Source organism: Pyrus communis, chromosome 6, assembly GCF_963583255.1.
Source record: "Pyrus communis chromosome 6, drPyrComm1.1, whole genome shotgun sequence".
Lineage (NCBI taxonomy): Eukaryota > Viridiplantae > Streptophyta > Magnoliopsida > Rosales > Rosaceae > Pyrus > Pyrus communis.
The window spans coordinates 2070671-2142759 of NC_084808.1; the positions used below are offsets into that span (position 1 = coordinate 2070671).

The window sequence follows — 72089 nt, forward strand, 5'->3', positions numbered from 1 at the left end:
CGTCAACATTCTCCTTAACGTTTTTTGTCCTTTTCCAATCCAATCCTTCTCTTAGAATCCTTTCTCTTAGTTTGGCAAAAGATGTGACTGAATTTTTGTGAGGTGGGTTTTTTAATTTAGCTTTTGTGCGTGTTAAATTTGCCCTTTTAGGCTTGTGTCTTTTGCTCATGTCTCATGGTGGTGTTGATGTAGTTAATCATGATGCAATTGGTAGCTTCGTTGGCGGTTTTTTGCGCAGCGACCCTATCGTAGCGGCCATTATTTGTTTCTTCTGCAATTCCTCTTTAGAGATGGCGCTGCTTGTATGCAGAGTGTTCCCATGTTGTTTTTGCTGGCGATTTTATGCGCAAAGTCTCTTACGTGACGGATTATAAAATGATTGAATTTCTAGTGAGGATTAAAGTTCTTTTGACTTTGAAGTGCTACTTATGTTCTTGTACTTTTCACACTAAAAGATCCGCATATATAGCGGGTATTAGATTGGCAATGCTGGCCTTGTTTTTATTTTAGGGTTATTTTTGTTTGAGGATCCTTCGGATTTAATCCAAGATGGGCTGTTTGAAGATTGTACATTTTCTTGAGTTGCTAATAAAACCACTATCGTTTCGTCTAAAAAAGATAAATAGTTGAAAGCCTTGCTCATTCATTGAAGAAAACGAAAAGTTATCAACTCTTTCACACTATCATTCAAGTAATTCTTCTTTATTTGTAAGTGAGATGTCTTGTATTCGATTCTCACCAAAGGTGGATTTGAACCACATTATTGCTAGCCCATTGTGAGGCTAAGCCCCTTAGTATAATATCGTTTGTCATATATATATAAATAAAAAATAAAAAAGAAATTATTCTGATGACCTGGAGTAAGCTGGATCTGTTTATGGCATCATACTTGCACCATCTTATTGAGATTCACACCTTCCTGTGAATTCTTCTCAGCCAATGTTTCGGCATGGTGCTCCAAATATTCTTTGCTATTCATCTCTGTTAATCTGCACTCCGCAGTGGTTTCACAGTCAATACTAGCAAAGTTGCAATATTTTGATCAAAAAAGCAAAAGTTGTAATATAGCGAGATCCAGAACAACCAGATTGACAACTTCATACAACCAAAACTACGTCATGTCAAAATAGACTTATTCTTCAAGTTTTTTTCCATTCCCTTCCCAATTCAATCCCAGAAACCTTAAGTCACTTATTTTCAGTTACACTTATTTCGTTTTAGGGGTTGTAAATGGTGAAAGTAGGACAAGATTCTAAATGAGATATTCTGGTTCCAGTTGTAAAAGGTTGGGATAAGACAATGCATGCCTAAAAGAGGTGAAGGAGAACAAGACCTTTTGATGACCCAAATTTTCTAAACATAATGCACGCCACATTTTCTTTCCCGCCCTTAAATCCAAATCAACAGAATTGATTTGATACTAACCTCGGGAATTTCATCCAATCAAAGCGTGCATATTTTCAAGAAAATTGGAAAAGTTGTCATGTAGTACTAGAAAGGACGCACCAATGAGCAATAATAGACAAATGAGACAGGTACAAAGATAGAATCCAAGTTCCAAAGTCATTGCTATTATCGATTCTGCAGAGGAACATACCTACTAATGGTGCGGTCTTTGGCAAAACCCAATTCATTATCCACGCACAGCCCTGCAACATCATTTTTCCTTGACCTTGAAGAGGTTCTAGGTGCAATTTGTTGGGCATCAGCGATTGTCACTATCTTTTCAAAGAGTTCAAAGGGAGTTCCCTCAGCTGTACACAAAAGCCTGGCCTTGTTCTCGTACATCACCTGTGGCCACATTAGTGAATAGCATAATTTAATATAGCTTATCTATTTCGAATGCTACAAATCATGATGGGGGAGAAAGGAATGGTGATTAAGCTATAACCCAAATGAAGTTACAGCAGTATCCTATGGAGGACAACCAAAGATATGAACAAATCTTATTCCCTAATATTTCAGAAAAGCGGAATGTTGATGTGTTTGGGAATTAGCAGGAAAAAGAGGAGGAGGTATTGAAAAAGATTTTACAGAGGAGATGTGTTCCCTTCCGTGTCAATTTGGAGCATGAACTGACCGAATTCCAAAAGTTGTAACTAAAATGGCCAACCTATTTATGAAGAAACAGAGAACATACATCAACTAGAGTGACAAACCGGTATGCAGCTGCCCTATTGTGGAGTCCGAAAACTGGGACGCCCTCCAATGCCAAGGTATGGTAGTTCTCTGTAAAAGGAAAATGCAAAACCTTTAAGAGAACTTATTCTTGATTCTTGAAATACGAAATTTGCATAATAGGGTGTTTGGCAGCTCCTACTACTAAAGAAGAGCCAATAGTTCTAAGGAAATACGATTTCAATCTTTGTGCATCCAAGTAAAAATAAAATCTATAAGGGTTGACAAAGATCGATATCTATCATTCATTTGTCACATATAGGAATAGGCGGATAAAAGACACATGAATTTTGAAACTGCGCAAGTAGTAGTCAAGAATAAGATGAGAAGAGGGTTTAATTAAAAAAAGAATACAGGGAAGTATGATCCAATGTTCGACATCCAGTTTTATGTTTTGCAGCTCCTATTCTTAGTGTAGGACCGCAACAGTACTAAATATTAATTTGAATCCATTCCCAAGACTCAACACAACGATGTCATATATCGCTATCTGAAATTAAATTTAATATCCTAATATGCATGAAATGATCGAATCTGCTAGGCTTTACTTACTGCACAATCCCAAATAATCTGCAGCTCCCAATGGTCTGTCACAGAGTTCCTCAAAAGGAAAATACGCACATCCGTTAGCACCTAGTGGAACCTTATAGGAATTAAAAAAACATATAGTCAGATCCAAAAATCAACATGACTACATAATATTTCTCAGCACATGCCTCAAAGGCAACCAAGAAAGTACCTTTAATGTCCTTCCCATTACTACTTCTGCTTCTTGTGGAACAGCTTCGTGTTCCCCAATCAATTCTTGAAATTTTTGCTCAAGAAATCCCGACAAATCTTTGCCAACAAAGTAGAAACCCTGCTCCGCCTGTAGTTAAGGTGCAATCATGAGATTCAATATTTATAAACATTAGGTAATATCACCTGAACATGTGGAATAATCTTAATGGACTTGATATCTCACCGAAGTCAGTTTCCGGTAGTCTACTGCAGAACCAATTTCATGAACTACACATCTTTCCTACAGCCAAAATATCCCGTTGTTATGAAGTGCAAACTAAATAACAGATAAGGAAAGCATGATAAAAAGTTATGCACACGATGTGTACACAAACAAATTTTCTAGCACCAAACAAAACCCAGTTAAAGATTTGGTCACTCCACAAGTGGTTTGGCTACATTTTAACTTGTTTTGTGCCAAGCGCATTTTAAAATCACTGGTTTGAACCAATCTAATAACGAGCAGATGAGATCACATCCAGATACATACCTTCAAGGTCGCAATGAACGGCAGAAAAAGATCCCTCTGCAGTCCACCTTCATACAGCTTATCTGGAGCACGATTGGAGGTGGAAACAAGGATCTAAACTTGCCTCGCACAAAAAGTTAAAAATCAAAATCAAAACAAAAAAAATTGTATGAATTTCATTGGAAACTGCATAGATTCAGTGTATAAAAGGCCATGAGCACAAGAGAGTAAATAAAAGTAAACTACTTACAATACCGTTATCGAAGAGATGTCTAAACAGACGATTTAATATTAATGCATCAGCAACATCAGTCACCTACAAAAGACCACAGGATAATCAGTACAACAAAAGAACAAGTAGTACGATATGATTTCCAATCATATTTTCACATACTAGTATTCTACCATGAATTCATCCAGACACAACAAGACTGCCTCGTCCGATATCTCTCCTGCAACAACTTCAAGCGGATCTTCTACACCCTGGTGCTTCTGAGAAAATATACAACATCCACACTAACCTTAATGGGTAGTTTTATAAGAACCAGTACCAAAGCAACAAATGTCCAGAATGAAATGAACAGTTAGTTCGAATGTGCAGATGAAAATTAACTGACTGAAAAAAATGTGTTCCTAATCCGGAAGTATGAAAACCAGTTGTACTGTAAATGCACAGCTCTTATTTTGAAATAAAATCTCTCTTTTCAAAAGTACTGTAAGACAACCTGTTCAGATATCTACTGCACTACATGATACATTTCTCACAATGGGAGTTAAACAATGTAACCCTAAAACTTTACCAAACACAGCCTACGTTCGCATAAGAAGATATTTCTCACATATGACAAATGAAGTTTTTTTTATCAAGAATTGCATCTTACTCGCAATGTTTTATGTACATTCAGCATAAAGTCATGAAAATGAATCCTCTTTTTCCTCCAACTGCATTGTCTGAGAAATGAAAATCAAAGTATTAGGAGATAAATATGGCAATATGTGATGGAGGAAAAGTTGGAAAAGTTGACATTCAAGAACAGAAATAAATAAATTTTGATAACCACCAAGATCCATTGTATTTACAAGGACTGTTCCTCAACGATTATGAACAACAGAGTGACAATATCTAGAAAATTAAACAATAATATAATAAAAAGAACATTCATTTAAACTTACAGCTGATAAAAAAACAAGTCCATCAACATGGTTTTACCGGTTCCCACTCCTCCATATAGATAAAGACCTTTGACAGGTGAGGTTGAAGATTGTGGGATGAAACGAGACCACAACCACCTACTCCTGTGTACGGACAAAAGGATGAATGATTGGTAAATACTTCTAGATGGAACAAATTAGAAGTAGGAAAAGAAAAAGTTCACCACGAAGCTAATGATAGGCGTACCAGCCTACAATTTGAATTTGGATCACAAGTGGTGAAATTAAACAAGTTTCAAAGAGTACCTTCCGGATTTTGCAGAAGTTGAATATCTATCCAACCGGCAGGCATCAGCTGATTGAACAAGTTCATCATAAAGCCTTTGGAGTTCTCCTAAGGTGCCTACCTGCAAAAATTAGTCGTTTAAAAAAGAAAGAAAAATAAATAGAGAACGCATATTAATTGTCTTAAGCAATAGTACAGTTCTTTCAGCTGTTATCCAACCAGAGCACCCCACATTTAACACATGATTTACTAAATAAGACCGAAAGTTTAAATCTTCTGAACCAAATTACGGGATAATTTCCCTCTAAATAGTGTCCAGTAACAAACATTATCTGTTCAACCAAAACAAACAAACAGTATGTGAAAACATGAAGCTGACTTCCAAGGTTTGCATGCACCGTCACTGCGCCATTTAGCACTTCAAATTTTGAATGAAGGAAGATACCAAACAGTTTTCATTCTTACCATTTCCTCATTTATACATATGAAACTGATAAAGAATACACCCACTGAGTTGTTTTCCGTACCTGGTAGGCATCACCGTCAACAAGTTCCCCTGCAGCAATTCTTCGTTCATACTCAACAAGTGGCCCCGCTTTTTTTACATCTGCTATTGAACTCAAAACCATCAAAACTTAGACTCGAATGCTTCTTTACAAACTAAGACTACCCAAAATAGAAGAAGTACCTCCATTAGTAACTTGAGCTGCATCAATTGACAGAGCTCTTGAGACCATAAGCGTGGGGGGTGGAAGTATATCAAACTCGCCATTTTTAGCAAATTGATGAGCAACGCCAGCACAGGTGTTTACCAACGGCTTCTGCCTTGTCACAAAACCACTTGAGTAATGACATGCTTGATGCCGCAAAGACAATCTACATTGGTGAATAGATTGAGCAATCGCTCTCATTTTCAATCCAAGGCTCTGATAAGAATCGAATTTCCAATAAGCTTGCTTAACGTATCAGACTAACCAAACCCTGAAAACAATGGCATCTAAACAATTTACAATTCAAATATGAATTGTAAGCACGAAAATTTCTGCAACGAATAACAAAAGAACGCTTGTACAAAATGATATTTCCAAAATTTGATGCCTACAGTTTGTGCTAAGAAAAGGATACTAGTAATAATTACAAGTTCCTGCACATATTAAGTCAATAATTTTCCCTTAAAAAAAACAAAAGTCAATAATTGTTCATGGGTCGTTTTACATATGATAATTTATGTTCAAGTAAAAATGGATCAGTTAAGCCCTAATTCAAGAAAACAGCTTAATTCTATTTACCACCCAAAATTATTTATAAAGTAGAAAAATAAATCATAACATCATATTCCAGAATTGCAGTAAAAATTTAAGAACACAGAAAGAAAGTAAAACCAAAAACTCACCTGAAGAAGTGCCCGGAACTGCTTGCTGGGTTTCTACTTTGAATTTGAGATAAAATTGCAAGTTACAACAAAACCAGCAAATAATCAAAAGACAGGAACCTCGGATTCCGACTTCTTGTCAGGAGGTTGGGTTTGGTTCGGTTGGGTTGGGTTTTCCAATGCAAATTACAGCACGTTTGATTTGCTTTGGCCTCCCTCTGAGCTGCTTAAGTTTGACTATCTCATCTCATCTCATCCCAACAAAATCTTCACCACCATCATTTGAGCTTTTTTTGGTAACTATCTCCCTCTCCCTTCCTCTCTCTCTAAAACTTTTTTCTGATTTGTTTGTTTGTGTGTACCAAAAAGATGGAATATTTCTTCAGATTAAGGATGTTATCCACACACTCTATTTTACTTCTCACAAACTCTTTGATAATTTCTGTCTGTTGATCTTCTTGAATTCATCCGATCCGACGGTCAAAAATTAAAAAGGTGTGTGAGAAGTAAAATAGGATGTATAGATATCATATCCCCAGATTTATTCTAAAAAACTTAAAAGGGAAATTGGTTGGAATATCCAATTTACAAACTAATTAACCAATAACAGCCTCCGCCAACCACTTCGCCCTAATTTAGTACTGAGGTAATTCTGAAAAAAGTGGTTATTAAAAAAAGTTGGGAGCTTTTTTGTGTTTGGTAAACATTCAGCTTTAGCTTTTTTCACAGTTTTGGGTGAAAAAAGCCAAAAACACAAAACTGCAAAGTCCAGCTTTGAAAAACCAACTTTTTTCCACATTTGTTTTACATAAAAGTTTATCAAATACTATATTATTGCTTTTTTTTTTCTTTTCAAAAGCACATTTACAAAAAAAGTTTACCAAACACTCTGCTACTTTATTTCATAGCTGCTTATTCTCACAACACGACAGAATCAGTTTTTTTTTTTTTTTTTTTCAAAGCACAGTGATATCAAACCAGCCCTTAATAATATGATCTAGTATTCTTAAGTATCATTCTAGGCAAAGACAATTTAAACTAATAATAGCCCTCCTGATTAGACCATCTCCAACCCACGGGATAAAACTTAAAATATAAGCTTTAAAACCCCCCTAAACCATCTCCAACCACTAGGCTAAAATAAGTTTTGAGAAGAAAATATATCTTTAGGCTAAATTCCCCCTAAGATTTAAGTTTGACTTAAACTATTCTGGACACACCAAACTGTCATATTTAAACATCTTTTTGTCTTTTATTTATAATCTAACGGCTGTAATCAAATGAGATCAATTCTAATGGTTAAAAAAAAAAAAAAAAAAAAAAAAGGATTTGACGACTCAAAATTAAATCTAACATCTAAAATAATTTTAAAAAAAATTTAAATTATTTGAATCAAATTTCACTTAAACTTTATAAATACATAGTATTTGTATGATTTTTAATTACATATCAGAATTTAAATATTTTTAGATTAACACTATGTTTGGTTCATGAATATTAAAACATTTTTTTCCTCGAACTATATTATAGCACGCGGATTAATGACACCACATGACTGATTGAGGGTAAAATTGATACCAAGTAACAGTAGAGATTTTTGTGTTATTTGTGAGACATTCAAATGACATGGTGGGGGAATTGCATTAGTGAACTCGGAGTAAAGATAACAGAGTCATAGACCTAATTGAAAATTAACCATTAACAATATGATTGAGACTAATAAGATCAACTAAGCTAGAAAGCAAATGAAACATTCTTTCCTTATTCTACTATATAAAATGATGAGTTCAACCTTACAAGATGTCACACAAATTTGATAGATAAAATATCCTTATTCAAATGATTTCTTGCACGCAAACGCGAGACGAAACTAATTATGCAACAAACTTAAGCTCACATTTATCAGTCCCGTTATCCTAGACCTTGTGGTCAAAGAAAATTGTGGTCACCCACCATTCGATCTTAAGTCCTCCACTGTTGGATTAAGATCGAACAGTGGTTGACCATAATTTTCTTGCACCATGGTGTCTAGGAGAATGGGACTCACATTAATATTTCTAGCCTCTACCTCTTAAATTGAGATATGATTCTCCAATTTTCTTCAATTTGTTGACAACAACATCCATAAGCATTCGCTCTGACAGTGATATCGCAGAGCATGAGAGTCCAATTTGCATCATCAAAACCGAGCATTCCTCCAACCTTCTTGCATGAACTGGGATTTGATCACCATGTCCATCTTCACATTCAATCAGCAATGAAGGGTCAACTATGTCCATGGCATGGTCAGGCATCGCCATGGTTGCGAACTAGTGAATGCTTAGACCACCTTTGAACATGTCATTTGTAGGTTGTCTTCATGTGAATATTTCTAGCAACAATAGTCCAAAGCTGTAAATATCTCCAAAGATGGAAACTTGGCCTCCTATGCCATACTCTGCCATTCAATACATACATTAAGACTTAATTTGGCCTAGTGATAAGTTATTAGGAAAAGAAAACATTGGAAGTGATAGAAACTCATACCTGGAGGAATGTAGCCTTCGAACCCTTTAACCCGATTAACATGGTTTGATTTTAAGAGGGATCATCAGACTTCTCCAAGATGAACCTTGCTAAACCAAAGTCACCAACGTGAGCCACCATATCTTCGTCAAGAAGAACATTCCTTGGCTTCATATCACAATGAACAATTAAAGTTCCACAACGATGGTGGATATAATCCAATGCAGAAGCAATGTCAATTGCAATATTGAGTTTTTGGATAAGGCTTAATCCCTTGCTTCGAGATTGCTCATCATCTCTTAGATGCAACCAGGCATCTAGGCTTCCATTCACCATATACTCAAAAACTAGACTTTTGAAATCTTGGCCCTGATTGTCAATGCTTGAGCATGCAATTATGATCTTGAGAAGATTAATGTGCCTTATGCTTCTCAAAGCTTTGCATTTATCCATAAAACTCTTGGATGCTCGTTGTTGAAGAAGGTTTAATACCTTTATTGCAACTAGAGTTCCATCACTGGGGAGTACTCCTTTATAAACAGAACCAAAATTTCTTGAACCAATCAGATTTCCCTAGAGAACCCAGTTAGTTGATTCAACAAGTTTTGAGTAAGAGGCTTCTAATTTCCAATCCTTATAAAGACGTGAAGTTGTAGGTAGACCTTTTCGCTTTTTAAGCATTGAGCAGGCAACAATGAAGCCAAACATAGCAATTAAGAAGGCAAGTGCACAAGTTACAAGGATGACTACATTTCGGGCAAGTAGTCCTCAAGATGGATGAGGCTTTATGTTGGGGCATGCAGGTAAATGTAATTTTGAGTTGCCAGCACAGAGCTTAGGATTTCCAAGAATTGAGAGATCAGGTACATTTGAAAAGATTCCGGCTTCAGTTATTTTACCCTCAAAATTGTTATATGAAGGGTTAAGATGTGTAAGAAATTTAAACTTGCTTAGAAATTCAGGAATTTGCCCGGATAAGTTATTACGTGAAAGATCCATATCTTCCAGGCTTTTTAAACTTTTAAGAGATTGAGGAATTATTCTTTGAAACTCATTACTTTCCAAATTCAAGCGCACCAACATAATACAAATGCCAAGGCTTGTGGGATTTTCAGCTGATAAATTGTTTCCAGATAAATCTAGCTCTACTAGATTTACCAAAAGACCAACTTCAGACGGCAACGAACCAGTCAAATGATTGTCATACATTCTCAAATAAATTGAAAGGGATGAAAGCCCAAAGACCTCTTTAGGTATGGTGCCTGTTAGATTATTATCAGAAAGGTCAAGCTCTAGTGGATGTTGGCAGTCTCCTAGACTTGGTGGTATATTTCCCACAAATCTATTGATGATTAGATAGAGTTCTATCAATGAAGTCAAGTTACCTAGGGACGACGACATTGGCCCAGAAAGATTGTTGTCGCCCAAAGATATTTTTTCCAACTTCTGAAGCCTCCCAATTTCTTCAGGGAGACTACCACTGAAATAGTTATCCTCCATTCCAATAAGGACCAAGTTTACAAGATTTCCAATACTGTAGAATTTTTCAAGTCAACGAGCCGAGGGCCCACTCCAACAACACCGATATTGTCCCTACTTAACCACCTGCACAATCCTCAGCTGTAAGGTTTTATCACAAAAGGCCTCGGTGTTAGTTAGAGTGGGGTAATCCTATTTAAATGGCTTTTCTCCTTCCCTCCTGGTCGATGTGGGATAGATGTTTCCAACATTTCCCTGCATGTGAGACCCCATTTTATGGGTCACACATGGAGATCCAGACATCGGCAACCACGTGGAGCCATGTTGGGGCTCACCGATCGAACAGGGCCAAATGGGGACCCACCCAATCACATGGCATCTTTGGCCTACGTGGAGCCATGTCGGGACTCATCCAATCGAGCGGGGCCAATGGGGACCCACCCAATCATGTGGCAATACGGGCCTGTCCCTTGACTCTGATACCATGTAGATTTTCTAGATTTGAGATTCAATGTGTTTTATTATATTCAAATGTACAAGTGACAAGGTATATAGGAGACATGAAAGGGAGGAGATGTCTGGGTAGTTAGTTGCTGCAAGCAGCTAACTAGAAGGAAGAAAAGAAGGTTGTTTTTCACAGCCAACTAGGGCTCACCTACTTAACACAATCAGTCATCTTCCTTAGATCAAGGAAAAGCTTTATCTACTTTACACTAATCAATCACTTCTCTTAAATTAAGGAAAAGCTGATTTACAACAATATGGCCTTAAGCTTACCCCAGAGATACTACCCATGGTAGCTGACCCTATAAGCTAACCCTAAACCCATGAGACACACTTCATTCCTTCAACGTATGCCAAGCTCAATTCAGTACTAGAGAAAGCTGGATTTGTTCAAAGTAATGCTGATTCCTCACTGTTTGTAAGAATGGGTACCTACTACAAAAAAAGTAGTCATTACCAACGAAGATTTTCCGAGGGCCTAAAAAAACAGTCGTAAAAAGCACATTTTGTGACCATAAAATATGAGTCGTCGGTAACATGGCATGAAACAAATTTTTATTACCAACGCACATGATGTCCTCGGAAAAAGTCTCAAGTTTCGTTGGAATTGTACTTTTGTTTGGCGAGAAGAATTGGCGCCAGTTGTATTAACGACGAGTAAAGTTCTTATCGGAAATAGAATGGTTATTTCCGAAGGTTTACTCATGTTGACGAAATTGATTTAGTATTATCGAGGGAAAAAAAGTCCTCTCGGTAATGTTTTCATATTTTTGAGAGAAAAAAGTCCTCTCGGTATTGCTTTTATATTTTCGAGGGTGATTAGTTGTTGTCGGATGTAATCATATTTTTTCCGACAAAAATTTTTCTTTGTTAGAATAAATTTTAAGGCATATGGTTTTGTTGGAATCAATTATTTACTAAAGGTCACATGTGTCGTTTGAATATTCTTGAAATAAATTTGATGCTTAATTTAATCATATAGCTTAGAATACATATGGAGAAAATTGGACCATAAAATTAAAAATAAAACCATTGAGCAAAAAGGTGTATAACTTAATATGGTATTCTATGATAAAGAAATAATTTGCATGCCCTTGTTAAATCATAACATTTGTCATGGACATTGAACCAAGTATAACCACATCACTTCCACAACTAAATTTTCAGTCCAAAAAAAAAAAAAAAAAAACACACACACACACACACAATCACAATGAGAGCTTATCCCACAATTTCATCATCTTCATCATCATTTTGGTTGGCTTGAATACCCCCATGCGCCTCTTCTTCTTGGTATGGCTCATCATTATCATCAACATTAGGCATCTCATAAACATTTCTAGGCTTTGTTTCCACCACATAACTGCAAGCCTTATTTTTTATCTCTCTCACATAAAAAGCTTGGGTTGCTTGGTTTGCCAGCACAAATGGCCTCTTTAGTATTCAACTTGCGAGTTGTATTAATACTAATTATTCCATAACGATCTATCTTATAGCCTGTTCCTTTTCGCACAATGTCATACCACTCAAAATTGAACAATACAACTCTATTGCCTTCTATGTAACGAAGCTCAACCACGTCTTTTAATACTCCATACCAAGGCACACTATCAATCTAATTCTCCCCCTTAACCATAACTCCACAATTTTGTGTTTTTTTATTCTCACATGTTGTAATGCATGAAACCTAAACCCACTAATATAGTTACCAGGATAATATTTTACTCGCCTTTCCAGACCGAAAGCCAACGAAAGCATTTGCTTATCAACTTTGTTACCATAGTATAGTTGTTTGATCTGTATATATGGAAAGAAAAATATTGTAGAAACTATATATCTAATAATCAACAGTTTTCACATAAATATTATACATACCCTCCCATGAAACCAATTTGAAAATTGAAGTCTATGTGACTCCTTCATATTTCTAACACCAGAATGCATTCGAATATTCTTATGTTCTCTGCACATATAACAAGAAGTTAGTTAAATTAATATATTAAAATATTGTAATACTAAATATAAGTAGTAAAAGATCAAATGTTGAAAGTTCATATGGTATGAGAGATTTCTTACTGAATAAAAGGTAGACATTCATCACAATTTTGTAGGACATAAAACTTGGCAGCCTCAAGGAGTTCGATAATCATCTCTTCAAGTACATCTTTCCCAAAAGATTTACCTGGTGTTGAAAAAATAGGTAATTGAGATGTATCAGATAACGATTGACCTCCATCATCATTTCTATCCCTTTGATTAAACTTAGTTTCAACTCGATGCAAATAACGAGAAATACTACGTTCTCCAGCAGCCACACATTGAGATAAATTTCCAGAGTATCCATCTAGAACTTGTAATTCAAATAACCATTTACATAAAACTCTATTATCATCATCTGACAACGTATAGTCACCTGGGAGAAAATCAAGCTTACCATCTTCTCTTACTTTTGGATGATATATTTCCCTTATACCCATTTCGCGAAGATCAAGGCGGAGATTTAAAGAATCCTTTGTCTTACCATCAATGCTCATCATTGTGCCAATCACTCTCTCAAATACATTTTTCTCAATGTGCATAACATCTAAGTTGTGATGCACCAAAAGTATATTGTGCTCTTGATTAGATTAGGGTTGCATCCATGCCATTTTTTATATTAATGCCTCCAACCTTCAAAGGAGGCAACAAAAACTCTCCATAATCAATATTCGGAGTGACCGTGAGCATACAGGTCACCTTAAAGTCATCTTGTTTGTCTAGTTTGTCCGGTTTAGGTTTTGTGACAATGAGTTCTCCTTGTGCCAATTTTAAGTTTAGGGTTTATGTATATATTAAATTTCAATTATTCATTTTTCATGGCTACTGGGATTTTCAAACAATTAGGGTTTATGTATATATTTTGCCTTTTAGCTTTCATGGTTTCATTTTTTCATTTGTCTATATTGGCATCTAATTTTCTTGTATTTGTATGATTGATAGATATGGCAAAAAAGGGAAGAAGCCAAAAAAATTCATCAAGCACACGTCGTCTGTCATTTAGACTCTCTTTAAACCAACATGATACCACCACTGAACTACATGACAATGAAATGCAAGAGACCCAACATGCAAATATACAAGGTAATTTTATATGTGGATTTTTAATTTATATGTACAAAAAGAAAAGCTACAATGGGATTTTGTCTTTGCCTAATCAAGTCTGGGTTCCTGGCCATCGGAAATTATTTTTGATTTTGTCTGAACTACATGTCAGTTGCACTGGCATGGAAAAGAATAGTATAAGACCCATGGAATCATCCTAGAAACTTTTTTTTTTTCGGCCACAAATGTTGAGAGTAGGTTGCGGGCTACAATTTGATAGGAAAAGCTTAGACTGGCCGTCGTTTGGTGCAAATAATTAAATTGGAATGTATAGTCTAACTTCAAAGTATACTTGAATATAGAAGAGAGTGATATTTTGTTTGCTTAATTTCATGATTCAAAGGTTGTTTGGTTGTTTTATAAACTTTGTCCTATGTTAAAGGAAACTAATTCTCTCATAATTATGTCTTATTTAGCTTTGTGTTTCCTTTGTAAAATTGTAGCCACGACAACAAGAGAAATGAGTCAAAATAGAGCACTGCACACTACTACTCATTCAGCTACACCCTCTTCAGACCAACTTGGTGTTACCCAACCATCACATGGTAGCGAAATACATGAGACACAACAAACATCTATTGAGAATCAACCTTCAAGTGTCCAAGGTACCTTATTTATATCGGTTTGAAAATGTGCATTTTTGTAATTGGTTATTTATTAAACATACAAGCACATTATTATTTTTATTGATTAGGTCCTACCAAAAAGAAAGGTAGAGGGAAGGCTAAGGGTAAAAATGGGAATGGCATTCCGATTGTAATACATGATAGCAGGTAATGAGCACAAGTCATTGAAAGCATGATTGTCAAATAGTTAACTATTTAGATATGTGAGTGTTTTAATCTAATTTTAATTTCATAGGATTGTAACGACAAATGCTACGAGAACTATAAGGTGCTCTTTAATCAAGTTATTAAAGGGCATTGGATTACATTTAAAGATTATCCAAACAATTATGAAACCTTTTGTGAGTGTTAGAATATTTTTAGTGGAGAAATAAAAAATTCAACAATTTAGGACAGTGGTTTCTATGCATCCGTTAATGACTTGGATGTGGAGCAGAGCCAAGACTAGTGCAACTGTTGGAGAGTGTTGCAGGTAGTCGTTAAGCCAGAAAATGCCGGAGGAGGAACAAATTCAAAAGAGTGCAAGGTTAACAAAAAGCCAACAATCAAATCATTTTAGCTAGTAAATAATATTAATGTCATCCACAATATATCAATACAAACAAGTTACAATTGTTGTCGGTGACGTTTCATGTCATGAAACATTGCATAATAGATTCATTACCAATAAAAGCAAATACATCTTTCTCAATGTAAAGAACCATGCTACTACTCAATCATTGATCATCCATTTTGTTACTCAATGGTGTTTTCACAATCTTCATAGCAGAAAAAACTTTCTTTAGTTGCATATCAAGGACTTGAAAATAGAGGTCCACACGATAGCAATGGAAGTTTGTGACTCTTGGAGCTTTACGCTTTGATTTTCTGTGTACGAATACAAATACTCCATTTTAGGGACGATAATATTATTTTCCTCACAAAACTTTTGTACATCATGAAACAAGTCCCCAAAGTCATCATCTTTCAAGGATTGTCATCTTTGTTTGCATACTTCTACTAACGCCATCGCATTCACAATATCTTGATCTTTCTTTTGTAATGCTTGTGATAACTCATTTGTAATTTCCAAATATAAGTCTCATAAAAAGAGGTGAAACAGAGAATCAAAATTTTGTATTTATTTGAATAACCTATTTGCTTCACCTAGAATATCTTGGATACCATCACCTTTAATCCATTCAAGCACCTCCACCACGGCTTCAAACATAACAATAATACAAACTATAGTACCATGTTAGTCCTAATGTGTATCATAAGGATGAATGAGACTACTCTCTTGATTTAACCTTTTCCTGTTTCAAGATCACCAATATCAAGAGCTTTCTTAATTTGTTCTTGTTATTTCTCAATAAATGCACCACGACACTTGCATGATAATCCTATAATATTCACCAAACTACTAGTAGTTAAGAAGATAGTGGCAACATCCACAGTTCCCTTGGATACGGCTAGAAGAACTAGTTGAAGTTGGTGTGCAAAATAATGAACATAAGATGCTTTGAGATATTTGTTTTAATTCTTTGTTTTAAGACCATTTAGCTCATGTCTCTTATTATTAGCTCTGTTAGCTTTACCATAACATTGTCCACCTAACTGGGACATACTCAAATTTGTTATAGCAAACAATTTCTCAATGGCCTCTTCAAGCAGGCTAGTAGTTATAAAGGCGACGTGTTGAACATCCAAAAACCTTTTAATTACTTCTCTTTTGTTCACATAATATAATAATACCACAATTTGCTCTTTAGTTGAAACATCACGTGATCCATCAACCAAAAGAAAAAAATGGCACCTTATTGTATCTTTAGTGATTGCATCAATAGTTTCAATGACACAAGCATGGACAAGATCATTTTGAATATCGGAAGAAGTATACTTGAGATTTTTGGGAGCATTCTCAAACATAACATTCCTAACTTTCTCATTATGATTGGCAATATGCTTTCTCACTTTGTTAAAATCACATTTGAAAAGATAGCAATAACAGCAAAATGTTGGAAATGTGCCCTAAATCCAATCATATGATGATACTTTACGGACATTTCACATGTTGAACTAAACTAGTTTAATATAAGGGCAAAGATTATTATTTAAAGTCGTCTCATATAAATGTTATAGCTTAAACAATAAGTCCGAGGAATATGTAAATAGAAGAATGTGATCTAAAGATGTTAGATTCATGAGACCATTCTCTTTTATACACATATCCTAGACATTCTTGGTCATAGGATTGCCAATTGGGCATTGACAATCCGTTTTGATTAATACATGCTATATCTTCTTGCCAAGAGAGTGACTGGCCTCGAGTCATTGGTGTGATTGATACCAAGACAAGTATGTAGGTGCTCAATAAAGAATGAATCCACTGAACATGACCAACGAGGAGTTTTCATATTCATGTCACATGAGAACTCATCGTTATGATAATGCAAAGTAGTCCTTTGACCTAAGACACCATAGTTGTCTTATGGTTAGGTCCTTAATCTTTGATTATGTTAAATGCATTCCGTTGAGAGTGTCCACGACATTATTAGGGTTAAGCTACCTAATCGTAGAGGCATGTGAGTGTGCAACAAGGGTCTGTAACCTTCAAATCGTTGAAGGAGAATACTCTATGATATGATTAAGAGTCTATGGTCATAGCACATGAATACGATTTAGGAAGTATGTTCCAAATCACATCCAACTTAATCATATAACGAGAGGATCACATTGGATAGTAGACATGAATAAACTATCATCCAAACAATGTGATCAAGAGTATTGGTTTAGAGAATGACCGTATTGCATTGTAATCCCAAACTAAATAGGTTCTCCACCTCTTCTGTTTAGCTTGGGTAGCCATGACATATTGCTAGATGTCATTTAAGGTTTGTGGAAGCCTTAATATTAGCAATCACTAATCTTCGTTAAAGGGAGAATTGAAAGTAAGTTTCAATTTACAATCGATTAGTAAGAGTTCTAATCGCCCACTGCCCCACTAATTAGAACCTAGTGGATCGTACACTGTGTAAGGTAAAGATTGAAGAAACAACGGAGTTGAGTAAGGACAATTAAATAGTTTGATTGTTTATGGTTAGAATTAATTAATATGTTAATCAAACAAATAAGTTTGTTTTAGACCTCAGGTTAGTTTTGGGCCTCAAGGCTCAATGGGCTTCGAATATCAAGTCTAATAATTTAAGTTGTATGACAGCTTAAAATACAAAGGGTCCAAATGCCCAATAAAAACCCCAAGGCCGGCCATACATAGGGTTTGGTTTAATTTCAACTATGCCACTCAAATGTGAGTGGCTATAAAAGGAAATTTATAGGCCAAATTCATTTAGGGTTCTCTTTTGAGGAAATTGGAGAGAACAAAAGCTCTCTCTTCTCTAGAAGGCTGGTACTTAGGGAGGATTTCACTAGCATTAAATTATCCCCAAGTCACTCATCTCTTCCTCATTGCTTTCCTTGGTGTGGTGATGTTAGAGGTTTCCTTTCTTGGGAACTTGAAGAATCTATTCATCCATTTTTCAAGAAATCCGTGGAGCAAAGAAGTAAGGAATGAAGGCCCTCTCTCTTGGGTGATTAACCTTTGCTTATGCAAAGAGGATTCAACAAAGGTGTAAGAAATCTCAACTCTTTTCTCTTTAATTTGAGTTGAGTCTTGGTTCACAACTACTAGGCTTTGAATTTTAATGGGCAAAGTTTTGTTTTTAAGTACAAACAAGCATGATTCCGCATTTAATTGTTAATTGCATGTGTAGATGTTGCTTAAATGAACTTAGTAAAATCAAAATTTTCCTTCACAAAATGCAACATCTTTTACTATACTATACTCCAACCACTTAAAAGTATCAAACTAGCGAGTGATAAAACATCGATTGTCAACCCCCATTTATTTTCTTGGCATTTTGTGGGGTTTAGATTGACAAGGATCCTTTTGTAGATAGTGTCTTTATATTGCTTCATGATAATTAGGCTCAAAATCAATCATTTGAGGTTGGAATTTGGTACTAGGTAGAATATCCTGCAAATAAAAATTTAATTTTGCACAGTAAAGTAGTCAAATGAGCTAGCCAACTAGTTACTAGTTAGTTAGTGATATGAAGTGCAGTTGCAAGAACAGATCTTAACTAATCAATACATCCAACTAATCAGAGTCTACCCATATTGATTTCACAACAATAATTCCTAAACTTGAACACATTTACATATCAATTCATTATGGAAACAACAATGACAAATCAATTATGAATTAAAGTACGCTGGATAGACTAGTCAAACTCACTAGTCAACTAAGTACTGATTCATCAGTTAAACAACTGCAAATCTACAAATCAAACTTAGTTCACTATAAGTTATCCTAGTCAACAACAATTCAATTCATTGTTCATAATATGTAGTGTAAATTTAGTTGCTAAAAGTTATCATATAACAACTCATAGGATGCATGAAACATATGCAAGTAAATAAGATATGTTGATTAGTCAAACTCACTAGTCAACTAAGTACTGATTCGTCAGTTAAACAAAAGCAAATCTACGAATCAAACTTAGTTCACGACAAGTTATCCTAGTCAACAACAATTCAATTCGTTGTTCATAATATGCAGTGTAAACTTAGTTGCTAATACATATCATATAACAACTTATACGATGCATGAAACATATGCAAGTAAATAAGATATGTTGACAAGTTTAAGAGACAAAGAACGCAAGAAGTTTTTGGCTAGAAAAACCCACATCCAGGTTAAAAAACTGGGGACTCTTCACTGAGTCCAATCCACTAGTACAAATAAGGTTCTTACAAAGTACAATGCAAAGCTCAATTCCTAGGCATAGTCTATGGAGCAGCTTTACCTTTGTGCAACCTTACTTTGCATGAGTTGAGGATTTCTTCAGTCTTCACGAAGTGGTAGTTCCTCCTTAGCTCTTCACATTGTGGCACCGAAATGGTGTCTTCTTCAGTCTTCATAAGATGGCAGTTCCTCCTAAACTTTTCACCTTGTGGCACCGAGACCAACACACACAAATTCACATGATATGATAATGATGATAGTGTGCAATTTGGATTCAATGACTAGTTAGCTTCTTCAGTCAAACAATTAAAGGAAAAAACTGATTGTCGATGAAAATTTCAGCAGTCTATTGCTTTGATGAAAATGCACTTGCAAAACAATCAACACCTTTGATCAAAGACCTAAGCCTCACACGCCCACTAGGGTGGGGGGGTTAGGCTGATGGATCTCTGATGCCTAAGTTAGTCTCTCTGAAAAGAGTAAGTGTTTAGGGTTGTTAGGGGTAGCTAAAGCTTACCAAAATTTGGTAGAGATGGAGGTATATATTGATGAAAGGCCGGTCATGGTGTTAGGTTTTACCCTATGCATGGCGGCATCATATTGGCCAAGGTTTATGGAGAGAATATTCTTAAGATATTAAATAGGAAATAATATCTTGAGATAATGGTGTAAATATCCCTAATTGATTTAAATAGGGATTACTTACTTGAATGGAGTCAATCTTCAACTGAGAATGTATTAAAGATAGGATTTGGGTAATGAATCCTTATCTTTAATGCTTTGACATTCCTTTGCAATGGGCAGTCTTATTCAGCTGCATGAACCTTCAGGGATGCTGAGCTGCACGTGAGAGTACCTGAGGAGCCTGCCCATTTAATGCGGGCAATCTTGTCTTTCTTGAGCAAAACTCCACGTGTTGCCTCTAAAATTTTTGGGATTATTTTAGGTTCTACACTGACGTGAATCCAAAAATGGGTTCAATTTAAAGATTTGAAACTTGAGAACTTGACCACCAAATTAAAACAAAACCATGAAGACAATGCTACCCTAATATGCAATGATTGGGGGTTTAATGCATTAATACGGTTTTGTGGCCAAGGTTTCTAATGAAGAACACAAGAGGCAGCTCAAGTCTATAAACACTCTTTGAAAAATGTAAACTTCCTAGCCAAAACAAATATGCATATAAGAATATTTAAGCAAGCAATTTCAAATTAAGCAAAAGTGAAGATGAAAAACAATGACTCTCTTTAAAATTAATCTCACTCAGCCAAGTGAAAAATGAGACAAAGCTAGGGTTTTAAGTAAAATGGGAAGTTTCTTTTCAGCAACAAAGACAAGGGACACCTATCAACACAGAGGATAATATGTGTAGATCAAAGGCTGAAAAATCAACCCTGGATAAAAAGTTGTCAGTCAGCCCATGCGGGCTGTCTTAAATTGCATGCCTAGTCAATTGGACAACAGCGAGTAATTTTGACTACACAACACCACTAGACAAAAAGCAATATGAATTTACGCGTGAAATGCATATGCATGAACAAACCTTCAAAGTGATGGCCCAAACCTTTGAGTGAATATATCCAACAATAGCAGCCCTTTCTGCAGAGTATGTCCTAAAACTAATTTGAGCATGTGTGGTGCAAATTACATTATCGACAAGGAAAGCCAAATACAAAAGTCTAGACTTCACAATCTCCCTCATTGGCTTTCCTTGGCAAAATAGCCTAAACCTTGAACTAATTTCACTCACCCACACTCAAGAAAAAAGGATGAATTCTGCATAAAAGCACTCTTGACAAGAACAAGTGAAATTTATCATGGGTATAATTAGGTCTAACAATTGCAAGTTATGTAACACAAAAATTTCTCCCCCATTTTGTCACGGTAAGACAAAGTCAAGGCAGAAAATCACATGCAATGGCAACAAATAACACCATGAAATGAGCAACAAGTAAGCACATGCTTTTGTGTCCTCAAGAAAATTGGGCTTCAACAACGCATGGATCTCGAAAAACTCCCCTAAGGCTAACTTGGTAAGCTGTTCACGGCTGTTCATGTAGGCAGACGCTTACCTCTCAAATAGAAGGGCCATCCCTGGCACCGCCTTGGCAGTGGAATAACCATCCTCGCTCTTCGTCGCTACACACTCTTCCAGAATCGGATCGAACTTGGACACAGAAGGTTGTCTCGGAATAAATCTAGGCACATGGGGCACGGCAGAACTCCTATGCTGTGCAATCCTATCAGCAACTGTTTTTGCAACCCTCGGACCAGCAGGCTTCACAGGCTCAGATCCAACATCCTCTTTATTCCCCTTGGAAGAAGTTAAGTTAATCACAAGCCTCCTAAGAGTAGAAGAACCCTTGCGAGTAATAAAGGAAATCTTCGGCTTCTTCTCCAGCAACAGTTATCGAGTAGGCGATGAAGATCTCTTTCTCCTACGTCCATTAATAACAGGCTCCACGGTACCAATCGGAGGAACAAACGCCTCATCCTTGATTCTCCTGGTATCCTCCTTCAAGGCCAGCCCACCTTTTCCTGATGGAAAGGATTGAGCAACTAGTGCGACTCGCCGTATTCAACAGGGATCCCTAAAGCGATATGCACCTTCTTCATGTCTGGAGAAGTCTTGGGAGTTGAGCCAAATTCCTAATCTACATAAACAGAGGAGGATAAATCAGAATGTAGCTCAACAAAAGTATAAAGCAACGCAGAGACTAAGCGGATCACTTACCATCGATGAAAATAGTCGAAATGCAGTTGCCCAGGCGATGAGTTGGATTCCCATTTTCTGCTGACTTGTAGGGTCTCCCTGGCCCAGTCATAATCATTTTTGCTCGAACGATCGAAGACCCTATAGCAGGTCCTCAGCTGCCCAACACCATTGATGTGGCCTATGTCAAAGAAGTACCAAAACTCGTTGGCAGTTAGATCCAAGTCAAAGAACTTACTCAAGTTGTGGAACCCCACCATCACACGGACAGTGTTCGAAGCACTGAGCAAAAGCACACTTCATGGAGTAGATCACCTTCTGAAAGAATCGAGGCATAGGAAACATGTACTGCAACACAAAATAGTAAGGGTGAAACTTGATAGCTTTTCTAAACCCACACAGTTCATGACTGCTACCTTCCTTGGCCCACTTCACGTGAACCCTAGACAGAATTGTGTGCTTGAACATCTCAAGAAAGTCCTTGAGCTGCTCATCGGAACTTACCTTGACATGAGCAGCCTTGAAGTAGCATAACTTACTTGCAGATCTACCCTGGCGATATAACGGAAGAATAAATTCATCATTCTTATGGCTCAAGGAAGACATGTTGGAAAAAATCCTACAACGGTGCAAGGAAAAATTATTAGAAGGCTACTCGAAGAAGAAACAAAAACAAAAACAAAAAAAGGAGAAATTTGCATTCAGCAGCGTGCCAGGCCACAACCCAGCTAGGTACCCCGTAACCTAATCTCATGCCAGGCTCTAACCTAGTAGGCCTTCACAGCCCAATTCAAATAAAAGGGCTGGCACCCCCGCGCCTCCCTCTTTCCTTTGCTGTCTCCATCACTAGATGGGCCCAAGCTTAGCAGCCTAGGACCGGCGCCCCAACACCCAGGTTCACTCGCCCAAGTTGAGCAGCGTAAAGGCCCGAGCCCAGCAGCCGAGCCATATCACACCAAGCCCTCAGCTGCCTGTTGAGCGGATCCATCCACAGCAGCCTAGCTGCCATGACAGCAACCTCATAGTTGCTACTTTTCGCTACTCCTCGACCCCCGTCGAGCCAAAATTTGAGCCCCGAGGCTACAAAAAAATCAAGAAGAACGAGAAATTGAATTTCTTCTTACCTTAAAGAAGAAGAAAAACAATAAAACACAATTCTTTGCACAAGCAAGCAAAGAAGATTGCTAGGGGAGGAGGGAGAAATATCCTCTGGCTTTTTCTCTTTCTTGTAGGTGTGGACATCGAAATTTCGGTGAAGGGAATGTTGACCAATAATTAAAATTTCAACGCTCACGTGTCACATAAATTTTACATGTAGCGTGTGACTCAACGAAAAATTGAAATAAATTGGAAAAGTCATCAAATAGGACACGTGTCATTACCTGGCAGAAATGATTTATTTCATCTGATTATTTAAATCCAAAAATCAAGTTTTGGAATTCTATAAATAGGAAGCCAAGGCATTCATTTTAGGAGGAAGGAGGAAAAGAAAAGAGGAAGAGGAAAAAAAGAAAGAAGAGAAAGAAAGAAGGGAATTCACACCACACTAAAACCTTGAAGCCTTGAAACTCTAAAGCTCTCAAGCAAATCCCGAAGGATCAAGAAAACACTCTTCGTTCTTCGTCAAATCCTCCTTCAAGGTCAAGCCCCAACGGCCCTTGAAGAACTTCCACCAACTCAAGATCAAGCCCCGACGGCCCCTTGAAGAGAAGTGTTCATCATTCATCATCCGTTCATCCTAAGATCAAGCTTTAACGGCCCTTTGGATCAACAACCTCAACAAATCCACACATCCAATCGTTCTTCAAGATTGAGCCCAAAAGCCCTTGAAGATCCGCTCATCCATCAACTTTCAAGATCAAGCCCAAAAGCCCTTGAAGAAATCCATACACCCAGTCTTCAAGATCAAGCCCAAAAGCCCTCGAAGATCCGTTCATCAACTGTTCATCCCTAGATCAAGCCCCGACGGCCCTTTGGATCAACAGCTCATCCACAAACCCATACACCCATACACCCATTCTTCAAGATCAAGCCCAACGCCCCTTGAAGATCCGTTCATCAACTGTTCATCCTTAGACCAAGCCCCGACGACCCTTTGGATCAACAACTCATCCACAAACCCACACCCTACGAAGATAGAATCAGAGGATCAAATTACAAAGAGATTGTAACCCCAAAATCATTAACACAAAAATATATTTTGTACACGGTATTCTTGTTTCTTGTTTCAGGAACTTTTCGTGTTTACAAATTTGGCACGCCCAGTGGGACTATCTCTACCTCTCATCTCTGTCTCCGTTCAAGATATTCAAGCACAGTCCATGGCTTCAAACAAAGAACAAGTCATGACTATCGGCACTACCTCCATTGAAAGACAGCTGGTTCAGATGAAGGAGACAATTGCAAGGCTGATAAAGACTGCAGAGGAGAAAAACTTGCAAACCGCCGGACTCATCAACCGTCTGGAGGCACAGCATGGCGTCAAAGTGAAACCAAGCTCTCTTCCAACTAAGAGGACCGAAGAAGGCTTCAACCCAAATGCCTACGAACTCATGTCAAAGGCTAGGCATGACTTTGCTTCCTCTTCAAATCTTGGAAAGAAGGTTTCAAACACCGTCAACAACAAAGATCGCGACCTCACCGAGACTCAAAAGAAGTTGAAGGAGCATGATTATGGAGTTGACAACAACAAGGCTGGACTTGGCTTCACACCAAATGCACCCGTGAAGATTTCAAGCAAAGTGAAGAAAGCTAGCGCTCAACACATCAGCGTGAGCATTGAACAAGACCAAGAAGAGCCTAAACCCTCCCCTCGGACGTCGGTCTTCAATAGGATGAGCCATTCAAGCTCAGAACTTCAGTGCTTAATCGCATTGGTGGTCAAGACCGAACCTCTGTCTTCAAGAGGCTTAACGCGCCGACATCCCAAAACTCTGTTTTTGAAAGGTTGTTAAAGCCTAAGAAACAAAGCAACACAGCTATCTCTCCTCTGCGACGATCAGCTTCAGAAATATTTGAAGATAATGGTAAGCCTTTTGGAAAGAGGAAGACAACCCCAAAGGGAGAAAAGCTCGATGGGTTAGGAGAAAAAGACGACGCTCGAAGCTTGATTCCTTCAAGGATGGAGCGCCAAGCAATCTTAGAGATCGACACAAAAGGACCACTGAAGGTAAGGAGGCGCATCATCGTCCACACTGGCAAATCTTCATGCCAACAAACTCAAGAGAACGGCACTGAAGAAGAGATCCAAGATGTTTTCTACATCATGGTTCAAGAAGGTAAAGAAGACGAAAGCCCGAGGAAATACTCAGAGTCCCTACTCTCCGACCCTGATCCAAGCGGCAGTACAACCATGCAAGTCATGACCACTGGAGCAACTTCAATCGAGGAGCAGCTAGCTCAGATGAATGAAGCAATCGCAAAGCTCACACGGACTGTGGAAGAGAAGGACTTGCAGATTGCCGCACTTGTCAACCAACTAGATGCGCTGCCCGACGTGAAAGTCGACCCAAATATTGGCCTATTAAAGAAAGAAGACGACGAAGAAGAGGAGCCACCAGTGGAGAAAGTTGAAGAGAAGCCGAAGCTAGACCAAGCAACGGCATTCATGGGATCTCTCTCTATCCAGCAGCTACAGGAGATGATCGCAAGCACTGTCAAGACACAGTACGAAGGAAGCTCGCATAACTCCGTACTGTACTCAAAGCCTTACTCCAAGAAGATTGATGCTTTGAAGATGCCAAGAGGTTATCAACCCCCAAAATTCATGCAGTTCGATGGAAAAGGCAACCCGAAGCAACATGTCGCCCATTTCATTGAAACTTGCAACAATGCTGGGACAGAGGGAGACTACCTCGTCAAACAGTTCGTGCGTTCGCTGAAAAGTAACGCTTTTGACTGGTACACTGACCTCGAACCTGAGTCTATCAACAGTTGGGACCAGCTAGAAAGGGAATTCCTTAACCGTTTCTACAGCACTCGTCGTACTGTAAGCATGCTAGAGCTGACCAGTACGAAACAGTGGAAAGATGAACCTGTCGTCGACTACATAAATAGATGGCGTTCTTTAAGTCTGGATTGCAAAGATCGGCTTTCTGAAACCTCTGCCATTGAGATGTGCGTTCAAGGCATGCAGTGGGGACTACACTACATCCTTCAAGGCATCAAACCACGAACATTTGAGGAGTTAGCCACCCGCGCCCATGATATGGAGTTAAGCATCACCCGTCATGGGAAGAAAGAACAGATCGCCGACTACAAGAATGACAAAGTTTTGGGGCCCAAGGTGGATAAGGCTGCGTGGAAACCCACCAAGGAAGCAATGACGCTCAACACAACTCCAGTCAAAACCCATACACGAGGCAAGGCGATTCAAACCGAAGCTTTTCGCGATCAAGAGATACGTAGACGCACTTTGAAGGAGCTTGAGGAGAAGACTTATCCATTTCCCGACTCTGACGTGGTTGCCATGTTAGATGACTTGCTGGAAAAAAAGGTGATCGACCTACCTGAGTGTAAACGGCCGGAAGATATGAACCGTACTGACAGTCCAAGGTACTATAAATTCCACCGCTTCATTGGTCATCCGACGGAAAAGTGCTTTGTGCTAAAAGATCTCATCATGAAGTTGGCTCAGAAAGGGATCATCGAGCTAGATCTTAATGATGTGGTGAAATCAAACTATACCTCCGTCACTTCTGGCTCTTTAAACTCAAAATCTTCACCTCAACCGCTGGGGGCATGCTCCAAAACCATGTCAGTCAAGTCAAGTGAAGTTGAAGGATGGACTTATGTCACTCCAAAGAAAATGCACAAGAAACATAGGTCTCCTCCACAAGTTCACCAATCGGAAAGGGGGCAAAGCAGCTACTGTCAACCTTCAAAGCTACATGAAAGTGTTGAGGATGATGAAGTTATGACACAAAGATCGTCCGTTGCCATCACAATGCGCGATTTCTTCCCCAAAGACTTCTTCAATCACTCAATCAAGACTCCTTGCTATGAAGATTGCAAGGAATGCCTCTCTAAGATCGTTTGACAAAATTCAAAAAGCTCCTCGTTCGCACGAGCCTAAAAGGCGATAACCAAAAGCTCCTCATTCGCACGAGCCTAAAAGGCGATAACCAAAAGTTCCTCGTTCGCACGAGCCTAAAAGGTGACAACCAAAAGCTCCTTGTCTGCACGAGTTGAAACTGCAAACGACGCCAAAAGCTCCTCGTTCACACGAGCCTAAAAGGTGACACCAAAAGCTCCTTGTTCGCACGAGCATAAAAGGCGACAACAAACGCTCCTTGCCTGCATGAGCTGAAAATGCAAACGGCACCAAGATGCTCCTTGCTTGCATGAGCTGAAACTGCAAATGGCACCAAAAGCTCACTATCCGCACGAGCGTAAAAGGTGACAACAAAATGCTCCTAGCCCGCAAGAGCATAAACTGTGTACGGCACCAACAAAAAAAATATATATATATGTATTTGAACTACATTATGATTTGATCTTTTCTTTGGAGGGGTACGTAGGCAACTCAAACATTCAATTTTCGAGTCCAGTCATATCAAAATAAAAAAAAAAAAATTAAAGGTTTCATTAAATGATTGACTAATAAAAGTCAATTTTATTATAGGGGAAGATATTACTTTTTACAAAATTGTTACAGTTTCTTTAAAATATATATATATATATATATATATATATATATATATAAAAATAAAAAAAAATTAATAATAATAAAGAAAAGAATTGGGTTGCCCCTTCTTCTCCACCGACAAAAAGAGAGTCAAAAGCCAGGCCTCCCTCCAATTTACAGGCCCAGAAGCCTAGAGACCGGCCCAATGCCATCATCATCCTTAGCTCCGCTCGAAGCAGTCGGATTCCACTAGCCCAGCAACCAGCCCATTTCAAAGCCGATTCAGTTCGACAACCACCCGAGTCTCTCTGTGTTCTCAAAGCAAAAGCCAGCTCCGATGGCTATAGATCTAGTTGGCTTCTCCAAGATTGACGATCGAACTGCCGTGCAAGAAGCTGCCTCCGCCGGCCTGCAGAGCATGGAGCACCTGATCCGCTTCCTCTCCCACTGCAGCCTTTGAACGTCTCCAATGCTCAGCTTCTCAATCCCGAGTCCGGTAACTCGTCCCCACGGTCCCGAGATATCGATTTCGAGAACACTCCGCCATGGGAGGTCGACGCAGCCAATCCTCAGACCCAAAGCTACAAGGCCAAGTTCATGTGCAGATACGGTCTCTCCCTCCTCCCTCCTTCTCGATTCTCAATCCGAAACCAGAAAGCTCTTTCCGATTCCCGCAAAGATCTTTCTGGGTTCAGCAAAATCAATGGCCTCCGTTCGCCACCGCCCTCTCCTGCTCCTCATCACCCTCCTCGCAATCCCCACGTCCTTATCATCCCAATCCATCATCCAAATGCCGACGAAACGACACCACGTCTCCGCCTCCGACGACAGCCTCTTCTGCGACAGCTGGAGATTCTCCATCGAGACCAACGACGCCGGGACCTGGTCCAACATTCCGTCCAGGTGCATCGGGTTCGTCCAAAACTACATGACAGGCGACCGGTGCCTGTCCGATTCGGCGGCCGTCGCGAATTTCTCGCTGAGCTTCGCGAAGGGGGTGACCATAGGCGGCGATGGGAAGGACGCGTGGGTGTTCGACATCGATGAGACTCTGCTTTCGAATTTGCCCTACTATCAGGCACATGGATTCGGATCAGAGACGTTCGATGAAGCATCTTTCGGTGAGTGGGTGGAGTTGGCTGAGGCCCTTGCTCTCCCAGCAAGTTTAAATCTATACAGTCAGCTTGAGCGGTTGGGTTTCAAGATTTTTCTGTTAACTGGGCGGAGTGAATATCAGAGAAATGCCATCGCGAAAAACCTTCTAGTTGCAGGTTACAACAATTGGGAGAGGCTGCTGCTGAGAGGACCTTCTGATCAAGGAACACTTGCCACGGTCTTCAAATCCCAGAAGAGATCGGACTTGATAAATGAAGGTTATCAAATTCATGGGAGACGGAGAAGGCGATGTGCAATGGTTGTTGTTAGTGGCTGTGCTCCTTACCTGTGCTCAAAGGCGATGGTGTAGTTTTTTTTTTTCCTGTCTCCTCACGCTGCCAACAAACCTCGAGCTCGTCACCCTGGCCACCATGATCAAAATCAACGAAGAGCTTCATTGACCGCTGTCAAACGACTAGCCGGTCTTCAAGCTCGACGCTTTGCACTACTTCAAGCTCTGGCTGCTTCTGCACCTCTGCCATGGCTGCTGCCTTTGAATGTGATCAACAAAATCAAAGTTTGTCAACTCACACCCAAAGATCTCATCCGTCTGCTTGCCTCTGCTGCTGCCTTTGAATGTGATTGACAAAATCAAAGTTTGTCAACTCACACCCAAAGATCTCCTCCGTCTTCTCTCGGACTCGGCCTGGGTTTTCACCCACAAACTCAGCCTTGCAGATCACCATATAAAAGAAAAAAAATGATGGAATCTGAGTGGACAGCACCATACAAAAAAAAAAAAAAATATATATATATATATATATATATATATATATAATAAAAACAATGATGGTGCTTCTGGAACCATGTGCAAAAAGAAAAAAAAAATATATATATAATAAAAAGAAAGAAAAAACAATGGTGGTGCTTCTGGCACCATCTGAAATATATATATATAAATGAATGGTGGATCAGCGCCACCGAAAGCAAAGAAAAGAATAAAAAAAATATAAATTAAAATAAAAAGGAATGATGATGGACGGTGATGTATATGTTTTATTTGTATTTAGCACAATACACTGAATAAAATAAAGCATGTCCATTAATCTCCAAGAAATTACAAGTGTGTACAAAAAAAAAAAAAAAAAAAAAAAAAAAAGATGGAGCTTTCACAAAGGATGTTCACGTGAAGCCCCATTACTTGGCAAAACTCTAGAAGCGGAAGGCATCGGAGCAGAAGGCATTGGAGCAGAAGGTATCGGAGCGGAAGACATCGGAGCTAGAGCATTCCAGGCCTCAATACTTGGTGGAACGCTGGATGACCCAGGAAAAAGGTGCCTCTGGAGATAAGCCGCAAACCTTTGACGGTCACTTTGAATCCGACCTTCAGATTCTTGCAGCTCATCAAGCTTCCTCTTCATGCCCGACGAATAGTTATTTGCAAGCACGTGCAAACTTCTATTCTCGTACTTAAGCTGTTTGATCTCCTGCTTAAGATTTTCCATCTCTGCCATCAATGATTCCACCTGACGGGACCGAGCAAGCAGGCGTTGGCCCATGTTGGACACAGAGCTCGCACACTGAACACTAAGAGCAAGGGACTCTTGAACGGCCAACTCATCGGACCGTCCTGACAGCAGCCTACTATCTTTTGGAGTGAGGAGGTTCCTAGCTACTATTGTAGCTGTTGTGGCGTCCTGCATCACAGAATCTTCACCTGTAAGAGGACCGTTAGAAGATAAGAAAGAAGGGCGCCATACGTTACCTTGACGCGGCGCGCCCGTATCACTGCTGAAACTCAATTCTAAGCTAAGGTTCGATGGGTTTGCCATTTTTCAAAAGTGTTCAAAGAGAAGGGGTGGATGGAGTTAAATTTCAAAGGGCCGGAGACGATTTTCACAAATGGGCAGTCTTCAAAGTGCGCATGTTGGAGGTGATCGATACCTCTATAAAAAGCCAAGCGACACGACCACCGATTCAAAAATCTGGATTTTCCAGCGTGAAGTTCGGCGACGCGTTCGCGGCTTTTCAGAAAACGCGTTCAACTTTGTCAAAAGATATCTGACAAAGTCGAAAACACGTGGAGGCCATCATCGCAACTACACGTCTTTAGCGGACAAGCGCAAAGTTCGGCGACGCTTTCTCTGCTTTTCAGAAAACGCGTGCAACTTTGTCAAAAGTGGCGCTCGTTTAGAAATCGAAGAGGCGTCGTTCAGAAATCAAAGAGGCGTCGTTCAGATATCGAAGAGACGTTTGTCGACAAGGGTAAAAGAACAGTACCACCACTTGCTATTAAGAAATCCCTATATACGTCGACCTTCATCTCTTATGGCAAGGCAGACCTGAAGAAAATGCCCAACTCTTCCTCACCTCTGAGGGCGCACTCCCAGCAAAGCCTCTCGAAATACTCAATTTTTTCTTCTTCCCCAAAGAAGATACCAGATACCTGGAGTACAGATGAGCCAGGAGGAAACGGTAGATCGAAGCATGTGGAGACAAGCACAACAAATACATGTGCTGATTCATTCGCCGCTTCTTCCAAAGCAAAGGTATCTCATATCATCAAGGGCGAAAGCAAAGGTATCTCATATCATGCTTTTTCCCTATCTTTTCCTTTGCCCTTGTTCTCACCTGCCAGGACAAGGACAGAGAAAGCAATATGTCGGAACCTCCACTCAAACTTGCGCTGCCACCAAGAAGTGATGGTCTATTCAAATGCAAGGTTTGCATTCAACTCCTGCATCAGAGGACAAATACTACAAGAGAAGATGCCAAACCTGCATAAGGAAATACCACTTCTGCAAAGGGAGCAAGTAAGGCAAGTGAAAATGATACATCGAAGCATGTGGAGACAAGCACAACAAATATATGTGCTGATTCATTCGCTGCTTCTTTGAAAGCAAAGGTATCTCATATCATGCTTTTTCCCTGTCTTTTTCTTTGTCCTTGTTCTTACTCGCATGGCAAAGTAAAAGAAGCAATCAGCCGACACTTGGAGTCAGTCTTCCGATCTGGAACCGACTGCCTGGAATCTATTCCCTGGTTGCTTACCTAGCGTTGCTCTCGAGTAGTCATCTTCAACGGTTGATACACTTCCAGAGAAGGGACCACTTCTGCAAAGGGGAGCAAGTAAAGCAAGTGAAAATGATACATTGAGGCATGTGGAGACAAGCAACAACTGCATATGCTGAGCTATCCTCTAACCCTCTTCAATACGAATTGGAGAGATTGAACAAAGAAACAGATAAAATGAGTAAGCTCAGACCTTCGGGGGAGACCAAAAGAATCCTGCTGCCCAGTTCAAGAGTAGCACAAAGGAAAATCAACGATTGGAGGAAACCAGAAAATCTTCCAGTCGAACTCAAGATCAAGCCTCGATGGCCCTTGAAGAAATCTCCAGCCCAGTTCAAGGTTAAGCCTGTGGAAAATCAACGATTGGGGGAAATCAGAAAATCTTCCAGTCGAACTCAAGATCAAGCCTCAATGGCCCTTGAAGAAATTTCCAGCCCAATTCAAGATCAAGCCCCGACGGCCCTTGGGTTGACATCTACATTAAGGGACTTCAAAACGCATCTTCTACACGTGACAAGCACATGTCTACGACGCGCCTTGAAGTGGGGGCATTTGTGGACATCGAAATTTCGGTGAAGGGAATGTTGACCAATAATTAAAATTTCAACGCCCACGTGTCACATAAATTTTACATGTAGCGTGTGACTCAACGAAAAATTGAAATAAATTGGAAAAGTCATCAAATAGGACACGTGTCATTACCTGGCAGAAATGATTTATTTCATCTGATTATTTAAATCCAAAAATCAAGTTTTGGAATTCTATAAATAGGAAGCCAAGGCATTCATTTTAGGAGGAAGGAGGAAAAGAAAAGAGGAAGAGGAAAAAAAGAAAGAAGAGAAAGAAAGAAGGGAATTCACACCACACCAAAACCTTGAAGCCTTGAAACTCTAAAGCTCTCAAGCAAATCCCGAAGGATCAAGAAAACACTCTTCGTTCTTCGTCAAATCCTCCTTCAAGGTCAAGCCCCAACGGCCCTTGAAGAACTTCCACCAACTCAAGATCAAGCCCCGACGGCCCCTTGAAGAGAAGTGTTCATCATTCATCATCCGTTCATCCTAAGATCAAGCTTTAACGGCCCTTTGGATCAACAACCTCAACAAATCCACACATCCAATCGTTCTTCAAGATTAAGCCCAAAAGCCCTTGAAGATCCGCTCATCCATCAACTTTCAAGATCAAGCCCAAAAGCCCTTGAAGAAATCCATACACCCAGTCTTCAAGATCAAGCCCAAAAGCCCTCGAAGATCCGTTCATCAACTGTTCATCCCTAGATCAAGCCCCGACGGCCCTTTGGATCAACAGCTCATCCACAAACCCATACACCCATACACCCATTCTTCAAGATCAAGCCCAACGCCCCTTGAAGATCCGTTCATCAACTGTTCATCCTTAGACCAAGCCCCGACGACCCTTTGGATCAACAGCTCATCCACAAACCTACACCCTACGAAGATAGAATCAGAGGATCAAATTACAAAGAGATTGTAACCCCAAAATCATTAACACAAAAATATATTTTGTACACGGTATTCTTGTTTCTTGTTTCAGGAACTTTTCGTGTTTACAGTAGGGTTTTAGTTGCACTCCAAATTTATTTAACCCCCTGCTTGGTGCAGACTTAAATAGGTTTTGGTGGAAATTACATTCCCTTTTCCTAGAAGAATACAAATTCAAAGTCAAGGTAGGAATCTACATCAAATTGGGAAACAAACTCCATGTTTACTTATGCAGCTTTGGGTTCCTGCACCTCCTACCCTTTCCTGCGAGCAACCCATAGGTTTGGGGGTATGTATGGAGCTAAAAATAATCCCAAAAATAATGGAGCTGACACATGGATTATTCCCTAACAAAGACAAGACTGCCTCTATTAAATGAGGAGGGAGCATTCTCATTCATCATGCCCAGCTGAGGTGGAGCAAGCAGAGATCAACAGCTGCTCAAGGCACCCTTGCTCGTAGGAAAGTCAAAAGTACTTATGATATAATAATTCTTTATTTTTATCATAAATACATTCCTAATCAGAGAGTACCTCTTTCAAGTAAGTAATCCTAATTCCATTTATATAGGATATTTACCTAATTACTCCAAGATATTTATTTACACAAATATCTTCGAATATTCCCACCAAAGATACCACCTAGGGCAATGGTGACGCCAGGAATGTTCGGGGGGAAATGCGGGACTTCAAAGGGTAAAAGGTCCTAAAAAATTTAGACAACCAAATAATGGACAATATTAATGTTTGTTATAACCCGTACCTATCAAATGACCAAAATGCCCCTGGTGATGGTGTCTTGAATAAATATAGGTTGAGTTGTGATTTTTGGGAAGACCAAAATGATAGAAAGTTGTCACATTTGATAACCATTGACTCCCTACTGCACATTTCAAGAATGATCATGAGAAAGCTGCTATGCCTATTGTTTTTTAGTTCCAGTTTATCGGGAGAAGCACTTGTTATACTTGGTCATTTACTGATTTGAATTCCTTGTACAGTTTGTTGTACAAACCAAATTCTATATGTATTAGTCCTATATATAGTTCTTTTAAATAACAGAGTGCTCCCAAACCTTATATGGCTTAAGATCATAAATTCATGAATTTCATGATAAGAACTGATTAATAAAAAAAGTCAAAATTAAAAGAAACAAAAAAGAGAGGAATAAAAAGAAAAATTTAGCACAATAATGCCTAAATAATAATAAATTGTTTATTTTTGCTGCTTTTTTTTATTGTTTTACATAGGGATGCTCAGCTCAATAGAGCACTGTAATTAGTGTAGAATATGAAAGATTTCTAACCCACATTCAAATGTTGGCCTAATACTAATAATCAAAGGAGATAGTTCATTGTGAGGCTGTGCCTACCCCTCCCTTTAGTGTAGATAATATCGTTTGTTAAAAAAAAAGAAAAAAAAGAACAACTAATCATTAAAGGAAATGATAAACATATATTTTTTTTGAACTTGTTACACACTTGTGAAATTGTAAGAGTGTGCATTGAATGCAAGTGGTCCTTTCCCATAGTGGTGTAAATGTATTGAACCCTTACATGATGACGTGAGTTCAAACCTCGTTAGTGACTAATCTAACAAAATCAATTTGACAAAATAATAAAAAAAAAAAATTAAAAAAAAAAAGAAAAAAAAAAAAAGAAAAGAAAAAGTGGGTGCATTGAATTATATTCAATTTGCATGAAGCTAGTTTTGGATATGCACCGTTATGATCTCCCTTCATTTAAATTTTAATTGCATGAACAAGTTCATCAAAGCAAGCGTAACTCAAAAACTTAATAAACTCATGATAAATATGACAAAGGAACTTTGTCGGTGATTTTAATAAAGTTGGATTGAGCCGTCTCTACGTAATTTACTACTATATGCAGAGGAAGAGGTCATGAAAACATGGTAAGAAATTTAAGATTTACAGTTTGATATCTTTTTTTTTCAATAAACGACATTATACATTTAAATTTATCTATACTACTTAGAGAATGATTGATTTAATAAATGACGTGGTAGATTGAAGAAGGCTCTTATCAGTCACCTCTATTGTTTCAAAATCTAGACTTGTTGTAATAGAATTTTTTATGAGGAGGACACTGAAATGCAAATGGTCTTTTACAGCAGTGGTAAAATTATGTTAAACTTTTATATGACGGCGTGAGTATAAATCTCATCGTTGAATAATCTAACATGTAATATAATAAAATATATTGTTTGAGAAAAAATTAAAAAAGACGCTGAAAAACATTTATATAAAATATTACGTATTTGTTTTCCAAATATCACGTTTTGTTTTTTCAAAATACACGTGTGTTAAAGGAAGACAGGATTTTCACCGGTGGGTCTACAGGTAATTATCGTGCACCATACCAGACAGGATTTTCCCGAAACTCTGAAAAACACCCTTCCAGTATCCATCGGCAACCACCTTTTTTGAAAGAGTACTCCCAAATTCCCAATTTGTCCCAAATCCCAAACCCTAAATTCGAACCAGAAGTTTCAATTCTTTGTAATTTCGGACGAATCCATTTTCTCTCTTCACTTCAAGTTCGAAACTCAAATTTAAGGTATGAGGTCGACTTTCAGGTTTCGAAATCAGGGAGGGGTTTTGTTTATTCAATATCAGCAAGGGGTTTCAATTGATTTAGGGTTTTGTTCAATTTCAATTTCATTTACGGGTTTCAGCTTAAATTTTGGCTTCCGTTACAATGGTTTGATTTTTAATTTTTAATTTGTGAAACGTAGGGTTTTGTGTTGCAGAAGGGGTTGGCCTTTGGATTGGAGCTGTTGTGTTTGCTTCTGTTGCTGGATCGGCAGGTGAAAATCTCAACTTTTTGCTTTCTGTGAATTTATTAGTTTCTTGCTGCTGAATGTGATTTGAACTTTCAACTTTGAACCAACAAAATTAAAGAATGTAATTTATTAATATATATATATATATATATATATATATATATATGCACTGGAAAAGGTCATGAAAACATTTAAAAGAAATTCAAAGTATTTATAGAAAGCTTATGACCCATTTGGTAATGTTTTACAAAACCGATGTCTAAAATATGTTTCGGAAAGTGGAAATGACAAATAGAATTTTTATTTTTGAGACGTGACAATGTGTGTGGTAGCTTAATCCAAGAACTATCATCTGAAATGAAAATCGTGAAAACATGTCTTGCACCAATATCGGAAAATGAGAAAACAGTCCCCAATGCCATTTTTTTTTAACCTGAACAATTCTCCTTTCTCCTAGCATAGCATAGGGTTTTGACAATCAATCAATCAATCTTTTGTTTCCATTTCTATATATCAAAGACCTTAATTTGTTTCTTGGGAATTTGGATTTATCTTCAATTTTTAATTTTTTGTTCTGACTTTGTTTCAGGGAAAGGAATTGATGGTGCAGTTGATGAAATCCGGAGATTTCGGACCAGAAACCCATGCAATTCCGTGTACGGAAAAGGTACCGGTGAAGTTGGAGGTTGAGGAATCCTTAGAAGAGGAACATGGCCCGCTCAACAAACGTTCTAAACCCTCTCCTGCTTTTCAAGAGGTTTGGTTTTGTATCTTGTTTCTGATTCGTTTGCTTATTTTTTCTTTGCTAATCATTTGTTTCTTTCCTTCTGCTTTTTCTCTTTGGAATCTGGACCGATTGAATTTTTAACCGTTTCTCTTTTGAATTTGTAGTATTATTGAATCAGAAATGGTGGTTCGAAGAAATTAATGTTTCTGGTTGTTATATGTGACTGTTTAGCTTGGTAAATCTATAAATCTTGTGACTTTAATGATTGAGATTGTTTTGGAAGATTGTAGCGATCTCTTTAGTTTCTTGGAAACTGCATGGGAGTATTATATTTTTTTTATCTTTTATAGTTCATAAAGTTACCATTTTCTTATCAATTATTGATTCATTAAACTAAATAATATTTCATGGCCATCAATTGAGATGTAAATATACAAATTCGAGCTCCCTTAGGTAGGCCATAATATAATATTTTGAAATTTGGCTTGTTTGAACTTTGATTATGTTTAGATGAAAGATTTGATTGGTTCCTTTACATTGTATAAAGTTGATTGTGTTTTGAAATATTCTCTTGCTGGTTTTTCTGATCAAGTTGCAGAGGAGTATTGGGGATAATGTGTTTGCTGTCCCACCTTCACAGTTCAATCCACTTGATGAGCCTAGCCCTTTGGGTTTGAGGCTGAGAAAGAGCCCATCCCTATTGGAGTTAATTCAAATGAAGCTTGCTCAAGGGAGTGCTGCTGCAGCTGGAGCTACACAGATTGAAAATCTTAACTCTGGAGTTAAAAAGGAGTGTAAAGCAAATGCTCCGTTGGGAACTGCGGATAAGCTGAAGGCTTCAAATTTTCCAGCTTCACTCTTAAGTATTGGGAGTTGGGAGGTACTCATCTAAACTAGTTTTTAAGTTATTTATATTTTGACACATTGAGTGGATTCATTTGGCTAAAAATTTCTGAAACTACTTTTGGATGCAGTACAAATCAAGATATGAGGGAGATTTAGTGGCGAAGTGTTACTTTGCTAAGCATAAGCTTGTTTGGGAAGTTCTCGAAGTTGGTCTCAAGAGTAAAATAGAAATCCAGTGGTCAGATATTATGGCTCTGAAAGCAACTTGTCCTGATGATGGACCTGGTACTTTGACTGTTGTGGTAATGTTGTCTTTCCTTTCCTCTGTTCTCTGTATGTTGTGTGTGTGTTCCTCAATATGATTATGTTGTATCTGAATTTCATAAGTTAGTGCTCTGTTCTATTTACAGTTGGCTAGACAACCCCTTTTCTTCCGGGAGACTAATCCCCAACCTAGAAAGCACACCTTGTGGCAGGCAACAGCAGATTTTACAGACGGACAAGCTAGCACTTACAGGTAAAATTCAATTGGTGATTGCATCCTTACTAACATTTCCTTGGGAAAAAGGCCTTAAATTTAATTTGGCTGATGTCACTGTTAAGCTGTAAAGTTCCCACCTTTTAGTTTCTTTTGTCGTGTGTGTACACTTGTGCTATGTTTTCACCCTGCTCGATACTATTTTTAATTTTTTTGGAATGTCTCAGATGTGTTCCTTCATTGGCCGGTGGTCTCAGATATGTATTTTCTAGGCGGTGGTCTCAGATAAAAAGAATGCATTATTGGTGATCTCCTTTGGTGGTTAATTTTTGGGTTCGGTTAACACTCGTGTTTTTCTTTGAATGTTTATCTTGTTTTTATTAGTAACTCGAGTTTTCCACCTGATGTTGATAAATAAACTATGTGTGTGTCAATACTTGTTCAATTGTGAAATTGTGGCATGTTGTACGACAGAGAGTGCAGATACTCCTTGTGACTGTTAAATTGATATTTGGGACATGTTTTCAAGAGACATTTGTTTTCAGTCTATTTGAATGTGCATCAGCCATATGTTCAGGTACAAAAATTGATGCTGTGACATTTATAGACAGACTTTGACAATGTTGTTTTACAGGGAACATATTCTGCAATGCCCACAAGGGTTATTAAACAAACATTTTGAAAAGCTTATCCAGTGTGACACACGACTTTGTTTCTTAAGCCAGCAGCTAGAGATTGTTATGGAATCACCATATTTTGAACCATGCTCTTCAGCTTTTGAAGATCCAGGCGAATCCAAAAGCCATGGTTTTGATCAACTGGGGAATGGACCGAATGGTAAAGGTTCCTCTGTTGCTGGTTTCCAAGATATAGCCTCACCATCTGCAAGTCAGTCATCTTCTTTGAAGGTTGACCAGCAGGATACAGCTTCTATTACATTCGAATATCAGTCCAGAGAAGCACCTTCCCCCAGCTCAGGTATAATAAATTGACTTGGCTTTTCTATGTAGCACAATATTTATAAGGATCACCTTTGTTTTTTCTCTTCTTGCTTCTAGTCTCTTGGTTGCCATCATGATAAACAGAGCTAGAATTTTTTTTTTTTTTTTTTTTTTTTTTAATTTTATGGCGCAGTGGGTTGCTTCTTGGATGCCTGGAACATAGGTGTTTACCTGGTCCTTATTCATATTTCTTTTAACTGACCATTTTAATTCACAAACTATGGAGTGCAGAGATTCTAGGTTTCCTAAATATAAGGACTTGGCAAATGTTTTTTCCTTTATATTTGTGAAGTCATTTATAATTCAAACATTGTTTTGAAATTTCATTTGATGCTGATTTGGTTTGTAATCCAAATCCTGGTATGATGTTTATTTTGCTTGCTTACTACGATTCGGGTTTAAAGTTTTGTTTTGTTTTTTGCCTGTCTTCTGTTTTGAGGGGTATAGGTTTTCTTTTAAGCTTTAGGTAAATTTGGTATTTATTGTTGTCTATTAATCACTGAATCACTGATTGACCTTATCCTTTTAGTTATGGATGCTCAGGCAATTGAAGGAAATGGCAGCTCTGAAGCTGTTGATTCCAGGGGGGGCAGAAATTGGGAACAAATAAAAGTGCCTGGGCTTCAGCCATCGATGTCTATGAGTGATCTTATGAGTCACATTGGAAACTGTATTTCAGAACAAATGACTTCTGGAAATCTGCCTTCTGCTGATCAACAGTCAGAATGCCAGGACATGCTAGAGGACATTGCACAATACCTGCTGAGCGACACTCAATTTACAACAGCTTCGGATGAGAAATCCCTCATGTCAAGGGTCAATTCTCTTTGTTGCCTTCTGCAGAAGGACCCCGCTGCAGCTCAAACGCAGGTTGATGGTGATAGTCATGTTGAAGGATCAGGTAATGGAAGCGATGTTCGGCCCATTTACACTCCTGACAATAAATCTGGAGCTGATGTCAAGGATTCTGAAGAGGGTGTTTCTGACGGGAAGAAGGCATCAGGCATGTCAAGAAAAGACTCCTTTGCGGAATTGCTGTTTCATCTGCCTCGGATTGCCTCGCTTCCCTCACTTCCCAAAGTCTTGTTTAACATTTCTGAAGAAGATTGCGAGAGCCAAGCTAGATAGATGCCTTATTTTAATCCACAGCATGCCAATTGGATAGAGAACTTTTGTTCTCGCTGTTTCCTTTTCACAAATGTACAGAGTAAAGACATGCTGGCGGGGTTTAGTGTTCTTTGGTGTCCTGTTACTGTAGCATGCATCATCTTGAAAAGTTTCAGTATTCGGGGATTTATATTGATGAAAAATCCTAAAGCTCTCCCATTGTAAAAATCCACCTATTATGGTTAGGCGTTGTACTCGTTTGTCTCTCGTTCTCGTGCATGTTTGTCTCGCGTTCTTGTGCTCGTTTGTCTCCCTATGAGACTCAGACACATTGATGAACATCGTATGATATTTCTGTTTGTAAATTGTGTTCATCAATTCAATGTTGATTGTATTTTAAAATGATCCACAGTGAAGACCAAGTAAAGGAAGAGTAATGCTAAGTAGCCAAACATTTTAGATTAAATTTGTAAACAATGTGATGTGTCACCAATCAAACATAGACGCATTAATCGACCTTTAGTAATTTAATCATCAATAATTATGTTGTATGGTTTACAAAGTATAGGGTTTAGGAAAGCAAAGCTAATCGTGTCCAAGTATAATATTCAATGGGTTAATCAACTTTTTATTCAAGACGTCATGAACTGTTTTTATGCTGTGTAATACAACATCGAGTGAAATGACTAATGAAGCAATCCACAAAGATTATCTACAACAAAATGGTGGTCAATGAGTTTAGATAAAATTGTCCGCGTCTTCAATAAAAAAAAAAAAAAAAAAAATCTTCTACTTCTTGACCTATTTAAGGTTAGCACATCTACGCTTTTTAGGTTTGATGCCATTTTCAAAAGGCTTATTTTTTGTTACGTTTTTTGGAACCGCATCTTGATCCAATTTTTTCTTTGGAACTCAAACAAATCACTACTTTACTATCTGAAACCCAAAATTCGCTACACTTTACCTTGCTTTCATTTCTTCTGTACAAAACCTGTTGTTTCAGGGGTGAGTTAGAAACATGGAAGGATGAGAAAAATATTCTCCAATCATAATTTGATCGGATTTTATAAACTTCATAATCATACTCATTCATGGACGTAAAAAGTTTCAATCAAGATTTGCTTCAAGAAATCATCTTTTGATTAAACAGTTCGTAGAGCGAGCCAAATAGCCAGGGAATCCTCTTTGGTTAGGCACTTCTGTTGTAAAGCTTCGAGTATATGTCTTCAAATGAAGATCATGGCAGAGGCTTATTCAGCTATTCCATGCCATTGTTGGCTTCAATGGTTTCTCAGCTTCTTGATAGTTAAAGTAGAGATTCACATCTTGTACCGACATAAAGCTATTTATATTAGAAACGTCCAAATTAGTGAAATCGAACTTGTGATAGTTCATCAATCCACATCCATTGAATGGAGGGAATAAGATTGTGATTAGTGCTATGAGAAATAAACCTCCATAAGCATCAAAGTTAGAACATTCAGGTTTTAAGACATGGTTTACATGAAAAACTTTGGGTTTCCATGGGGTGTATTGCTTTTTGAAACCTTCGAGTTTCAAAGGCACTAAATTTGAAACTATATGTATCAGGTAGCAGGTATGTCCAAGGAGCAGAAGCCTAGTAAATTAGGGTTGGAACTCGTTGGCCAACATATATCGGATCTAGGTCGGGTTGCTCTGCGTAGTGGGTTCAACAGAACCCTAATGCTGATGGTGGGGACGTTGTCGTTGTTCATTGCAGAGCATGCCTCAAAATCAGTCGAGGAGGCAGTTGGATATGATTTCCAACACAGAGGTTTGGGTGTTTAGAAGGATTCCGATGAGATTTCATACGGAATTCTCGATCTCTGTCTTTGTGGTCGACGATCTAGCCATAGGGTGACGTCTTCTAACATTGCCGATGTGCATCATCCGCGAAGAATTGGTAATGGGTTACGCCTGCGAGTGTTAGGACTTTACTATGACTAGCTAATTTCCTTTATATTGTAATGGAGTAATATATATATATATGGTGACTCAGTATTGGGTTATCAAGGTCTTTTCTCTATAGTGATTGATGTGGGTATATACAATTCCATTGTAATCCCTTTTTGGTATGAAATGAATTAAACTTTATCTTTTCTCTGCATCTTTTCCTTTTCTCTGTTATCTTTCTCCCTTGGTGCGACTGGAAACTACCATTTGGTATCCAGAGCCCAGGTGTGCATCCATGGGCAAGAGCAAAGCATCGGCGACAGTGGCCGATATGTCCGAGACAGAGCTTGACCATGAATTTCAGCAACAACAGATGTTCACTCAACTCAAGGAATTTCAGGATTCAATGACAATGATGAACCTCCGCCATGACGATCTTTAGCACCACCTCGCCGATCTACATCACTCTCTCGTTGATCTATCCGTCCACTGTGTTCGGTAGGAACAATTTCAGCAGACGGTGCTCGAAGAACTCTGCTCCCTCAAAACCCAGCCCCCACCCTAACCTACCTCTCAGATCCCAAAAAGCTCCATACCCATTTCTCTTGGATCCGCCCCCTATTCTGCCACCCACAACCCTGTCCCTCCACCCATGTGGGGTCTCTCATCTTTCCAACCCATCACCACCACCCATCCTCCTAGAACCCATATGGCCGTGGGACCGTCGTCTTTCTCGTACACCCTGCCACCACTTCCACCGTTCACCCAGTCCATGAGTCATCCCTCTACTTCCCAATATCTTCCACAATCCTCTAGTGGCTCACCTCTCTCCCTTGGCCCACAAGCCTTATTATGCCCAACCCTACCAACCCCTTCCCCTACTTTTTCTGGACCTAAACACTTGAAGTTTGAGCTTCCTCATTTTTTTAGGGAGGATCCCTATGGATGGGTTGTTGTGGTCGAGGAATTCCTCCCTATGGATGGGTCTGCACCTCAATGGAGATGTTACCATTGGCTCTGTTTGTTTAAAATAAGGTTTCCTTTCTTAGCTTGGGCGACATTCACAATCCAATTGCTACAACATTTTGGGTCGACATATGGCACTTTCTCACATCACATAGACGGGCATGGTTGAGACATATGTGGGGGCTTTCTCACATCACCCAAACGAGCACGGTTGAGACATATGTGGGCCATTTCATTCGCCACTCGTGTCGTACTTCAGATTGGACTGATGCCCATCTTTTGGGGGGGGGGGGCGTTCTTAAGGGGTCCCAAAGAAGAATTAGAAGACGATGTGGTCTCTCAAGGGCCTTCCTACCTCACATGGGCCATTGAACTCACTCGGATTTACAAGCATAAACAGGGACATTGTCCGGATGTGCACTTCTGTTTTTCTCGTCTCTCACCCCACACCTTTAAACCATCCTCATTCTCTCTAACCAACCACTCTACCCCACCTTCCACATCTCAGCCACCTCCAACATAAACCACCCTCCCAACCATTCAATCCAACCAACTGCTTTACCCCACCTTCCACATCTCGCCCACCTCCAACACAAACCATCCTCCCACCCCCTAAACTAGTTCTACGACTCACCTAAATCGAGATGCGCCCCTGCCACGAGCAAGGTCTCTGTTTCAATTGTGATGACCAATATCGCCCTGGACACTGGTGCCAACAGTCTTATATTCTCATGTTCCTGGTGGATGATGACGGTTTGGATCCTACCATGGAACACGACCTGGTTCCATCACTCTTAGTTTCAGTAGAACAAACAAAGAATCCTATTGCCCTTAACGTTATTTCCACCACTAAGTGTTCTTATGGTAGAGCAATGTAGTTGGAGGGGTTCATTTTCTAGACACCGATACAAGTGTTCATCAACTCAGGGGTTGATAAGAGCTTTCTAGATGCCCCTATGGTGTTGAATGTTGATGCATCGCGAACAAAGGTTGTCTAGTCGCAACATGCCAGTATTTTCGCACAAAGGGCGTGGCTCACCAAGTCTCGGTGTGCCTTCAGGGATACACATTCTGGAGTGACTTCCACCTTTTGGTGGTATCAAGTTGATACATGGTTCTTGGGTTGGTCGTAGCAAGTTGCAACATGGTTCTCAGGGTGGACTGGCTAGAGACCTTAGGGTTCATTGGATGGGATTTCCTACTCAAGGTCATGGAGTTTTTGGTGTAGGGGAACAATTATAGATTGGTGGGCTTTCCTACCTCGCCCACACCTTTCCCCTCATTGCCAAAGAATGTCGACACATTCATCCAACCTTTCATGTGTCCCTGCTCAAACCAAAACTTGGCACCCATATAGTAGCATCTTCAACTTTGTCACCTGTTTCCTTGGATGGGTCTTTCATGTGGTTTCCTGAATAGATCCTACAATGTGGCATGTTTAAATGTGCCAATAAAGCCATCACTTGTTGGTTAATCAAATGGGAAGGTTTTCCAAAGCATGACGTTACTTGGGAGGATGTTGACTCGATGTTGATCCACTTTCCGGAGTTTGTCTCCTGAGGACATGCTTGTTCTAAGGGGCATGCCCTGTTAGGACTTTACTATGACTTAACTAATTTCCTTTAACTTGTAATATATATACATATATATATACATACATATATATATATATACATACATATATATATATATACATACATATATATATACATACATACATACATATATATATATATGTATATATATGGTGACTCAGCATTGGGTTATCAAGGTCTTTTGTTTGTAGTGACTGATGTGGGTATATACAATCCTATTGTAATCCCTATTTTGGTATGAAATGAATTAAACTTTATCTTTTCTCTGCATCTTTTCCTTTTCTCTGTTATCCTTCTCCCTTGGTGCGGCTGGAACCTACTAGCGAGCGTGATGTTCATCGATTCCATTGAGGTACAGGCTAGAGGGAAGAAGACAATGATGTCTTCCATGTGTGTTGGTGGCAGGAGTTGCTGGCTCCTCGACTCAACTCGTTTTTGTTGCTGCAAGCCGCAACTCAGTGAGCTCAGGGACTCGGCTTAGGAAAAATTCGGATTTTTCTCCTCTTTTTTTTTGTTTTTATTTGTTTTTGTTTTTGTTTATTTTTTTTTTAGGGTTTACAAAACCCTAGTTGTTGCTTCTATTTTCTTGTTTTTCTTTGACTCACAAATTCCACATAACGATTTTATAACTTGCGTAGGCATGAACTACATATTGAAAATTATGTGCAATATACAATATATATATATATATGTATGTATATGTATATGTAAGTATGTATGTATGTATATACGTATAGCACGGTAAATGTAAATGAAAGTGGTTTTTGCATCATGGGAAATGTTTTCATGCATCATGGTTGTTAAAAATATCAAACTTGAATTTTAGGAGAACCTCATTAGCAGAAAAAAAAAAAAAATTGAGCCTTTGAATTAGTAGAAGATTTTTCTCGGAAGACCAGAATTCCATCTCCAATGCGTTGTATCACGTTCAACAAAGAAAAATTAAATTGAATAAATAGTATGTATTAATTCAATAAAATAATAAGTTAATCACAAAAATAATGACTAGAATGTAATGCTCCCCTGACAGGTGAACAAACTCCCTTTAGCACAACGTCAAGAGCTTGATGATAACGTGTTGTAGGCCTATTTAACTAAACAATAATTGAGCTAGAGGGTGCAGTATAAAATATAGAGAATTTGGTGAATTCTGAGGTGTGATTTCTCACTCTATTGTGCCTTTATTTATAGTAGTAGGAAGGTTAATTCCTTACCCCAATAGGATTACAACTCTAATAGGATAATATCTAAAGATATGACTGAATCCCAAACGGATTTCCTAGGATTTACACAATCACATTCCTAACCTAATTAAGACTACAACAATTAGAAGTACTGAACACCTTTGTTAATTTTTATCAACTAATTCTTCATTAATTTATTCAATCTCAATGTTAGAAATAGAGATAAGTGTCTGAGAGGATCAAGTGGGTGCCGTTTCCTCCTAATGTTCAAGCAAAGAAACATAAATCTTTCACAATATAATTGTGTTACGAAACGATATATTAGAACACATTTTTTTGTGATGAAGTATTTCACTGTAGTTGGGAATGAAAATTTTCATAAAAAAAAATGATGGTAGTGGTGATGTTGAAGAATATGTGTATAGAAGCCTAGTAGGGAGTTTGTTGTATTTGACAACAGTTAGACTAGTATTTGACAACAGTTAGACTAGTATAATGTATGTCACAAGCATGTTGCCCAAATTTATGATGCCTAAAATTCACTATGGAGTTGCAAAGACGACCCTTAGATGCATACAAGATGCCACTGACTTTGATATTAGGTATGAAAGGAATGTTGAGCAAAAATTGTTGGGTTATGTAATAGTCATAGGGGAGCCAGTGTTAATAACTTGAAAAACACATGGTTGTAATTCTAAACTTGGAATTGGTGTATTCTTTTGGGCATTTAATAAGAAGAAATTAATTGCTCAATCAACTGCGGAGGTTGAGTATGTGTCTACATCAATGGCAACTTTTCAACCAATATGGCTAAGAAGAATTATGCAAGACTTTGTTGAGAAGCAAGAATCAACAACTCCTATTATTTGCGATAACAAGTCTACTATTGCCAAGAGCAAGAATCTTGTTTGTAACTGCAAATCAAAACATATTGCATTGATACATTACTAAATTAAAGGTGTCGTTGAATAAAAGGAAGTGGATATCTTTTACTGTAGGACAGAAGAAACTGCGGATACCTTCACCAAAGCATTACCAAAAGATAGATTCATCTACCTAAGAGAGCTTCTAGGTGTGAAGCAGAAAGCATTAAGAGGCAGTGTTGAAGTTAAAATTCTGCTGCCACTTGTTTTGCTGTGTTAACTAAGTGTTGAACTTTAAGTTTGTTTGAAACTATGAATCAAAGTACAAGGAGAATATATAGAAAAGGAAAAGGGAACCAGTTCCAAGCAACCTTTCACTAAACAACTCTAACAACTAGGTAAACCCTAAAGCTATCAACATCCTTAAATCAAGGGATTACATCAAACAACTAAAAACCATATCAACAAGTCAACTAATCCTTAATTTGAGGGAACGATTACGGGGACCATACCCATGACAACTAGGTCCATCAGTCACTCCATAGTGTTCCATGCATATCTTCCCATCACTCAAAAATCTTCCAATAATTATACTTCAACACCCCCCCTTCAAGCTGGATCGAGGGTTATCTAGCCAAGCTTGCCCAAAAGATGATGAAACTGAGTAGATGGCAGTGCTTTAGTGAATAGGTCAGCCAATTGATCATAACTGCGAGTGAACACAGTGTGAATGACTTGAGATTGTACCTGAGATCGAACAAAATGACAATCCACCTATATATGGTTCATTTTTCATGAAATACAGGATTAGCAGCAATGTGCATAGCTGCCTGATTATCACACATGAGAGGCATAGAGTTGGAACAATGAAACCTTATATCATATATAAGTCATTTGAGCCAAATAAGCTCACATGCAGTGCCTGCCATTGTGCGATACTCAACTTCTGCACTTGATCGATCAATGACCTGTTGCTTCTTGCTTTTCCAAGTTACAATATTGCCTCCCATAAACGTGCAATAACCTATCATGAACCTTCTATCAATGGCATTGCCTGCCCAATCAGCATCAGTGTAACCACTTATGCTTGTAGATTAGTTATTTTGCATGAGAATTCCTCTCCTAATGGACCTTTTAAGATAACGAAGAATCCATTTAACAATGTTGAGATGATCAATAGTGGGAGAATGCATAAACTGACTAGCAATCTTAGTTGCATTTTCACTTGTGATTATAAGGTCATTCACATAGATAATAGTCATCAACTTTCCTCTAGTGCTAGTTCGAACAAATAGAAAGGAATCTGCATTACTTCTGAGAAAACCAGCCCTTTCCAAAACTGAGCTAAGCTTGGCATACCAAGCTCTTGGAGATTGCTTTAGACCGTAAATAGCCTTGTAAAGCTTGCATAACATACCATTTTGAGCTTGACCATAACCTGGTGGTGGTTGCATGAACACTTCCTCTTGCAATTGTTCATGGAGAAATGCATTTTTTACATCCATTTGGTATAATGACCATCCATGATTAACTGCCACAGACAAAAGAACTTTGACAGTGTTCATCTTGTCTACTAGAGCAAAGGTTTCTTTGTAATCCATTCCAAAGGTCTAAGTGAATCCACGTGCAATGAGTCTGGCTTTGTGCCTTTTGATTGAGCCATCAGCCTTGAATTTTACTTTGAATATCTACCTACTGCCAACAACCTTCTTGCTAGGTGGTAAATGAATAAGATTCCAAGTTTGGTTGTCACTCAATGTTTGTAAATCCTCCGCCATTGCCTTCCTCCACTGAGGTGATTGATTTGCTTCTTGAAATGTGCTAGGTTCAACGTTATTTGCAACTTCAGTGTGAAACGCAGTGTGAGAATGTAAAAAATAGTTGTAATTCAGAGTCTTAGTGAGGGGATGCCTTGAGATAAGTAACATAGTCTACCAACTTGGCTGGTGGCTTTCTTGTTCGAGCGGGATATCTCCTGGCCTCTTGAGGTGTGGTTAACTGTGGAGGGGTTGAGCTTGCTTGCCCTTCACTTGTATGCTCACTAATTGATTAAGGGTGTAATTGGCCCTCACTTGGAATCAAGTCAGCTTGAACTTCTTCAATGTTTTGACAATTTGAGAGGTGACCTCCTCTAGTGTATCATGATCAGTGACTCTTGGTAGGGGAAACAAATCACTCAAGGTCTCACTTTCATCATCATGAGTCCCTTTTCTTTTATAGTAGGGTATCGTTTCATCAAAACGAACATCCATGGACACAATACACTTCTTCGTGATAGGATCAACACATTTGTATCCCTTCTAAGTTGGTGAGTATCCAACAAATATTCACTTCATTACTCTAGCTTCCAACTTGTCACAATTAGGTGCTTGCACATGAACAAAGTAGCTGCAACCAAAGGTTTTAAAGTGTGCTAAGTTGATTGCGTTATTAAGTAGGGTTTCATATGGAGTTTTGAACCTTAATACTCTATTTGGAAGTCTGGTGATTATATAGGCAGCAGTGAGAACAACATGTGACCAATATCTCTTGGGACCATTCATATGCAACATTAATGCTCGAGTTTTTTCAAGTAGGCCTCTATTTTTTCTTTCTGATACCCCATTTTGTTAAGGTGTCCCTACACAACTGGTTTGGTGAATGATCCCTTGTGAACTCAGGTACTGAACCATGTTATTGGATAGAAACTCAATGCCATTGTCCGACCTAAGTACCTTAATGTTTGAGTTGTACTGAGTTTGTACAAGGTTATGGAAATCTTTGAATATGCAGAAAGCCTCACTTTTTGATTTCATGAGGTATAGAAAAGTGGTACGAGTGAAATCATCAACAAATATGACAAAAAATTTGTAACCATCCATTGATTCAATTGTAGGTCCCTAAACATTAGTTGTACTATCTCAAATGGTTTACATGTCTTAAAAACAGAAATGCCAAAAAGTAGTCTAACTGACTTTGAAAAATGACATGTTTCACACTTAAGTGGTGACTGACAAAACAAGTTCAGATGGGTGAGCAAGCTTTTGGTGCCATAGTTGTTGATGTTCAAAATACTTCGGTCCGGCTTGAAGGGCTCTAGGCATGACATATTTTTTTGCACAGGTAGTAGAGACCGTTAAGAAGGAATCCTTCACCAATCATCTTCTTGGTGATGATATCCTGAAAAATAACTTTGTTTGGTGAGAAAATGGCATGGCAGTTTAGGGAGTTTGTAATCTTTCCTACAGAAAGTAATTGGAAAGGAAATGAGGGAACATAAAGGGCTAATGACTCATTGCTATTTGTGAATACACTAACTCTTCCCTTACCCAAAACTGACGCATTTTTTCCATTTGTAACCGACATTGGTGAGGGTTTTTTGAATGCTTGAAAATCATGTAAATTTGAAAGTTTGTTTGTCATGTGGTTAGTGGCACCAGAGTCAACAATCCAACAATCATATTCAGTGCTTGTTTGTAATGCAGTGGAGAAAGTTTTAAGTATAACTGAGGCCTTTTCATGCGTGCAGATTTGTTACTTGCAAGGAATCCTGCAAACTGCTCTAGCATGGTAGTGTGTCCTCCATCTTCATTTTGAGAGGTTGATGCAGCGTTCCCATGACCCTTGGTTTGCTAATATGCATCAAATTCATTTATGAGTGCCACATGACTTGTAGTAAGGTCCATGGATCCAAGAGAGAACCCAGAGGCGAAGTTTGCTGCATATTGACTCTTGAAGTGTTTTAAGGGAATCATCTTCCCTTCTTTGGTGAATTTAGGCTTCAACTCGGGATGAAGAATCTAGCATTTTTCTTCCACATGACCAACACCATCACAGTAGGTACACTTGAGATCAGTATTCTTACCCTTGTATACTTTTTGGTTTGCAGCGTAGGCTCGAGCTTCAGTTCGCTTTGAACTAATCTCACCATTCATATCTTTCTTTCTAGCTTCTTCATGTTGGACAGTAGGACACACACTTTTGAAGGTTAGCATTTCTTGACTCATAAGTATATGGCTTCTGAGATCCTCATACTCAGAACTTAAGCTTCCCAAAAGTTGGTATATCTTGTTTTCCTCACCTCTCTTTAGTAGGATACTTGCATCTGTGGTGTGTGGAAGATACACATCTAGTTCATTCCACATAGTTTTGAGGCTACCAAGATGTTGCCCAAAGGACTTCCCTTCTTGTTGAACGCTTGCAATGTCTTTCTTCAATTGAAACACCCTTGCATAGTTGTTTTGGTTTCCATACATGTCCTTCACTAAGTTCCACAAATCTTGTGAGGACTTCGAGTAACTAAAAATTTCTGCAACATGCTTCTCCATAGTATTGGAAAGTAAGGACATAACAAGCTGATCCTTGCATAGCCAAGCCTTATAAGTTGGTGAGGTGATTTCAGGAGCTTCAATGCTTCCATTTACATAGCCAAGCTTTCCTTTTCCTCCTAGGGCAAGTGAAACTGCACGGGACCATGGTAGATCGTTGTACTCATTTAGCATGGTTGAACACAAACGCTGATTTGTATTAACCTTAATATCTGAGAAATTTGAAGGAGAGGTAAGCGAGATGTCACCCTCAATATCTATTAAATCTTCTTCAGCCATAGCTTAAGGTTTAAGGAAAGATGCAATGGAAGAAAAAATGGCCAGAGGGAGGTTACAAAACCTACTCTGATACTATGTTGAATTTTAAGGTTGTTTGAATTGTATGTTTCATAGATTGATGAATGAAAGTACAAGTAGAATATATAGAGAAGGAAAAAGCAATTGGTTCCAAGCAACCTTTCCCTAAACAACTCTAACAACTAGGTAAACCCAAAAGCTATCAACATTGTTAAATCAAGGGATTACATCAAACAACAAAAAACCATATCAACAAGTCAACTAATCCTTAATTTGAGGGAGCCATTACGGGGACCATACCCATGACAACTGGGTCCATCAGTCACTCCATAGTGTCCCAGGCATATCTTCCCATCACTCCAATATCTTCCAATAATTATACTTCGACACTAAGTCCTATACATTTGGTAAATTGCTTTTCTTTATTGTGAGATATGTTTCCACTTGTATGACTCAGATCAGTTGTAAGTTGTTGCCTAATGGTCTTAGGGAGATGTCCTAAGTGAAAATTATTTCAGAAGTGAATTATTAGAAAAACATCTATCGTGTGAATCTCTCTCTCTCTCTCTCTCTCTCTCTCTCTCTCTCTCTCTCTCTCTCTCTCTCTCTCTGTTTATCTTCTTCTCTACCGCAACTTGCTTATTTGATATCTTCATTTTTTTTATACGGATGAAATATAGTCTAAAACAAACATCTACAACAAAATGCTGGTCAATAAGTTTAGATAAAAATGTTAGTTTTTTATTATTATTATTATTATTATTATTATTATTATTATTATTTCAAAAACAGGTATAAATTAAATGCCGGAGTCATGTAAGTCAAATCCCTACAACCATAACCGTACCAAAAATAAGTAAGGCACAATAAAAAAACTATTATCTTTAATTTGTCAATTAATCAATACAGAAGTAACTGATTCAAACATTATATATATATATATATATATATATTGGTCCAATATTTACTAGAGAAAATACCTTAAATTAAAATCAGAATATCTGGCCACCTCAATCGACAACATGGCAAATTTTGGAAACTTGTTTGTGATGGCGGGGTTGGTGCTAGCAGCAATCATCGTCATGCCATTGGTGGGGCTTTCATCTGCATTTAGAAATATTTATGAAAACTATGATGATCGTGATGAATCATCGTTAATAAGCCCTACCTCTAGCAACACAGAAGATAGTAGCAGCAAGGACGGTCCTCCTCCTACCAATTTCCCTGATGAGCTATCATCGAAGCCATCACCAGGATACTACAGGCATTTGAGGGAATGCACAGACGAAATAAGCCCACTGTGCGGTCAACAAATCTTTACAGATATTGTTTGGGTTAATATTTGAATATTGGGTTTTAATGAAGGAAAACTCAAGGATGCCAACTAAAAGGGAGACTTGTTTAAAGCCCAGCATCGAGCCCATAAGCAAATTGAAGCCTTCTTAGCCAAGATACAAGCCACGTGTCTATAATTAAAATGACAAGTGATGGAGACTAACTTGCTAGTAAAAAGTTGGTAGTTCACTACCTTTCAAGTGCTTTCGGGCAAGAGCAAAAGCTACAGCAGTCAGACCAAATTGTCTATAAAAGGGAAGACAGGTCCCAGAGACAAGGACACTCAATCAATCAAACAAACATACAAACTCTGCTCTCAAGTCAGATTTGCATTCAAAAGCTGAAATCAACCCAGATTTAGTCCTTTTATCAATAGTTTCCTTAGAAAAGTTATCTTTTCTCTAGTATAAAAGCTATACTACCTCCCTCAGTGTTATAGTATCGGTTCCCTCGTGTAAACTTACTTACCATCCATCCCGTTTTAGCATACAACCCCTGTAAATTCAAAGAGAAGTGACTGCAAGAAGTTTAACCTTGCCAAACAAGGTGAAATCTTGCTCGAAGCTCTTTGTTTGTTTTCTAAATTAGTAGATCTATTGCTTAATACATTCTCCAGCATGTATTCAAGTTATTTCCACCTGTTTTTCTATTTTAAGAGTCCCATTTGCATATGGATTTGGTTAGCTTAATGGATATGTTTTCATTCAAGATTAGTTTAGGATCAAACAAATAACTTAAGGGGTACTCCCTTCATTCAAACATACAAGACCATGAACTACAAGTCCTTGTTTACAAGGCAAGAAAAAGAACTTAATACAGACTTAACCCATTTGTGACAATCCTTGGGTAACAAGAAGTAGGAGTAACTTGGGGCGCAAGTAATCAACTTAAAACACACTTGTTACACATCTGTTATACTAAGATAGTAGTGGCACGCCTAAGCATTTAGTTAGTTTTGATTGTGAGCCTTAAGGCTTACACCTAAGGCCCCACAAATGCACCTTCAGAACTAACTTTAAGCTTTTATTGCAGTGCACTAGACAAGCAAGAGCTCGACTACCAAACATATACATCTGAAGTGCCAGTCATATGGGGAGTTGGGATGAGGTCTAAGGAGCCTTCTCTAGAGAAATCGTTGCTCGAACATAGTTTTGGCACGCCTGGTGGGATTAATTTAGTCTTGTATGTTAAGAAGGAAGATGAAGGAGCGACCTTCAGGTGGAACACAGAATACGAGCCACCCTAGTGTCTACCAAGATCAAGAATGACAGACCATCCAGAAGATTTCCCATCCCTACGAGGACCAGTTACTCTAGAGAGCCTGACTTCATCTGACAAGTGAAGAGGAAAGGAGACTAATGAAGGCTTACAAGCCACCACGGTGCAAGTATTGAAAAGTATGGAAAAGATTAATCTAGAAACCAGAGGAGAAGTGAGTAGACTTTGATCCTTAACAGGGAGTCTACAAAAAAGATTAGATCCGGAGTACTTTACTCCAAAAAATGATTATGCCAGGGAAATGATGAGAGAAGCAAGCCCTGAGAAAGAACCCATTATTCCCCTATTTCTTTTGCTTGAGGAAAAGAAGGATAAAGGGAAAAATAAGGAAGGATCTGGAGTTAGTCAGCCAGTATTGGTGGAGATCTTGGAAACAGAATTGCCCGACCCCCTATTATTTTCACTAGATAGTAGGGGGCAAAGCGGGCAAGAAAAAAAGAAGTATGCGATGCCCTAATTAATCAGAGAATCCAGCAGGAAAGGTGAGCTCACAACTGCGGACAAACCTCCTCCTTATAGGCCACCACTATTGGCTAATAAGAGATAAAGGGCTAGATGGAGGAAGCCCGAACCAAAAAAGGAAATTTTCTCAGGCAACGATTGTAGCGCGAAGTGGGAACCTCTTCATACCCCACTTAATAATACAGCCAACCAGCAACTCAGAGAAGAGTTAGCCGAACTGAGAAGGATGTGATAGGAGCATATTTATGCGACTTAAATGGCTTGTTCTCGTGCATTTACGTTATGTTTCTGTAGTTATTTTAGTCCTTTATGCTTCTTTTGTGTGTTTTTAGGTTCTAAGGGCAAAGTATGCAAAAGGATGCCTTTTGGAGCCTTTTGGAGCAAAATCGGACTTGGAATGGATAACTTATGTTTGGAGCAAAAGGAATGGACGAAATTGAAGACCAACTTATCATCACCAAATATCATTCACTTATCACTTAACATATCATACACTTATCATCACCACATATCATTCATTTATCACTTAACATATCATTCATTTATCACTTATCAATATCATTCACTTATCACTTATCATACTCATAATCATCTACATATTTCAACCATTTAAACACATGCATTTCAACTCACATGCACACCCACCTCTTTCCACCTAATCCACATGCTTTCACAACCTAAAACACATGCATTTCCAAACACCAAAATCTGCCTTTGCCGTGCATTGCACATCAACACATTCCATTTTCCAGCTTTTCTCATTCTCTTTGCAGCCACACTTCCACATGCATTCCCTCTTTTCCTAGCTGTTTTTCCATCATTATTTCAACCTAACATTCACCCACATGCACCCTTTAAACAAACCCAAACATGCAGCCACAAACAACCTCCCTTTGCCGTGCATAACCCACCTTAATTCCAGCTTTCCTTCATTGCTTCCACATGCATTTCCAACCTAGCAATCCCTTTAATCATTCACTAACATTGCAGCCACATTTCCACCCACTTCCTAGCTGTCATGTTCCCTCTTATTTACCTATAAATAAGCATGCATTGCAGCCACAATTCATTCATTCCATTCACAACACAACACACAACACAAACACTTCCCCTTTGCCGTGCATATCCTTCCATTTCTGTGCAGTTTTTCTCCTCCACTGCAGCCACTATCCAACCATTTCCCATCCCTCCAAAACACTTCACATAATCCCCAAAGCTCACCTTAGACCTTGTGCTACAACAACGAGGAAGAGAAGAATGCCTAAACGTTCATACAATTCAAGTTTGAGTTGTTGGAATGTTTAGGTTTTTCTTTGATTTCAATGTTTCATTTTAATTCTCTTTGTTTTGTACGTATGAGGAATGGAAGAGAAGAGTGCCTAAACGTTCATACAATTCAAGTTTGAGTTGTTGGAATGTTTAGGTGTTTCTTTGATTTCAAAGTTATGAGGAACTAAACCCCCTTTAGCTAGGGGGTGATTCGAAACTATGTTTATATTTGTAATATGAATTGATTAACTTTCGTTGGAATTTTCATAAGTTGTGGATTCAATTCGTTTAACCGTTTGATTGATAACTTATTTATGTATGTTTATTAAGAATGCGCGCTTAATTTTCATGCATGAATATGACGCTAGAATATAAGTGAGTTTCACCTAATCGTTATGAACTTATATTCACAAGTAGTGAAGGTTGCTTCTAAACAATCGCGTTAAATGAATTCTTGGCACGAGTTTCATGCTCATCATAGTAACGAATGCCTCGTCAATACTTATAGTTTTCATAAAGCTTAATGATCTTTGATTGTATCTTTATTGTGCTTTTCACGTAAAGGACTTTTGGAGAATGTTGTGAATTGCGTTGTGCAAACCCATCCAATTCATTAACTTAAAGGAGAACTTGACGGTTAATTTAAGCGGACCTAATTAACCTTGGGTGTTGAGTTTCATAATTTATCGAAAGACCAACTGAGAATCAATCTTGTATGCAAGTGTAACATGTGTGGAGAAGAACCCCTTAGCTATTCCATCATCCTTATTTTCATCACATTCATCTTTACTATCTGTTTTAAATTATAATCTGTCCATTTAATTTAATCTCGTCCAAACCACAATTCCCCCCATATTTTGTTAAGTCTTATTCATTTGATTTGTTTTAAGTATTTTACGTTTGTTTAGTTTTGCATTCTTTGAGTTTAGTTTAAGTGTTTTAAACTTTATATTACGTTGTTAAGTTTTGCATACTTTGAGTCTAGTATAGTGTTTTATATTATGTTTTTAAGTTTTTGAGTCAGTTTCCAAGTGATTTGCAATCCCTCCTAATCCCCGGTCCAGAACGATCCCTACTTATACTACAATTGTCAAAAAGAGGGTTTAATTTGTGTGCGTATAAATCTCGCATCAAATTTTGGCGCCGTTGCCGGGGATTAGCAACTTTGCTAATCCTTTGGATTGTTTACTTTCTGTTTATTTGTTTATTTTGTTAAAGTTTCTGACCTTGTTTTATTTTTCTTGTTTTAGGTACTAGTGTATGACTCGGAGTTCTCAACCGATTCGTGAGGATATCTCGGACTTTGACAGTGATTTTGAGAGAACTTTGAGACGAAAGAAGAAACACCACGAGTCAAATCCACTAAGCCCAAGACCTGAGCTTGAAGAACAAGTCCCAGAAGAGAAGGAGAAACCCACGGAAAGGGTAGTTGAAGAACCCCAAGGCATGGCCGTGGACAACCGGACACTCAAGGAGCTTTCTGCTTCGGGATTGGATAATGCCGCACCCTTGTGTATCCAATATCCCCTACCAGCCGAAGGCAAGACCGAGGAGTTTGAGTTGAAGTCAAGCTTGCTCCACCACATTCCGAAGTACCATGGATTGTCCATGGAGGATCCGAACAAGCACTTGAAGGAATTTGAGGTAGTGTGTTCAAGCATGACTCCCGTCAACATCGACGGAAGTATTTTGAAGATGAAGGCTTTTCCATTCTCTTTAATGGACAAAGCCAAGGATTGGTTGTACGACTTAGCTCCCGGAACCGTCACATCTTGGGAGAGCATGAAGAGGGCATATTTGGAGAAGTTTTTCCCAACTTCTCGAATCATCCTTTTACGAAAAAGGATAAGTGGAATCCAACAAGAAGAAGGTGAGTCCTTTCCTACGTATTATGAACGTTTTAAGTCTCTTGTTGCTTCATGTCCACAACATCAGATGAAGGAGGAGTTGCTTCTGCAATACTTCTATGAGGGGCTCCTACCAATTGAACGTCAAATGCTCGACGCCTCGGCGGGTGGAGCATTGGTGGACAAGACACCCAGGGATGCCAAGGTTTTGATTGCTAACCGAGCATTGAACGCTCAACAATACGAAGGAGTAGGCCAAAGAGGACCCCCACGGCAGCAAGTACATGAGGTAAGTTCCACACCCGACATTCATTCACAGTTAGCTAATCTTACTTCCATTGTGTCTCAGATGGCCGAAGGAATAAGGGTGCAAGGACCAATTGTATGCGGAGTGTGTTCTATCCAAGGACATGCTTCTGAGAAGTGCCCACAACTCATTGAAAATGGTGGATGGGAAAGCGCAAAGGCAATTGGGTTTCAAGGCCAAAACCAACCGAGGAACGATCCATATTCGAACACGTATAATCCAGGTTGGAGAGACCACCTGAATTTCAAATGGAGGGAGCCCCAACAGCCACCACAACAAGGAGGCTTTAGGCAACAAACCCCGGGCTTCTACAACAAGCCATACGTCCCCACACAAGCACCTCCACAATCTGCCCAAACAAGTTCAGGTAACACTTTAGATAATGATACACTTCTTAAGTTACTAACGAATTTGTCTCAGGGGCAAGAAAACCAAGCCAAAGCCATGCAAAACCAAGACAAAAGGGTGGAGCAATTGGAGAAACAAATTGGGCAGATTGCAGATTTTGTAGGGAAGTTTCGTGAGCAAGGTCAACTTCCTAGTTCTACCATTCCAAACCCCAAGGGAGGTTTCGAAATGGCCAATGCAATCATCTTGAGAAGTGGAAAAGAAGTTGGGGTAGGTCCTACACCATCACCATCAGGTCCTAGCGAGAATGAAAAATTGAGAATTGAAGAGGAGGAAGCAAGCCACCCCACGGAAAAGGTGGAAACACCTTTGCCGCAAGCTTTTATTGATCCAAAAATGTCCAATTCGGCCAAAAAGGGTATGAATGTGTCAAATTTGGTTCCTACTAATGTTTTTCCTTGCAATGTGCCTTTTCCTAGTAGGTTCATGCAAACAAAGAAGGAGGAGCAGGAGAAAGACATTCTTGAGACGTTTAGGAGGGTCCAAGTAAACATTCCTTTACTTGATGCCATTAAGCAAGTGCCCAGGTATGCAAAGTTTTTAAAAGAGTTATGCACAACTAGGAAAAGAATTGCAAACAAAGAAGTTGTGAAAGTAAGTGAAAATGTATCCGCGGTTTTGCAACGAAAGTTACCTCCAAAATGTAAGGATCCAGGGAGCTTTACTATCCCATGCATAATTGGAAACACTAAATTTGAACAATGCATGTTAGATTTAGGTGCTTCTATTAATGTCATGCCATATTCCATTTATGCATCTATGAACCTGGGTGAGTTAAAACAAGATGGCGTTGTAATTCAATTGGCCGATCGTTCTAATGTTTATCCCAAGGGAGTCCTTGAGGATGTTTTAGTGCAGGTCAATCATCTCATCTTTCCTGCAGATTTCTATGTCTTAGAAATGGAGGAGTCGAGCCATGCTCCATCATTGCCACTCTTGCTAGGCCGTCCGTTCATGAAAACAGCCCAAACAAAGATTGATGTGGCCAAAGGAGCACTAACAATGGAGTTTGGTGGTGATGTAATTAAATTCAATGTTTATGACTCTAATAAGAATCCTAACGATAGTCATTCTTGTTTTGTCATAGATGTGCATAAAGACATAGGGCCGAAAGGATCCACACCTAGCCCAAAGGATGTATCAAGAACCACCGTGGGAGAAGAACTTGGAGTGATTGCCCTACAACCACCCAATATGGGCGAAAGTAGCCATGGTGACATTGTAGATAGGGCTGCCGATCTTGAGCCTTCACTACAATATGTTTGTAAGTCGTCAAGCCCAATTTCAATTCCCATTTCAAATAATAGGTTGTTACTTTCTGTGGTGCAGGTGACCAACCGATTTGAAGGTGGTGGGAGCATGTACATGGACTTTCGGAACCACAACACCACCATCAGGGAGGATCACTATCCCCTCCCATTCATTGAGCCATACTACGAGAATTTCAAGGAGCATACCGTGGAGGACATACCTCTCCATGCCATGGGCTCTAAGTAAGAAATGAAGGTTTCGTCCGGCTGCAAGACGTAAAAGAAAGCGCTACTTGGGAGGCAACCCATGAATTCAACAAAGGAAGACTTAGAAAGCACTCCAATTCCAGACTTGCATTCCTAAACTCTTCTCTTTGTTGTTATTTCGTTTCTGCCATGTTAGGTTGTTTAGTTGTTGTTTTGTTTGTTTGTTTGTTAATTATGTAAGTCTATGATTCGAACATTGAGAAAATGCTTGATTTATTGATAGGCACGGCTAAAACAAAGAAAGATGGAGCCCTTACAAAGGTCGTTTACTAGAAGTCCCACTACTTGGGAAAACTACAGAAGCGGGAGGCATCAAAGAAGAAGCATCAATTGGTGGAACGCTGGATGAGCCAGGAAAAATGTGCCTCTGGAAGAAAGCCGCAAGCCGTTGACGGTCACTTTGACGGTCACTTTGAATGCGACCACTGGATTCTTGCAGCTCATCAAGCTTCCTCTTCATGCCAGTCGAATAGTTATTTGCAAGCACATGCAAACTTCTATTCTCATGCTTAAGCTGTTTAATCTCGTACTTAAGACTTTCCACCTCCGTCATCAATGATTCCACTTGGCGGGAACGAGCAAGTAGGCGTTGGCCTATGTTGGACACAGAGCCTGCGCACTGAACACTAAGAGCTAGGGACTCCTGAACGGCCAAATCATCAGACCGTTCTGAAAGCAGCCGACTATCTTTTGGAGTGAGGAGGTTCCTAGCTACTATGGTAGCTGTTGTTGTGTCCTTCATCACAGAGTCTTCACCTGTCAAAGGGCTATTAGAAGAAAAAAAAGAAGGGCACCATACATTTACCTGACGCGGCGCACTCGGATCACTGCTGAGACTCAAATCTAAGCAAATGTTCGACGGGTTAGCCATTGTCAAAGGGTTAAAAGAGAAAGGAGGATGGAGTAAAATCTGAAAGGGTCGAAGACGATTTTCACAAATGAGCAAAGTGTGCATGTTGGAGGTGATCGATACCTCTATAAAAAGCCAAGGCAACACGACCACCGATTCAAAGAGCCGGATTTTCCGGCGACGCTTTCGCGGCTTTTCAGACAACGCGTTCAACTTTGTCAAAAGCTCTCTGACAAAGTTGAAAACACGTGAAGGTTATCATCCCAGCTACGCATTTTTGCCAACCCGTGGGGTAACAGAGCCGCACCCGTGACTACTTTTGCCATTCAGAAATCGAAGAGGCGCTCGCTCAGAAATCGAAGAGCCGTTTGCTCAGAAATCGAAGAGACGTTTGTCGACACGGGTAAAAGAACAGCACCACCACTTGCTATTAAGAAATCCCTATATATGTCGACCTTTATCTCTTATGGCAAGGCAGACCTGAAGAAAATGTCCAACTCTTTCTCACCTCTGAGGGCGCTCTCCCAGCAACGCCTTTTGAAATACTCAATTTTTTCTCCCCCAAAGAAGATACCAGATACCGGGAGTACAGATGAGGCAGAAGGAAATGGTGATCGAAGCATGTGGAGACAGCCACAACAAATACATGTGTTGATTCATTCGCCGTTTCTTCAAAAGAAAAGGTATCTCATATCATCAAGGTCAAAAGCAAGAGTATCTCATATCATGCTCTTTCCCTGTCTTTTCCTTTGTCCGTGTTATTACTCGCATGGCAAAGTAAACGAGAGCAATCAGAGGCACTTGAAGTTAGCCTTCCGATCTGCAACCGACTACTGGGAATCTATTCCTGGTTGCTTACCTAGTATTGCTCTCGAGTAGTCATCTTCAACGGTTGATACACTTCCAGAGAAGGGACAGCTAAGACGGGTGACAATGAAACATCAATCTTTCCAATTCGTATTCAATACGAATTGGAAAGATTGAACAAAGAAGAGGAGTAAGCTCAGACCTTCGGGGGAGAACAAAGGAATCCTCCAGCCCAGTTCAAGAGTAGCACAAAGGAAAATCAACGATGGGAGGAAACCAGTTCAAGATTAAGCCTGTGGAATCACCAACATCAAGCCTCAATACAATCAACAAAGAGAAGATGGAATTTACATTCCACAACCAGATTTGCGTCTCTAAACTCTTCTCTTTGTTATTTACATTATGCCATGTTTAGTATGTTTCGTTGCTGTTTTTATGTTTACTTTTGTTTGGTGTGATTTTAAACTTAAAACATTGAGGACAATGTTTGATTTAAGTGTGGGGGGGGGGGGGGTAACTAAGTATATCTGATGCAAATTCGTGGGATTTTATCACCCTTAACTTCAAGTGTTGTTCCTTGCTGTTTTAAATTGTTTTTAAGCTATTTTAGAGTGTTTTAGTATTTTTTGTTTCATAACTCCGAAAAGCACATAAAAATTTGAAAAACATGTTTTGAAAAGCCTAAAAAGAGTGTTTTGAGTCGTTTTTGTGTGTTTGTGTCTTAGGGTACCTTCCAACACAATGACGAGGATTTGGTTTGTAATTGCATGACTGTTAAAAAGAGTTATAAACATGGATGAAAGTTTGATTTACTCTTGGTATATGCTTAGTTATGGTTATAATGTATGACTTCACATGCAATCATAAAAGAAAAAATTCATTTCTGTAACATGCTTGAAGGAAGGAACTCAAACAAACGCTACAACCCTGTGAGACTCGACCTATTACCTTCTTTGGAGAGTTATATTCTGTGATTCTGTGTTTTCTAAAGTTGTTGCATGATCTCATTATTCCTTGCTTGGTTGCTACTTAGATTGCAATTGTATCATGATAGAACTAAATGCTAGAACTTATATCCGGTTCATTCAAAGCATGACATTGAATTGCATAACATATATCAAGATGAAGTTGTGTAGTTGCCATCATAGCCAAATATCCTTATTTCCCATATTACGTATATATTGTAAGTTTTAACCCCGTTGAGCCTCGTTTAGCCCATGTTCTTTGTTAACCCATATCATCTCACCTAGCCTAGATTAGGACCATCCGTACCCTTGTTCTTGAAGCATAGTGAGCATGACTTAAATGAATTCCTTTTGAGTTACATTATGCAAGAAAATGAGTGTGGGGGAGTAAAAGTTTGTTCTTAAGTTTATATGAGATTCAAAAGAAAAAAAGAAGAAGAAAAGAAAAAAAAGGAGTGAAAATAAGTAAGAATGAACTCACAAGCGTTGATGGTTGAAGAAAGGGTCCAAAAAAAAGTTGAATATGGCCCTAAGTTTTGTGAGATTCCCCCTTGAGTGATCAAAGTTGATTTTTGCGTTCTAAAGGGAATTCTAAGTGCCTAATTCAATACTTTGCTCACTATTGCTTTAAGAACCTTTGTTTTACTTTACCTTTCTTTGTTAAACCATTACCCTTAGCCCCGTTACAACCCTCAACTTCTATCTTGAGTGTTATGTGTTTCAAAATGTGGAGTTTGGATTTGGTATGAGCATATGGTGTCACTGGTTCTCGCATCTAAGTAGGAGCATTCCATTCATGAGATCATACCTAAACATGCTATTTAACTCCAGAAATTGCTTCCTTTGAGATACATATATGTGAATGTTCGTTTTCATGTTTACATCAATCTTCTCACATATAACTAGTTTAGGGTGTGTAGTCAGAAAATCTGAATGAAAATTGAGCGCATAACTAGTGAGGAATTGAGGGAATTCTCTAAGGCATGTTACTACATTCAAAACATGGTTTTAAATGCTTAATTGTGAACTAATCCGTGGTGACTATGATTAAGTATGTACTTAAGTGTAAGGATGATTAAAATCTGTGGGAATGATGATTTTTGACATGTCATGTGCATTGGAAATCCCTGAGGCAACGTTGGAAGGTTTAAGATTGTCTTTGGTTTGTTTCGTTTCGTTTTGTTTTGTTTTTCTGTTTTGCTCGAGGACTAGCAAAAGCTAAGTGTGGGGGTATTTGATAGGAGCATATTCATGCGACTTAAATGGCTTGTTCTCGTGCATTTACGTTATGTTTCTGTAGTTATTTTAGTCCTTTATGCTTCTTTTGTGTGTTTTCAGGTTCTAAGGGCAAAGTATGCAAAAGGATGCCTTTTGGAGCCTTTTGGAGCAAAATCGGACTTGGAATGGATAGCTTATGTTTGGAGCAAAAGGAATGGACGAAATTGAAGACCAACTTATCATCACCAAATATCATTCACTTATCACTTAACATATCATACACTTATCATCACCACATATCATTCATTTATCACTTAACATATCATTCATTTATCACTTATCAATATCATTCACTTATCACTTATCATACTCATAATCATCTACACATTTCAACCATTTAAACACATGCATTTCAACTCACATGCACACCCACCTCTTTCCACCTAATCCACATGCTTTCACAACCTAAAACACATGCATTTCCAAACACCAAAATCTGCCTTTGCCGTGCATTGCACATCAACACATTCCATTTTCCAGCGTTTCTCATTCTCTTTGCAGCCACACTTCCACATGCATTCCCTCTTTTCCTAGCTATTTTTCCATCATTATTTCAACCTAACATTCACCCACATGCACCCTTTAAACAAACCCAAACATGCAGCCACAAACAACCTCCCTTTGCCGTGCATAACCCACCTTAATTCCAGCTTTCCTTCATTGCTTCCACATGCATTTCCAACCTAGCAATCCCTTTAATCATTCACTAACATTGCAGCCACATTTCCACCCACTTCCTAGCTGTCATGTTCCCTCTTATTTACCTATAAATAAGCATGCATTGCAGCCACAATTCATTCATTCCATTCACAACACAACACACAACACAAACACTTCCCCTTTGCCGTGCATATCCTTCCATTTCTGTGCAGTTTTTCTCCTCCATTGCAGCCACTATCCAACCATTTCCCATCCCTCCAAAACACTTCACATAATCCCCAAAGCTCACCTTAGACCTTGTGCTACAACAACGAGGAAGAGAAGAATGCCTAAACGTTCATACAATTCAAGTTTGAGTTGTTGGAATGTTTAGGTTTTTCTTTGATTTCAATGTTTCATTTTAATTCTCTTTGTTTTGTACGTATGAGGAATGGAAGAGAAGAGTGCCTAAACGTTCATACAATTCAAGTTTGAGTTGTGATAGGAGCATATTCATGCGACTTAAATGGCTTGTTCTCGTGCATTTACGTTATGTTTCTTTAGTTATTTTAGTACTTTAAGCTATTTTCGTGTGTTTGTAGGTCCAAAGGGCTAAAGGAGCAAAAAGATGCATTTTGGAGACTTTTGGAGCACTTTTGGGCTAAGGATGGATAGCTTATGCTTGGCGCCAAAGTGTTGGACGAAATTGAAGACCTAATTGAAGACCAAAGTGTTGGAACCTTGTTCCCTTTAGTTTTAGGACATTTAAACCTTTCCAATTTCCTTAGCCGTGCATAACATTCCAACATTCCACTCCTTCATTTCAGCCACACTCCCACATATCATTACTTATCATCACATATCATATCACTTATCACTTATCACTTATCACTTATCACTCATCACTTATCATATCACTTATCATAATCACTTATCACTTATCATCATCTCTTTTCACTTATCATATCACTTATCACTTATCACTTAACATGCACCCATCACCTAACACAACACCTTTAATTCACATGCATACCTATTCTTTAAATCAGCCACATGCATTCATATTCCCCTTTTGCACATGCTTTCCCAATTCATTATTCATTCACTTTGCATTCCCTTTGCATTCAGCCACATGCATTCGATCATTAACCCCCTCTTTGCCATGCACATGCACTCCCATCCTTTACCATTGCAGCCACATATATCTTTAATTCACATGCACATTCAACATTCCAGAAATGAAGCAAACACATGCTTTCACAAATCAAAATCTGCCCATGCCGTGAGTTCCCATCCATTTCCAGTTTTGCACATGCATTCACTCTTTAATCCACATGCACTTTGCCTTTCATCATTGCACCACAAATCAGCACATTCACCTTTATTTCCAGATTGTCCCCTTGCACATGCACCCTTTATTCTTTCATCATTTCCAACCCACATGCACCCAGAAAAACTCCTTCATTGCAGCCACATTCCACATGCATTTGCACATGCATTCATTCTTAATCATTTAACCATGCAGCCACACACTCAACCCATCCTTGTGCCGTCCAAAACACATGCATTTCCAGCATTTTCACATGCTATTTCAGTCACATGCACCCATAATCATTCACACCTATCATCCCACATGCATTTCCACCTATAAATATGCATTCATTGCAGCCACAAAGGGGGGGATCCATTCACCACAGAAATAAGGCCTTTGTGCCAGAAATTCACCCATTCCATACACTCTTCCATTTCAGAATGTAGACATCAAACCACCCTTGCCGTGCTCTCCCTATTAATCCAAACACCATCCACAAACCCCCAAGGCCGTGCCTTCCCTTCCATTCATTTCCATCATTCACTCATCCATTCATACACATTCACACCATCAAACTATCCTTAGACCTTGTGCTACAACGAAGAGGAAGAGAAGAGTGCCTAAACGTTCATACAATTCAAGTTTGAGTTGTTGGAATGTTTAGGTGTTTCTTTGATTTCAATGTTTAATTTCAATACTCTTTGTTTTGTACGTATGAGGAATGGAAGAGAAGAGTGCCTAAACGTTCATACAATTCAAGTTTGAGTTGTTGGAATGTTTAGGTGTTTCTTTGATTTCAAAGTTATGAGGAAATTCGAAATATATGTTTATGCTTGCATTTTGATTTGATTACTTCTAATTGCGTTTCATAAGTGTGGATTCAATTTGTTTAACCGTTTGATTGATAACTTATTTATGTATGTTTATTGAGAGTGCACGCTTAATTTTCATGCATGAATATGACGCTAGAATATAAGTGAGTTTCACCTAATAATTACGAACTTATATTCACAAGTAGTGGAGGTTGCTTATAAACAATCGCGTTAAACGAATTCTTGGCATAAGTTTCATGCGTATTCCATAGTAACGAATGCCTTGTCCACACTTATAATTTTCATAGAGCGTAATGATTCTTGCTTGTATCTCTATTATGCAATCATGTAGGGGACTTGTGGGGAATGTTTTGAATTGTTGTATGCGCTAACCCATCCAATTCAATAACGTTAGGAAGATTTGAAGGTTAATTAGTGCATCACGGTTAACTTGGGGTGTTGAGAATTCATGGTTTATTGAAATGCAATTGGAAATCATTTTATTATGCAAGTGTAACATGTATGGAGATGAACCCCTTAGCTAGCCTTCATTCCATTCAATTCTATCACACATTCACATTTACATTTTGCTTTAATTTACAATCTGTGCAATTTAATTTAATTTCGTATAAACCTAAATCCCCCTTTACTTTAATGTCAAATTAGTTAGAAATCAATTTAGTTTGTGCTTTTAAGTGTTTTGAATCAATTTATTACCCAATTTCGTCCAAAGTAGTCAAAGTGCTCAAAACTGCCCAGATTGTGTTTTTAAGGCAGTTTTGAGTGTTTTGGTGCTGTTTTGAGTCTTTTGGTTTGTTTTAGTGTTTTAAGTGTTTAGTTTTACATTCTTTGAGTCTAGTTTAGTGTTTTATATTGTGTTTTTACGTTTGAATCAAGCCATAATCTTAAATTCGTCCAACATTGGGTTTAAGGTCAGAAACTGCCTAGTTAGTGTTTTTAGGCAGTTTTGAGTCTTTTGAACTTGTTTTGAGTCCTTTGAGTCTTTGTGAACGTTTTTAACTTTGTTTTTACGTTTTTGAGTCAAATCCAAGTGATTAACAATCCCTCCTAATCCCCGGTCCAGAACGATCCCTACTTATACTTATACTACAATTGTCAAAAAGAGGGTTAATTTGTATGCTTAACTATTTTCGCATCAAGTTGTTGGAATGTTTAGGTGTTTCTTTGATTTCAAAGTTATGAGGAACTAAACCCCCTTTAGCTAGGGGGTGATTCGAAACTATGTTTATATTTGTAATATGAATTGATTAACTTTCGTTGGAATTTTCATAAGTTGTGGATTCAATTCGTTTAACCGTTTGATTGATAACTTATTTATGTATGTTTATTAAGAATGCGCGCTTAATTTTCATGCATGAATATGACGCTAGAATATAAGTGAGTTTCACCTAATCGTTATGAACTTATATTCACAAGTAGTGAAGGTTGCTTCTAAACAATCGATTTAAATGAATTCTTGGCACGAGTTTCATGCTCATCATAGTAACGAATGCCTCGTCAACACTTATAGTTTTCATAAAGCTTAATGATCTTTGATTGTATCTTTATTGTGCTTTTCACGTAAAGGACTTTTGGAGAATGTTGTGAATTGCGTTGCGCAAACCCATCCAATTCATTAACTTAAAGGAGAACTTGACGGTTAATTTAAGCGGACCTAATTAACCTTGGGTGTTGAGTTTCATAATTTATCGAAAGACCAACTGAGAATCAATCTTGTATGCAAGTGTAACATGTGTGGAGAAGAACCCCTTAGCTATTCCATCATCCTTATTTTCATCACATTCATCTTTACTATCTGTTTTAAATTATAATCTGTCCATTTAATTTAATCTCGTCCAAACCACAATTCCCCCCATATTTTGTTAAGTCTTATTCATTTGATTTGTTTTAAGTATTTTACGTTTGTTTAGTTTTGCATTCTTTGAGTTTAGTTTAAGTGTTTTAAACTTTATATTACGTTGTTAAGTTTTGCATACTTTGAGTCTAGTATAGTGTTTTATATTATGTTTTTACATTTTTGAGTCAGTTTCCAAGTGATTTGCAATCCCTCCTAATCCCCGGTCCAGAACGATCCCTACTTATACTTATACTACAATTGTCAAAAAGAGGGTTTAATTTGTGTGCGTATAAATCTCGCATCAGGATGGTGGTCAGGAATGCTCAAACTTAGGCTCCATCACTGTTTAGGATCACCTACCAGAAGCCATATCTCGAGTATATTGATGAGCATAATCCTTTTCCCCTCAACTTCAAGATGCCCGCGTTTCCCACGTTTAGTGGAGAAGATGGCAATGTGTCCTCTAGAGATCACATTTTCAAGTTCTCCAACCATTGTGTGGCATTTGAAGATAGTCCTAACTATAAGTTAAGATTATTTTGGAAACTCATAGGTTGGCCTAGCATCTCAGTGGTATTCTCTGTTGCCCCCCCCCCCCAATAAAAAAAAATTCTATTGCTCATTGGATGCAAATGGATATGATTTTTCATGAACAATTTTATAGGGTGGAGCCCGAAATGACTGTCAATGATCAAGTGGAGGTGAGTAATATGAGCATGAGTTTACAGAAGATTACATGATGAGGTTTAGAAAGACATAAATGAGGTGCTAGTTCCCTATCAATCATGTCTAACTTATATCCATTGCTCAAAAGGCATTGAGGCTGCCTTTGAGAAAAAAGTTTTATGATGTACAGTTCAGTGAGCTGCAAGAGCTAGTAATTACTGCCACAAAGTATGAGAAGTTATTGATTGAAGAACAACAAGTGAAACATTCATCCAAAGTGTCTCATTTCTACAAAAATAAAGCTGCCATTCACCAAGTAAAGTTTGAAGGAGCAGAGCCAGAAGGAAGTGATGGTCATGGAGGAGAAAGAATTGAGATGTGTGCTGCAGAGATGAACACCTCTTTCAAAACTTTAATGGTAAAAAGGTTAGTTCAGCCAATCAAGGATCAGAAAGTGGTGATGAATGATGGTGGGTTTGTCCCTATGAAGCCCCCTAAATACCAGAGTTATTATTTTGATTTAACTAAGGCCTTAAAAATCTATGAAGAGTTGGTGCGGGGAAGAGTAATTATGCCTGATAGCACTAAGAAGATGCCTAAGCCAGAAGAATTAAGAGGAAAGAAGTATTGTAAGCTGCACTATACCTTCAACCATTCCATAACTAACTGTGTCCAATTTAGGGACTAGATACAAGACCTTATAGTCAAAAGAAAGTTGCTCTTAGAGAAACCTCAGGCTAATATGATGATTGACACATATCCCTTCCTAGAGGCCCCAGTAAACATGATCAACTTGCTTGGGCTGAGAAAGGAAAGGGAAAAGCCACTTAGGAAGTAAAAGTAGAAAGAAGGCAAGTTGACAGGCCCATAGAATAAGCTATCAAGTTGCCTAAGAGGCCCAAAGCAACCATAGTTAAAGGGTTGGTTTTGTGTAGCAAGTGCGAGCTAGAAGTACCAGGATTAGGAGCTATTATTGATCAAGAGTTAATCAGAAAAAGAGAGAAAGAAGAGCAAGAAGCCCGCAGAAGCATCATGCGGGCGGCTGAGAAGGAGACCTCCAAAAATGTTTTCCAAAGATTAGGAGGAGATTCTGAACCAAAAAACTTGTCGGAAGTATTTAGAAACCACGAAACCTCTGAGGAAGTGGAAGATAAAAAAGCCAAAATACCAAAATGGGTGGAGGTTAGGCCTCCCCACCCAAGCTTAGAAGGTGGTGATGTCAGGATGAAGGAAAGAACAAAGAGTATAGTATCCCTAGTAACTAAGAAGGATTTGGCCCAACTCGGGTTGAAATGGTATGTAGTTGGAAAAGATGGGAAACCTATCAAGGAAATGGGAGCTTCTATGATTAGGAGAGTCCAGAGGCAACACAAAACCCATATGAAATCACTAAAAGTTTATGCTACATTAGAAGCCTCTGAGAATGTGAAGTTTGAAAAAGTGCCTCATGGGGGAAGAAATCAACTTTAATGGAGAGTAAAAAGAGGTCGAAAGAGCTAATAGCAAGACTAAAGGAGAGGGAAACCATGTGCCACAAAGCCCTCATCTGGGAAACTACAGAATCTTTAGGAGAGCTCAAGCAGATATGGTAATGATGCTAACCCCAAGATGGAGTCTAGAGCCAACATGTTAGCTTTCTTTGTGGTGGACAATAGTTCTGCTTATGGAGCTTTGCTTGGTAGGGATTGGATTCATCAGAGTCTCTTTATACCATCCACTTTACAATAATAAGTAACTGTTTACCAAGAGAAAGGGCTATGAGACCAGGGTTTTGGGAGATGGTAAAGGTCAAGTCATGGCCATTCCTCCCTACTGCCAATGTTGTAGAAGCCATCTTTTATAATCCCAGTGTTGGGATTCTCCAGTGTTTAGGAGCTGATGAGAACGGCCACCCGACTAAGTTGATGACCCAAAAGCTCCTGGAACAAGGATTGTCTCTCACTAGGGAAGAATGTGATAGACCCAATATCATGCCAACTCCCCAACACCAATAATGTCTGAACAAAAAAGAAAGGACCAAGTAGTTGTAGTCAAGTCCTTAATCAAAAGATTGTTAGTGTATGGGAGAGAGAGAAAACAAGAAAGGGAAAGCTCGGCCAAAAAACAAGAAGAATGGAAGGAAGAAGTTTCAAGCAGCCAGAATAGGGGTGAAGAAGAGTTTTTTGGAAAAGAGTTGGAAGCAGCCATACAAATGGCTGAATGTATATATGACTTAGACTAGCTCGAAGACATGCCCGAGGATCCAGAGCTGGTTGAATTTTAGTGTGCAGAACCTGACAAGCTAGCGCCAGAGGTACAAGACCCCTTAGAAACCATTGATTTTGGGACTTGCCAAGGCCTATACAGATCAGTGGCCGGTTGGAAACTGAAGATCGGGCAAAGATAGTCAGCCTTCTGCATGAGTTTAAAGACTGTTTTGCTTGGCATTACACTGAAATGCTAGGTTTAGATTCAACCTTAGGAGAACACAAAATGCCTATTAAGGAGGGATATAAACCTATAAAACAAGCACCACGGAGAATGTCAAAAGAGATCGAAGAAAAAGTCAAAGAAGAGATTGATAGGTTGGTAAATATTAGATTTATTAGGCCTGCCAAATATGTCGAGTGGTTAGCCAACATTGTACCTGTATTAAAAGCTATAACTAATGCAGTTTGATGTTGTGTTGACTGTAGAAACATTAATGGAGCCACGCCTATCCTATGCCCATGGCTGACCTATCCATAGATGCAATTGCAAAACACAAAGTCTTATCTTGCATGGATGGGAATGCAGGTTATAATTAGATAAAAATGGCTAAAGAAGATATACATAAAACAGCTTTTAGGTGCGCAGGCCATGTTGGAGCATATGAATACTTAGTCATGCCATTTGGGCTTAAAAATGTAGGTGCAACCTATCAAAGAGCAATGAATGCCATTTTTCATGACTTGATTGGCCATAACTTAAAAATGTTGGTGTTCCTATAAAAAAAACATATGAAGTATACATTGATGACATTGTGGTGAAGTCTAAACCTGAAGAACAACACCTAGCAGACCTTAGACGAGCCTTAACAAGAATGAGGATCCATAAGTTGAAAATGAATCCTAAGAAATGTGCTTTTA

General features: G+C 38.7%; 3 protein-coding genes and 1 pseudogene across 9 annotated transcripts; 2 read left to right on the forward strand and 2 right to left on the reverse strand.

Moving 5' to 3' along the window:
- Positions 1-854: 854 nt before the first annotated feature.
- Positions 855-6592, reverse strand: LOC137737072 (uncharacterized). Of its 4 annotated transcripts, none has more exons than XM_068476429.1 (15): positions 6259-6592; positions 5554-5791; positions 5393-5475; positions 4886-4986; positions 4601-4723; positions 4309-4378; positions 3833-3919; positions 3678-3743; positions 3449-3541; positions 3143-3199; positions 2918-3046; positions 2731-2821; positions 2141-2229; positions 1598-1791; positions 855-989 (listed from the first exon to the last, which is right to left on the reverse strand). In XM_068476429.1, exons 2-15 carry the CDS (start codon positions 5774-5776, stop codon positions 884-886), a joined length of 1512 nt encoding a protein of 503 aa, XP_068332530.1. In that variant the 5' UTR covers positions 5777-5791; positions 6259-6592; the 3' UTR covers positions 855-883. The 4 variants fall into 4 exon arrangements, with proteins under 4 accessions (XP_068332530.1, XP_068332528.1, XP_068332529.1 ...); XM_068476427.1 differs by having other exon boundaries at positions 5554-5846; XM_068476428.1 differs by having other exon boundaries at positions 5554-5862.
- A 2222-nt stretch (positions 6593-8814) lies between these two features.
- On the reverse strand, positions 8815-13262 carry LOC137737326 (probable LRR receptor-like serine/threonine-protein kinase At3g47570). The gene is made up of 5 exons (XM_068476773.1): positions 12802-13262; positions 12601-12688; positions 12455-12522; positions 9610-10276; positions 8815-9315 (listed from the first exon to the last, which is right to left on the reverse strand). The coding sequence occupies exons 1-5, from the start codon at positions 13260-13262 to the stop codon at positions 8815-8817; spliced, it is 1785 nt and encodes a 594-aa protein (XP_068332874.1).
- Positions 13263-28236: 14974 nt separating this feature from the next.
- On the forward strand, positions 28237-29085 carry LOC137737328 (acid phosphatase 1 pseudogene; annotated as a pseudogene).
- Positions 29086-35681: 6596 nt separating this feature from the next.
- LOC137737139 (uncharacterized) lies at positions 35682-40651 on the forward strand. 4 transcript variants are annotated; one of them, XM_068476527.1, is made up of 8 exons: positions 35682-35861; positions 36040-36111; positions 36677-36844; positions 37407-37694; positions 37789-37962; positions 38071-38177; positions 38773-39116; positions 39669-40651. In XM_068476527.1, the coding sequence occupies exons 3-8, from the start codon at positions 36689-36691 to the stop codon at positions 40265-40267; spliced, it is 1668 nt and encodes a 555-aa protein (XP_068332628.1). In that variant the 5' UTR covers positions 35682-35861; positions 36040-36111; positions 36677-36688; the 3' UTR covers positions 40268-40651. The 4 variants fall into 4 exon arrangements, with proteins under 4 accessions (XP_068332628.1, XP_068332631.1, XP_068332629.1 ...); XM_068476530.1 differs by having other exon boundaries at positions 37455-37694; XM_068476528.1 differs by having other exon boundaries at positions 36055-36111.
- Positions 40652-72089: the final 31438 nt, after the last annotated feature.

Bases quoted from the DNA above. Each gene is read 5' to 3' on its own strand.
- LOC137737072 (XM_068476429.1), bottom strand. From the start codon at position 5,776: ATGAGAGCGATTGCTCAATCTATTCACCAATGTAGATTGTCTTTGCGG. The intron at 4,724-4,885 runs GTACTCTTTGAA...GTCCGTACACAG, and splicing joins ACTTCTGCAAAATCCGGAAG to GAGTAGGTGGTTGTGGTCTC. The intron at 3,542-3,677 runs GTAAGTAGTTTA...AGGCAAGTTTAG, and splicing joins ATCTCTTCGATAACGGTATT to ATCCTTGTTTCCACCTCCAA.
- LOC137737139 (XM_068476527.1), top strand. From the start codon at position 36,689: ATGGTGCAGTTGATGAAATCCGGAGATTTCGGACCAGAAACCCATGCA. The intron at 37,963-38,070 runs GTAATGTTGTCT...TTCTATTTACAG, and splicing joins CTGGTACTTTGACTGTTGTG to TTGGCTAGACAACCCCTTTT. The intron at 39,117-39,668 runs GTATAATAAATT...TTATCCTTTTAG, and splicing joins AGCACCTTCCCCCAGCTCAG to TTATGGATGCTCAGGCAATT.
- LOC137737326 (XM_068476773.1), bottom strand. From the start codon at position 13,262: ATGATGAGCATTGATGGTAAGACAAAGGATTCTTTAAATCTCCGCCTT. The intron at 12,689-12,801 runs GTAAGAAATCTC...TTATATGTGCAG, and splicing joins GAATGTCTACCTTTTATTCA to AGAACATAAGAATATTCGAA. The intron at 9,316-9,609 runs GTACCTGATCTC...TGGGTTCTCTAG, and splicing joins AAGCCGGAATCTTTTCAAAT to GGAAATCTGATTGGTTCAAG.